Here is a 60,934-nt window from a genome sequence, read left to right as displayed (position 1 = left end):
TTTTGTTTGACAAGCAAAGGCTAACCCTGACTCGTGGATTAAGTGACAAGTCAAATCGAAGAACGAACGCACTGGGATTCAACAATACGTGGCATCAGAAGGTTTACAACTGGAAGGGAACGCTATGAAAGAAAATGCCCCCAAAAATGGTCAAAATACTGCACGGGGTTAAGCTAGCTGTGTGACCTGTGAGGATAAGCTAGTTAGCTTGAGTCTTCAACCGGCAAACTGCCGTTCTTTGAATGTGTGGCTCTGATGTCTTTCCGGGCAATGGAACATTGCTGATGAAACTGCTAGAGAGACACGTGAGCTTGGAGGTCGGCTTCTGTGAGGCAGATATTGCGCAGAGTAACTGGGTGTGCAATGTGGCCGATAGCATGTCTTGATTGAATGTGAATTCTGTTACCACTCATGGGAATAAAGCAATGGGAAGAGCCTCCATAATTGTGTCATTCTTAAACCACATACAAGGGCGTTACCCCACTTTGAGTCGCTGGTCTGGTTATGAGCATGTCCAGTAATATTTGATGATAGAGTCCCAATATGCGGGTCATCTACAAAAAAAATCATAAAAACCACATCCTGGCACCAAAAGATTACATTTTTGTTTTTATTTCATAATTTACCCCTCATATAGCACAGTTCAATTTTTATAGTAACCGTCTGTAAGAATGTAAAATACTCTGGCAGCTGTACATAATTGCACATGTGAATATTGGATAAAAAGGTGTTCTTGTGAATAATGTAAGCGCTACATAAATTATTTTGAACCTTAAATGTGTTTTTATTTCTGTGTTGGTTTAAAATTTTCAACTTTTAATGTACTCTTTTGTTTTTATGATCAGTGAAAAAAGATGTTATAATCATCCCATAAGATTGTACGACTTGACTCAATTTGCTTGAAATTTGGTACCAACTACACTTGTTTGATTGTGATTTGGATTCTTTGTCCACACGTCAACTTGCTTGATACTTTCCTCCTCTGCTTGCCGCAGGGAACTCTGTAAATCACAGCGAGACAACTGGAGTTCATTTACAACTGTATCTTTGCAAAAATAGGAGTCATGGTTTTTCAATTAGAGTATCAGTGTCTGTAAATGGCCGCGACCGGACCGAGTTTTCTTGGAGAAGACAGGAGATGAGGTCACAAGAGGTCTGCTGTAGTTTTTACTTCATAAGGTGGCCTTTGAAAAGAACACATCAAAGTTTGTAGAGGACGATCTTCTACTTGGGAGTGGAACCTTTGATCACAGCTACTTTGTAGTCATAAAATTAATGGGACTTTTTCAAGGTGAGAGTCTTTGAACGTTCAACAATGGGGACATTTACATTGTTTCAATAGCAGTTGTGGCTATCGAGAATGCAACAGAAGATAATCCTACAAGAAGCACACGATAAGAATATCGGATGAACATTTATTGCGGAGGAATTCCCGCAATGAAATCTGTGTCATCCTGTTATCTTCAGAAGATGACGGCATTTGGGCCCGTCTCATTGAACATGATCAACTATAACTCTAAATACTTCTCCAAGCCCCTTTCCAATTATGCTATGATGTGCATGGCCCATCGACACTTGTTTATGACTCATAAAGGCAGTGACTTGCTCAGCTGATTGGAAAGCAGCACAAAGCATTCATGGAGCCTGCTAGCGTGTACGGTTCAACTCACAAATGGGCGGCCCTGAAGCTATCCAGGAAGTTCTGATATTTACTGCAAGAGTTGTCCTTATTCGGCTTTTCCAAAATACATTACATTCCACTCTTGTTACCTTTTTTTTTTTAATCTGTAGTTTTACTTTGCTATAGATTTTCATGGTTTTGTCGACGTTCACATTGACAAATGGACGACATTTGTGTGAGTATTTTTGTGTTATTTATTTTTACTATACCATCCCATAGACATAACAGATTATTTCCAAATGGAAACTAGTTTTTCCAAGGCGTCTGTGAAATCATTTATGCAGAGCATGTACGTAACGTTTTCTTAGTGTGTGAATCAGTATATTACACGCAATAAACCTTCAGATTACCTTTTTAAATGGAGTAAATGAGTAAACAGCATTTTGGATATTGGGGAGGACTTGATATGACATTCAAAGTCGAACTCAATGAATGGGTTTTGGCGTGAGCGCGCTTGGCATCGGCAGCGCGCATTTTCATTTTTCCAGCAGTAGGGAGGATAGGATCGAATTCTTTATGTGGAGAGGGAGGAGGAAGGAGTCACGCAGGAGGACCAAGGCGTTTTTTTTTTTTTTACAGAAAACAATCCCCGCAATGACCCGGTTTTTATTCACCAGCAAGTCATGAAGTGACCATAGCATGTGGAATTTTAGCTTTCTCTTTTTTTGAATTAATATTTTTTTGAAGCGGTAACAGGAATACGAGGAGGCGCTTGTTGGAGTCGTACGCTCCTGGAGTCCACTTTCTCCTTGGAAAGGATCCGACCAGAGATCAACTTTGTGCAAGATGCAGGGACTTTCAGCAACTGGTAAGTAACAGTCTGTGGACGTGAATTGGCGTTCTAAATTCGCTTTTCCAAAGTTTTGATCCTCGATCGTACATTAAGCGGCTCCTGTTACTAGTCCCGATTTTTTTTGTGTGTGTGAGGTGTGGGGCGGGGGTCTTTGTGTTGTTATAGCCAGCTGTCGGCGGGGCAGCTGCGGGGTTTTATCAGCTCCGCGTCCACCTCGAGTCGCGTTTCTGACCCACACGACCCGCTGTTGATGTCGGAGAGCGGATATGACAATAGGAGCCGAATACTAAATTTGCAAGTTCTGACTACACTTCTTATAGACTTAATTGCCGCTGAAACTGCTGATACCGATGATTTCAACCAGTCATTCGTGCATTATTCTGTGCGTGTGCGTGCGCGTGCGTGGTGGGCTTGGATACGCAGAGGGATATTCGAGTGTGTCACAAAGCAGAGTTCACCACATCCGGTCCAAAATTAATGTAGTGTAGTTGCGATGGTGACTTGGGTTATTCATCCATGTGAATAATATATGGTTTCGTGTGAATAGTTTGTTGTCGAAGTTGTTGTGAACTAGATGTTAACTTGTCTGCTTTAGTGTTACAAGGATGCGGCTCGGAAATTCTGCTCAATACATCCTTGTATAGAGTTTTGGATTTTCTCAACATCCCTTAACAAAAAGTAGTATACATGAATTAAACTCTGAGCAATGTACTTGTACTATACCAGAAAGTATACTAATTTAGAACTTGTTCATTCTAAACTAGAACAAATGAAATACGCAAAGACATTAACTATAATAATTCAATATACTTTTCGCATTCTAATTCACAGATTTGTCATCGTAGTGTCCTACAAGGGCACTCATTTATACACTACTATTGTATAATACTTCTAAATTGAACATAAGCATGTATAAATAACATTTAACGTTTCTGTAATTTATTGGACTATGTGGCTAATTGATACCTTGTGGCAGAAAGAGTTGAAAGTATGATTAATGCTTTATTGAGTTTAAATCTTAGTTTTGGCCTTGGTTTTTCTGTATACACAGACATAATGAGAATACACAGGCTTTCATTCCAATTTGTTTTACTGTGAAGGTACTTCATCTTAGATTTAGCTCTATTTTCAGTAATAAAAAAAACACAATCATACTTTAGTATACTTGTCTGAAGTTTATAAAATATACTATTTAAAAGGTAAATTTAAGTACACTGCCTCTTTTTTGTATGACATGCAAAACCGAACATAACAAATTGAATTAAATCCAACCGGTAATGTGTGATGGAAAAGCACAATTACTTAGGCTATAGTACATCCAAGGAGAAGGTACTCTTTTGCAGATATACTGCGGCAAATGAGACCCAACATAGTTTCTTACATTATTTTTACCTTTCATGGCTATTCGTTGCCATGCAGGCTTCATTAAGGCTCTCTCATGAATATTATCATACCGGTATGTTGACTTGACTATTTGAAATAATTAGGAGGCGCTGCTTTCCCTCTCTGCCTTCCAACAGAAAGCTAACATGAGCTGGAGCACAAAACACATAGAAACAAACACACACACACATTAAGGAAATTGCAGTCAACATTCATCAATACACATAACAGTACTTTTAACATTTGAGGGTAAACTTAAAATATACTTTTCGTATCATATACTGTACAGTAAATACACACCAGATGGGGATTTTTTTAAATAGCACCATCTGGTGGTCATAATACACCCTGACCCTTGGGTGGCAAGTGAGTTGAAGACTCATCGTCTGCATATCTCTTGAAACATTTTATAAATACTGTACTCTGTACTGTGCAATTTTAAGTGAAATTTGTGTCACAGGCTCAGAACTGTACTGCCCAGCTTCCAAGTTCATACAATATCATGATTTTTCCCACTAAGTAGAGAGATGCTCCGGCATAGACGCTTGGCGCACAGTTTGAAGTTATTTATTATTAACAAAAGCTATGTGAGCCTGTCTCTGTTTAACCAAGCCAAATGTAAACATCTCTTTGTGAGATAAACACTGAGCAAGAGGAAAATGAACGGACTGATGAGAATGTCACCCACTCTGATTCCATTGTACCAGCTTTTTTTTTTTTTTAAGACTTGACTTTCATGCACTAAGATGACCCTTGTTTTGGCACCTTTTTGCCAGCTCACTGTCCTATGCTGAAACCCTTCTAAAAAGGTACTTTAAATAAAACCTACTTAAGCCCAACCACTTCTTCAGTGCTACCAATTTGTATTATATTTGTATTATTTTCTATGTATTTAATGTAATCACTTTTCTCGCCATTGCCATCTCACTGTCCTAAGCTAGGGAACTACTATGGTTTTGTGCCCGGAAAAAAAAAAAAAAAATACATTGGGCTCCATCACTTCAAGTACTGTGCACTCTGCATCATAATAAAAGTCTCAACAATCCTCAGCAATTCTCAGTCGAGCTAGTGCGCCAATACCTGTTGATCTGGTGGGCCAGCACTGGATGAAATGGACAAGCTACTTTGCCCTTGGAGGTTGATCGAAATTACTGAAGTGCAGTAATGCTAGAATCTAGGGAACACTGAATCTAAAGTGCTGCACTGCAGTTTTGTTTTAAGCATTATTTCTCCAACCCCTGGCAGGTTCACGAAGCCTGAAATGAGTGTGGAAATAATGACAAGGTGAACTGCTTTTCTTAGAGCACTTTTCTTATTTCTTTTCCCCAATCCTCAACATATATTTTCTCCTATTCTGCTGGCATTTGCTTTTTTATTTGTCAGCTGCAGGCCATCAGTAAAACATCCGTCCATCCACTGACTTTAGCCACGTATCCTCATTCGTGTCACTGGCTTGCTAGTGCCTATCCCGGCCAAACAACCATTCGCACTCACCATCACTGCATATATTTCCACAATTCCACAAGTGGTATTTTCGTAATACTTAGTAGCATATTTAGCTGCTTCAAGATCGCCTCCTGCAGGGAAAAATTAATTGCAAGCATCGCTCTGGTGTGATTTTGGCCCATTCCTCCCAAGCAAGCAGTTTTCAAATCTTAAAAGGTTCTGTGGGCTTCTTACATAGACCTTGCGTTTCAGCTCTTTCTATAGGTTTTTGATTGGATTCAAGTCAGGTGAGTGGCCGGGCCATTCCTGTTGCTTTATTTTTCCTTTTTTGAAACCAGCTGAAGGTTTCCTTGGCAGTATGTTTTGAACCGTTACCACACTCAAATGCCTACCCTCGTTTCGTTTTCCTCATCCTCATGGAAGATGGCAAATATTTTTCAAGAATATCTTGATACCTTTGAGGTACCTTGGCGATTCGTCTTTCCTTCAATATTGCAAAGTTTACCAGTCCCATTTTCTGAAAGCAGCCTCACAACATCACGTTTCCACCTCCGAACTTGATTGTTGGGAGGGTGTTTTTCGGGTCATGTGCAACGCCATTTCTCCTCCTAGCGTAGCGTTCAGTTTTGCCTTCATTCGATCAGATGAATCCTCCCAGTGTTAACTGGCCTGCCAGCAATCTTTAAGCGCGCTTTGACATGCTTTTTTTTTTTTTTTTTTTAGCAACGGTGTCTTGCGTGGTAGTGTGCATACACGCCATGGTAGTGGAGAGCATTACTCACTTTTCCTGGTGACAACAGTATCTGCTAATTGCAGATCTTCTTGGAGCTCTCCACAGGTGGCCGTTAGATCTTGGGCAGCTCAAATAAAAGTTCCAGCATCATCACCCTGGCCATTGCGGATTCGCAATTCATCACTGAATATGACTTTCATCCAGACCTGCACAGGCCATTGCATTTCCTTAGCTCATCGTGACCTTGTTTTTTTTTGTTTGTTTGTTTAGGTGTTAATGATGCCTTTCGTTTTCCTTTCATGTACAGTATGTAAAGCCCATTGTCTTAAGAAAATGTCTTAGTTTGGTCACAGATGTTGACTCCACTTTCCTCCCATTTGTTAATCATTGGTTTTGCTGTGTTTTTTCTGATCGCAAGACATATTGCTTTGAGTTTTCCCCCTTGATGCTTTGAGGTCTTCCAGTTTGCCTTTATAACAACCTTCCCAGATTGTACTTGGTCTAGATTTTAGAGACAGCTGACTGGCAAAAGCATCTTTTGCAACACTGCATGATGATTTACCTTTAAAAGAAGTTTGATAATACACTTTTGTTTCAATTGACATCTCTTGTGTTGGAGCCATGATTCATGTTATCTCCCTTGTTGCAACAACAGCTCTCCAAGGTATAATCATTCCTGTTTATAACTGCAGACTAATGAGGAGCTCTAATCTGATGCAAGTGTTAGTTTTGACAAGGGAAATTTACAGGGTGATTCTATAATTTTTTTGCTCAGAATTTAGTGATTCCATCAATTTTTTGGTCTAAAAAAGTAACTGTTACTGACTACCACGTTTTTTTTCCCGATTTCTTTTCGGGTTTCTTAATGCCAAAAAGTTGCCATTTGAAATGACTTTAGTCATGTTTGTAAGCTGCATTTATTTATTTATTTTTTTTAACAAAACGGAAAATTGAACAACTGCATAAACATCCTCTTGAGACTGGTGATGGCATTTTTTTTTTGCCAGAACTTGGAAACAGCTCAAAAAACTTAATTGAAAGGTGATAATGTCACTTGTCAATGTACAACTTGAATTACAATTTGAATCTCTCTTGTCCAACAAGTGGAGGAAGAGCTGAATGGACTCTAAACATTTGTTCCCACATAAAAAAACAAAACAAACAAAAAAAAAAAAACATCTCTGTGTATGAAGATTCGGTCTTATATGACCACTTCGATTTTGAACGATACTTTTCCACAGCTTATTGCAAACTAAGAAGGGTCATTTAAAATTATAGTTGTCATTCCTTTTAGAGTGAGGAAATCGTCAGATTCTCTGAAGGCACTTAATAACTATCCCCATATAATGAGACTGATCATGTTCGTTAGCTTTTGCTCCACCAATGGTGCGTGCGTGCACACACACAGGAATGGGGGGGGGGGGGGGGGGGGGATTCTATCGTAGTGGAGACATCCCATTGACATAATGCATTTCCTAGCTCCTAACTTTAACCATCACCAAAGATTGCCTAACCCCTAATCCTTACCCTGACCTCAGTAAAAATCCCCTTTGACACTCAAAAAGATTCTGACCTTGTGGGGTGCACAAAAATGGTCCCACAAGTGCAAGAGGTCTCCACAGGACAGTAAAAATCCGGAAGTCGGTCCCCACTATGCGGCAAAAACCAAGCGCGCACACACGCACGTTAACTTTGCTGTCTTCCTGTCAGTAATGTTACATGAGTGAAATAGCATGAGTCACTTTGTGGGCCATCCAGAAGCTGAAGGCTGATTCCACGCTCTCGAGTGTCACATTGATTTTCCTAATGGCGGTCATGTGTGGATGCTGCAGCTGCACAGTTAAGACACCGCCATAGCTATTGCAAGTGTGTATGTGGGAATAATTCTCGATCCTGTATTGTGATTGCTCACTTAACTACAGTTTCCTCTATCTTTCTGACTGACCTAAATTTGGTCCCATCCGAGGCTCTTGACCCAATTTGATGAATCGTAAAAGTGTGGTAAAAGTTGTTTGTGATAAATAAGTGCCCGTACCTTTGCTCAAGGCACAATATCATGAGTCTAATTTGCTGGTGATTAGACTTGAGTGCTCCTAACAGCTAAGACACCGTTGGGTGGAACTTAATGGCTGCAAATCAGGTCTTAAAGTCGATAATAAACGAATATCTGAATGATGCATTATAGTCATAGGTGTTTTAAGGACACGCAAGTTGACACATACAGTAAGAACTGATTTCAGACTGATTTCATTCTGCATACAAAATAAGTAGAATTCATAACACCATGCACTTGTTGCAGTTCAAACTGAAATTGAAACAAGACCGAGTCAGTTGCATGTGAGAGCAATCAGATAGCATTATAGAGTATGCACAGGTGCAGGCTTTTGATGAAGTGTTGAGAGGGAAAACATGCCCGTTGGACTGGTTCTTGACTTGTGTTTTGAGTTGCTGCACATTAAAAGCAATGATAAAACATTGCTCACTTCACTGATTATTTAGTCATGTTTTAAATAAGGCTTGATACTGAGGGAAGTGTACAGTTAGGTGGTAAACCGGTTTTCCCTCTTCATGAAGAGTGATGCCCTCCAGTTCCAGTCTCACACTCTGTAATAGGGAAATGTTGAACCGTACCTTGAATCATGACTTCTGCCATTAAAGAATGAACTCACTTTTCATGATTTTTTCCTTTTGTATGTTAATGTCCGCCATGACACATTTGAATTACATTCATCGGTTATCCTCAAAAATGGCAGCTGAGCCGTCATGAATACATTCTCTACACTTCAACATTAGTTTTGGTCTTGAATGTACTAAATAGATTACAGTATATACCGAGCCCACGGTGGCCTCCTTTTACAGCTACAACCATGACCAGAAACTATGACTCACTGACATACAGGAAGTAATAATTAATGAAAATGTGAGCTTTTTCCGATTATATATTGTGGCTTTACTCTTACGGAACGACTATATCTTAACTCTTTCACTGCCTTTGAAAGAGTTAAGATACACTTAGGGCTAGGGAGAAATTAATCCAAGTCGAGCAAGTCGACACTATTACATGTGTAATATACTATACCAGGAGCCGGCAAACCTTTAACATTCAAAACGCCATTTTGACCAGGTTTCCACAAATAAGACGACACCGGGAACCGCAAACACTCGATTACATCAGAAATGAAGATATTTTTATTAATCTGTGTGTGCATGTGTAATGGGGGGTGTAAGGGACGGAATCAGTTGTGTATTAGCGGCCACGGAGTTGCTTACAGCAACTTTCTTTAACCAAGGTGGTACCACGTTATTTCCATTAAAAGCAAGCAAGCAGACCGAACTAACGTCTGAATCCATCTGTGTTCAAGAACAGGGGCAGTAAAATAAGATTTATTCAGTGTTAAGAATTCATCAAGTAATGTTTACTTACCTGTTATCTTATATTGAAATACCTGCGTTTAATCTGGAAGGCCGTGCTGTGTTTCCTGTTTATGTTCTCTGTTTGACATTTAGCTTTTAGCAATGTTTGTGTTAGCCAAGGTTTCTTGGTTTCAAGAAAAGAACTAGCTGACTGACCCAACGTTTGAGTCCATCCTTGTTCACGCACAGGGGCATTTTGTGTTAAGAATTCTTAAGGCGGTTTAGATTTTAAATGTTCAGTTATATCTTACTTGAAAAATGTATGCTTTTAATTTGGATATTTCTGTTTCCTGTTTTTTTCTGTATCCTGTTTTCACCTTACCGAAACCGATTGGCCGTCGCGCGTCACATCTCATGTCCCGTTGCACCGAACACGTACCGTAGATGTCGCCCTGTCACCCAGCATCGATCTGAGCCGGACATTTTTTATTTTCCTAAACCACGGAGAGCCCCAACATAAGAAAGAAAGAGCCGCAGGTTGCTGACCACTGTACTGTACTGAACTCACCCTTGGTAAATTATTAGCCCTGACAGCCCTAATGGTTATAGATGTCAAAGATCCATTTTAACTGCGGTGGCAGTGAATATGTTGTGGATTGTTTTGGCAGGCTAATACTTCTCAGTACGAGGCACAAGATCCTGAGCTACAGGAGCACAAGTAGCAGCATATTGTGTGTCTGTTTATCATCCTGTTTCACTGGGACTCAAGTGACCTACTGCAGAGTGTGAACGCTGGCCTGATTCAACTATCACATTTTAACAGCTTTCACCTCCTCTTTCCACACGTCTGAGAAAATGTTCCAAAGTTTATAGAGCTGAAGTTGCAGTATTCAAAAGCAATCAAGTGTGACATGTGATATTCCAGCTTCGGTGGCGCTTCAGCACCCGCAGAACCTTGACTCATGAGAAGGCTGCATAGTTGGAGCACTTGAGGAGAAGAGACATATTTGGTTTGAGGATGTTTCTGCTCAATGTGTTTATACTGGAGGTCTCTCGGCTTATTAGAGGGTCTAGCAGAAACGCGCTCTCTCTCTCTCTCTCTCTCGCTCTCGCTCTCTCTCACACACACACACACACACACACACACACATACACACACACACACACACACACACACACACACACACACACACACACGGAGGAAGTGACCTAGTTTTGTAAATGGTACCAACTGTTGAAGAAGACAGACGGACCAGTAAAGGACTCACGTGCCAGTCTTGAAGTGCAAGCATTTGAATGAATATCATCCTAGTTGTGTACTTTGGTCATGATCTACTTGCTTTGACAAACTGAAGAATATAAAATAGAATTAGGCAAAAAAAAAAAAAAAAAAGACCTCAAATGAGTCCGGTCCGTTTTCGGCCATGCCACTCAGTTTTGCTTTTCACACACCATAGTTTGTGTCTGTCCCCTGACTGTCTGGATTGAACCTTCCCAGATGAGGGGGATTTTCCTGGGAAAGCCATATGGAGGGAAAAAAAAAACCCTAATAGTAAAAGCATGTTCCATTGCTATTCCAATGCCTTTGTGTGCACTTTTTATGAGTGCAGTTCCTTTAAGCACACTGAAGGCATTGTGTTTTTCCTCTGATCATCAAGACACATCCGTCTCTGTGGAAACAGGCTTCCTGTATACTGTTGGGTTGGGCCTGTAGGACTTGGGAGCATGGGGGGTGGATATGTCCAGGTCGAGGTCACTTGTAGGTAGCAGATGGTAAGCAGTTGTTTGTCTTGTGCTCCTATGATTATTTTCGTCCAACTTAGTTCAGCGTGGACTCAATTTGACCTGATGGTCTTTGAAGATTGTTTCATTACACTAGGCAGTAATTCTGCACTTCATTTTATAGAGTATATTAAAGGCGAGGGATATTACAATATGTGCCCTATCTGTTTCTTGGGCACTATGCAATTGGGGGGGGGGGTCCCGGGGAACAGGCTTTGCTTTGTGCGCGTGAGGTATAATTTCACATCCAAGGCACTAAGTGATGCAGTGTGGCTCTTATTGTAAAAGTTTGTGCGGGAGAGAAACTTTTTACATTACTGTCAACCAGGAGTGGGAATCCATGACTGTCTCATGATTCTATTCAGATTTTTGGGTCTCCGATTTCATTTTTCCATTTGATTGAATTGAAAATTATTTCTGCTTCAATCTATAGATGTGCAAAGAATCATCATATTACTTGCAGTTTGCTGTGCAAGACAGAATAACAAAAGGAGACTGTCTTTTTTTTTTTTTACATTAATTGAGTTTTGATTTGTAAGAAACAGGTACAAAATATGTTATGTTTAACATTTTGATAGTCCTGTGTTCAGGTTCCAGGTAAACGTACATTTATTATCTAATTCCTATAAGGATTGATGTTTCATTTGTATTTCTGGCACCCCTGAGGCTTATTAAAGTTATTTTAAGTTGTGTTTATTTTCCTTTTCAGTCTAGTCTGTACCCCATATAAACATTGGATAAAAGTCTAGTTAACATTTGTTGAAAGTGGATTTATATTGTTTTTTGCTTTTGTTAATGTTAAACTATACGAGTTTAGATATACTTTACATTTTGTGTAGATCGTGATCTTATTGTCAATGCTAGGTGGCATATGGCAGTTTGTGTCTATCCATTCTGATATGTGGGAGGCTGGGGTTTTAGGATCATGAAACTGAATAGCCTACTAAATACAACATTCTTTAAATAAATGTGCACTATATTTTCCTGAAATATTTACATATTTTATTCATTACTTTTAAGGATTTTTGTATAGATGCTGCTTTTGAAACTTGCTAGAACACCTTAACGTACCCTCCGGGGTACATGTTACCCTGATTTGAGAACCACTGATTTTAAACAACATAATATGATCTTCTTGACGCAAACCATTTAATACAGGCTTATGGGTTAGGGTTACATGCTTATGTATTGAGGCACTGGCTGCCAATCAAAACCACTTTGTCTGTATGAAGGCATACTACTGGTCATCCAGCATACTTTCCAATTCACTTGTTCGTTTGTCTTCATTTGTTTATTGAATAACAAAAGAGAGGAACTAAAAAAATGATCGTTTATGGTCAGTATACGTTATAGTTGTTTTTAAAAAAATCAATAGGATGGAATGAGGATTTTGCACTGCACTGATATGTATTTCTTTGCTAGCCAACCAAAATGAAGCTCAAAATACAGCACTCAAAGGTCCGGATGTTTATTTCAACACTTGGAATGTAGGAAATCCATCTGAAAGTCAATTGGACTCATTGTGGCAAATGACCAGAAAACAGGCCTTGCAAGATAGTGCTTCCCCTTTGTTTTTTTTTTTAATCCTCACAGCTAAATTTAGAAGCCCCCTCCTTCCTACCCTAAATTGTTGCATGCCTCCATTAACTTACCTGATGTATGCATAAAGCATGTTGTAAATGTTGTTACAAGTAAAGGGCAGCCTGTGCTGGGTCCTCCATGCTTTCTCCCTTGGGTGCCCTTTGGCCCTTCGCCACACTCTGTATCTTTTATGCATTTTCGTCATATTTATGTTTGTCATTGCTTATGTATGTATACCCTCTATGAAACTACTGTAGTTCATTTATTTTGCCATTGTCCTTCTGTAAGTTTATTACGACAGAAATGATTCAATTTTGTTTACAATATTATTAAAAAGCAGGTCTTGGTAGCCCGGAAGAATGTATCGTTTAGTTGTGTTGAAAATAATGGTGTAAAAAGTGAATCGTTTTATTTATTAGATTTATCAATGTTTTGTCAGAATATCAGATAATTTGCTCCAAATATATTGGATTAAAAACATGTTTTATTGTGTTCTGGAATGAGATTAAACAATACATTCTTTCAAATACTCTTGACATTAAAAAGGCTAAAGAACTTGGAATAAGTTTCTTAAACGTATTTATAAATTCTTGTTCACATTGTATATTTATTTTGTCTATCTTTTTATTTTTATTCTTCTGTTTTACTTCTCTCTGTACCATTGAACTATTTTGCTTACTGGTCATAGTCGTTGTTATATATTTCTTACTCCGTAATAGAATTACGTATTGCAAAAAACCAACAAACAAACAAACAAACAAAACGAATACACGCTATAGTTCTTCTCCCAGCAAAATTGTAATGTTAGCAGCTTTTATATATTTGGATCAAACTCAATTATACTGTAGTCACTGTGTATCCTTCAATATCTTGTGTCACTCAGCCAAATCTGTTTTTGCCACCCCCTTTAAAGTTTATATTTGTGTAATTTTTTTTTTTTTTTTTTACCCCCGACACCTTTAAAATATCCACGTTCTGTTTCAACGCTTTTTGACCAGTAGAGGGCAGCAACGTTTCATAGTTAGTTTCCCCTACACTTTCTGAGGCACTGGTTCTCAACATTTTTTCAGTGATGTACCCCATGTGAAATATCTTTGCAGCCAACTACCCCTTAAATGCAGAGCCTTTTTGGGTTGAAAACCAAAAAATAACAACAGAAAAAAACAACAACTTAAAACATGCCACCAGTGTCTGATTTATTGAACTTTAGAGCCTTTCAAGCTTCATTTGTGTTGGTCCAAAAAAAAAAATATATATACTAAAGTGTCCGCTTTTGGATCATAGAAGAAGAAGAAATAACTGAATTACTGCTAAATGTTTTTCCACCAAAAATAATCAATATAAAGTGTCAGACCTATACTAAAAACAAAATTTAAAAAATGGAGTAATGCATAGCAAAAGTAATTACTGTAATGCATTACTTTTTGCGGTAACGTGGTAGTGTAGTAAATTACACACAGAAAAATAGTAATGCTGTATTTTACTCGTTAGAAATGAGAGTAACTAAATGCATTACAATGCGTTTTTAGCCTGAAAGGGGTTACAGTAGAGATCTATTCACAAAAATCATTAACTGAATTGACTGGAGTCAATAAGCGTTTTTCTTCTGCAAAGGACCAGCGCTACTCATCTGGAGTTTTGGACAATCTTCAGCTATGAATCAGTACCGTGCGAAAGCACACACTGAATGCATCAGTTGTAAGTGAGACACGTTAAACAGCAGTAGTCAAAGCGAAGGTCTCCTGTGTTTACTTGAAAGTCTGCAGCTCTTAGTCATTTACAGAAGCTCGTTTGAGAGGAGACCACGGGTAAAAATGGGCTGTTGCGGCAAATTGTGGAGATTGGGAGTACAGTATTGGCTTGACCAATAGAGTTTCCACAGTTATCTGGGAAAAAGTCATTTTGTTACTATGCTGATTCCTTTACTCTAAAAGTGTCTTGTTTATATGACTTAATAATAACTTGTTTTTGTTACTAGTAACTTAATTAATTACTTTTACTAGAGGCTTCAGCTTAATTTAAAATGACCACTGGGTTTGTCAGTACATGATTGGAAGTCAATGTTTAGAGTATCATTTTTATTTAAAGGGACACGGTGTAAGATTTAGAATGTTTTTCATTAAAAAGGAATAAATTAAATCATTGTAAATTTTAAAAACCTGCTAATTAATGACCAACAATATGTTTTAAATACAACCATAGGTCTAGTTATCATTAAATTATATTACATGAGCGGTGGCACTTCTCCAGAGGCGGCCATGTTTGTTCTAGCGAAGGACAATGGTAAATGCAGCACCTGCAACATCACCTGCTGGCCGTAGGGAAAACTGTCTAAATCTTACACACTATCCCTTTAAAAAAAAGAAAAAAGAAAAAAACCCTACACAGAATAAAGAAAGCCTTCTTGACCCAATAGATGTACACATGGATAAATAATACATTCATGTGAGATTTTGAACTTGTATGACTTTGTGTGAGAAAGTCCTTGCGAGCACAAAATAAACATAAAAACCACGACGTAAACCTATGTAATTATTTTGGCACCCTGCACTACCGTCATCTCCTCATTGATCAAATTGCTTCTCCATCCTGTACGTAGTATTAATTTTGGCAGACACCCTCCTCCACCCCCCATCCCTGCTACGCCATATTGCACCCGCTGCAGCTCTCATCACTGGACAGTCATAAGACCCTGAGCCTAATGAGGAGATGAGAGCTACATCCACACAGATGGATCCTTTTCCTCTGGCCCACTGTGGATTATCTTCCTCAGTTATTTCAGGCGTTTAGACCCCCTCCCTTTTTTTTTTTTTTTTAACCCAGGCCCTGATTCACTAACAAGCACTTCGTGTGATTATATCATCCTAAAAGAAGGTTAAAATTGAATCAACAGTCGCATTGTGATGGGCGTAGTTGTACTTTCAGTGTGTTTACAATCTGCGTGTTTGTCCATGTCAGCAGATTTCCTAACATTTTTCTACTGCTACTTTACACTCCCAAAGCAAAATTGTTTCTCATTTGATCCCCAAACAGCTTTTTAAAACAAAACGTAGTTGCACTGACATCTTTTTAACTGGATAAATAATACATTTTATGTATTAGCTCACAGGTGTCGAACTCCAGTCCTCGAGGGCCGGTATCCTACATGTTTTCAAATCTTTTCTCTCAAAAACACCTGATTCAAATGATTGGGATCATTTTAAAGCTCTTACATAGCCTGCTAATGAGCTAATCATTTGAATCAGGTGTGTTGGGGAAAGAAAACTGGAAAACATGCAGGATGCCGGCCCTCGAGGACTGGAGTTTGACACCTATGTATTAGCTGAATGAGTCCCATTAGGCACGGCGTTTCACACAACAGTGTCCCCATCGCATTTGGTAAAATGAAAACAAATAGTGTCTGGCTAGATGCACTTGATTAAATACTGTACCTACCTTAAACACTTGGTGGCCGGAAGAGTGTGCCAGCAATACACTTACAGACAGGTAAAGATGTCATCGCACTCTTCCTCTCTTTTTGGGTGTACTTTACCTGTATTGCATGAGCCGTCATTTCTTATTAGATGGTAGTGACAAATTCCCTCGTGCCTTTCTTGTGAAAAACACATTTACGTACTGTACAGTATGTGGGCGTTTTGCAATCAACTTCCGCTACTCCCTGAAAACTGAGCATGACACAATATAGATGCATGCAGGCGTTGTAGCGTGAGGCTTAATTCACTTTGTTGTTCCCGCAACCATGAACACCTCCATGTTTTCATTTATTGTCATCCTAACTTTCACCTCATCGGAACTATGTATTTATTTTTACGCGTTTCTATTTCCCTTCGCTACGCGCTAATCTCCGCTGATCCGTGCGTAATCACAGGCCATCTGGGCGCTGCAGGCGAAGATGTGCCTGCGGCTCATCAGATGACCAAGCTCACTGTCAGTGGACGTTTGCTCATGTGCATGCACGTGCTCTCCCTCACTCGCACACATAAACATGGTCACGCCGTCAGACAAGCCCTCACAGAGATGACCACTTTTGTCGAAGCATTACTTACGATATTGACCTTTTTTAAATGTTGGCTGCAGCTTGTGAATATTCTCAGTATCTTATGACTTTCTGTTTTGCACCCACGTTCACCGCTTTGCCTCAAGCCCCATTCTCTGGTCAGCATTGTGGACTGTCATTTCAAAACAGAGCCATTCTTCACTGACAGCTGTTTCCTCATTTTTTTTTTTCCAAACCTTTTGTAATGCAGATAAGACCTTGCCCCTGCTACACATATAAATAATGAATTGATGGATTCTCTTGTGGGTGAAATATTAATGGCTTCATCTTTAAAGAGGAGCTTTGACTCCCATGGGAGGTAGGGAAGATGGTGCGCTTGTTAGTACAATTTTGAGTTGTCTGTGTAATTTTATTTTTTTAGGTGTTGGATGTTTGAAGAGCTTTTGTTAAGGTGGCTATTGGTAGACGCACAATAGTTCCATATTTTAATGTACAAGAGCTACTAATGTCGACATGTACAATCCACTCATCCACTCACGAGGGAAATGTGAAGGTGTAATCACCTCTTACTGTTGAACTGCTCAGTCAGAACGAATGCGTGTCAGTAACCATAGTAACAGGAGTTTGCTTGACCTCATCTCTACTCAACAGGGATGTTGTGTCTTAAAATTGGTAAAAAGACCTTCAGACACATTAGAATGAAAACAAGCATGCGCTACTCTGCACGTGACTCATAGACATTCTATTTAATTGTACGTTATCTTGCTTTGGATTCATTTTTTAGTTTGAACAGTAACACAGGTCCACATTTAACATGTATTGTGTAGGGGTACACGCTGAGGGAAATGTTCATTTGTATTTGTCGTATCACCACCAAATGAAAGTGGTCAGCAAGGTCAGCAAGGCGCCATTACTGTATTTGAATACAGATGGAGTGTTTTCATGGTGATTACAACAAACTTGTATAAGGATATCAACTCAACTTTTAATGGAAAAGACATGAAACACACCCATTGTGAAAAAGAATGCAAATGGTTATCCTGTCCAGATTGGGTCGGTGAATAAGATCAAGAAGTTGCATGGTGGTAGCAGCTAGCTTTGGCTGAAGGCAATCACAACAGCAGTGAAAACATCCTTTGCACAGTCTTGAGTGTGGTCGTTTGCTCTTTAATTCTGGAAGTGATGATGCGCACGTCTGATACAACTATTCCAACTTCCGCGATGACATATTCACTGCTTTTGACCACATAGTGCTCGGCTAGATTTCTTGCGCGTGCAATTGTATCAGTTGATCACAAAAAGATGGATTTGTGAGATTACTTGTATACATGGATTTCACCAATCCATTTGCCTTACAACTCATGCGTTTACAACATATGGCAGAGAAGGCTTCCTCTAGCGATTACTCATTGTGCCAGATCGGTGTCACCTTTCTTCTAGCGTTCACTTCCTTGTTCCGTTTTCTAAAAGGTCCGGCACGAAAGAGCCATCTTACATAAGCGGTAACACGGTGGCGAGAGGTTCGACATTCCTTTCTAAAGCACTGCTCACATTCCTCTCCTGGGTAAAAAGAAGGGGCGTGAGCACCATGCCTCATTAGATAACCACACGGACTATTATTTCAGGAGGGTAAAGGAGAAAGACCGCGGCACAGATATTATATTTTTGCCTCAGCGGGTGCTTGGGAAGCCGCTGATATCACCATGGTGAGAAGCACCTGTTCCCCTGTCTAATGTGATGCACTGTGTTCACAAAAAGGTTAAGCCAAAAGATGCTAAGGTGGATGCATATCCGTCAGTACATAAACTTGAGGATCAATCAGGGTTTTTCAAAAGCTCCCGGGTAGCCTTTCTTGATTGAACAGTGGCGTCGCCATAGCGTCACCACCCTCAACTTCAAGTCCTCTTCTGATAGCCCCATTTAAAACCATGCACTCATTTTAGATTTTCCTGCAGTGTTGCCATAGCTATCAATGGTATTCATCTATAGTTCAACACAGGTTTCAAGCAATGTCACCCTCAGTCATTGAGTTTAGATGGGGTGAGGGTTTGGGGGGGAGGCACATTGAGATGTGGAGCAAACAGGCTGCTTGTAATTATATGTGCATAAAAAGCAGGTCGGTGCGGCTCGGCCGCGTCGACCCAGCAGCTTTGGTGATCTCCATTAGTGGGGGGAAGCCACACAAACACTCGGGTGGATGTACTCCCCAGAGAGTCCAGCAACCCCGGATCCAGAAACCTCGGTTATTTACTTTTCAAAAGAGATATGAGCAGACACACAAAACATAACTAACGTTCATGAGTCATTTATAAAGCGTTCCATTAAAGCGGCCATGTTTCATATTACTGGTATATGAATGAGAAAAAGGAAAAAAGTACATCTTTTTTTTATGCACACAGTATATTTTAATAATAAAACAATCTGTTTGGCTATTAGTCAATTAGTTGATGTATCAGCTTTTTTTAAAAAAAAGCCATTCTTTTATTAAAAAAAAGAGACTCTTTTTCATAAATTGACCATGAAAAAATGCTGCAAAAACGCAGTTTGCTGGGTAAAGTTACAAAATTGAAAGATTGATCAGTGTTTTCCAATTAAAGCGGACATTTAAAAATCTCTTTAGATTGATTGAAATGAGTTCAGGCTGCTTTCATAGAGGACTAAAGATACCTGAAAATGTTAACTGTCTGTAAATTCAGAGGATCTGGACAATTTCATAAATCTGATTATGAAATACTTGTTGTTTGATCGGTGAATTGTTGGACCTCTGCTAATTTGTGATTAGATAGAACCGCATTGTTTCTAAAACTTAGCACTAATGTTGCTGAAATGTACTGTACTGAATCGAGACTTCAGTCCTGACACTCTTGTGAAACAAATGTGCACTCACTGATACAAACACACACTTCCCCCCGATCTTTCTCACTTCACTCTCTCCTCCATCGCCATCTCATACTTCTCAAGCGCCCTCCTCCCGCCTTCTTGGGCCCGTCATTTGTTTCCATGGTGACATTTGGGAGGCATTATTGCTGAGAACTGCTCCTAGGTTCCTTTCAGAGTGGTGGCGGCACATGCATTGTTCAGTCCTTTGCTCTGAATGGTGCCGGGATCAGGAAGGGGCGAGCTGACGGGAGGACAGGAGTGCAATTTTTCCAGGGCTTGCTCAGTGCATTTGAAGAGGGTGCTACTAGGAGGAGGGGAAAGAGCTGGAGGAGGAGGAGACATAGGAAGAGCGGTGTGAGAGAGAAGGAGGGGTGAGAGAGAGAGGGACAGAGCGAGAGAGACAGGGAGAGAGGGATAGAGAGAGAGACAGAGAGCGAGAGACAGAGCGAGAGAGAGCGCGAGAGGGGTGCTTCGAACAAGTCAATGAGGGCACAGGAGAAGTAGCACACTCATGCTATCACACTGCGAAGGCTACGCAAGCAAGCAGGCTCCTGGTTACACTGTGCCGGACTGGATCGGAGTTTTAATCTGGAGCAACAGAACAAACATCGAAGGCAGATTTCTAACAGTGTTTCACTGGTGAGCGTCAGCTTCCCTCTCCATTTGATTGTTTCATTTAAATGAGAGCAAAATTGTTGGTAACCTTAAATGAAGCACTTATCAGTCTTATGAGTTTATGTGGCAGGTGCTTATACACTATGCATGTCTCTGAGCGTCTGGTTTGGGTGTGTGTCGGCTCCATGCAGTCGGCTGAATGCAGAATAATCCTCACTGAAATATACATGCTAGTCTGCATGTTTTATGAAGGATGCACGTTTGGGGCTATTTTCAGAGTCTTTGGCACTGTTTTATATTGGATTTCCTCTTTCGTCTGTGCCGCACTGAGTAATTTGGAGTGAACGCTTTGCCCTCTGGCTCCTCAGCCAAGTGAAGTGTGCTGACAATTGTAGTGAAAAGCGATTGGTGCCAGGGTTTTTCTTTATTTGCTTCTTCATGCCTTGTCACGTTACAAAGAGGACAATTTCTGTCTGACAATTGCCAGTATATAAACATCTAATGTTTAATGTGGTTGTAAGATCACTTGTCACAGGTATTTTGTATGTGATTTATTTCCTCCCATTATGCTTTATAATTTCACTGAGAATCTGCTTAAGGAGTGGGCAGTGGAAATGTTACCATGACGACCGGCAGCAGCTGTGCGAGCTCCGCTCAAGGCGGAGTGTGTGGCTGACACTATGGCATTGCCTAGAGACGATGCAGCTTGGTCTAATCGCTGACCTTTTGACCCAAATCAATAGGCTGATGCTGAGCCAAGCAGCCGCCGGGCCCGCTTGACATATATTCTGTAGTGGGACCCCGGTGTTGAGCAGCTGCGGCCGCTTACATGATTGCAAGCTTCGTTGGCAATGAGTTGGCTCAACCTTTCATATTGGTGCAACAGGCCTCGTATGTATCAAGATCATCGAGTCCATTAGATCAAAATTCCCAACTTTGAGCCACATTGGAAAAAAAACCTCACAGCACACCACTGAGCAAAACCATTCACAACACAGGTTAATTATGTAGTACACTCAGTCATCTGGTGGAAGATCATTTTAGCGTTCTGTCTGCTCGTATGTGCTCGGCGTGTATTGGATCATTTCCGAAGCGCACCAATGTGCCGGTTGGGAATCGCTGTATTTGATGGATTTACTTTGGGGTGATGAAAACGTGACCTCGCAATATCCAAGTACTTGTCGGTACTGTGTTCCTTGCTCTCTTTGGAGTGGAACGATTTTACAAACGCGGGTGGCTAAAGTTACACTGCTCCTGTACGAGTACCCCTGGGTGTACGTGAATGTAAATGAGAGTGAATGTGACATTTTAACAAGGATTCTGCAGGTCATGGAAGAGTACATTTTTATTTTTGAATTAAGAGCAAATTAGTTGGAAAATGAAACACTTTATTGCTAAATTGTTTAATGTCCCCTTTATGAGAAGTTCTCTACATTTACTTTAAGATTTAAATGGATGTGCATTGTAATTATTGATGCAATTTTGCAACAGACAAGCCAGAAATAGAACAAATGATGTTACATGATCTATCTTCCGCAGTTTGAGGTTTATGAAATCAGATTACTATTGACATTGATTGTCTGTCTGTGTGCTCCCAAAACACATTTTCTACAAGCACAAAATACTTTGCGCTTCTTTAAAGGGATACTGTGTAACATTTGACAGTTTTTCATTACCGACAGCAGGAGGTGCTGCATTTACCATTGTACATAGCTGTAACAAACATGGCAGTCCCTGGAAGAGTGTCACCCCCATGTAATATCATTTCACCTACAATTACATTTAAAACTTACTGTTTGTCGTTAAGAATGCATTTATTTGCAAGTTTTTGAAATTTCTCATTTAATTTATTCCTTTTTAATAAAAAATTATCTTAATCTTACAATGACCCTTAAAGCCAAATATTTTTAAAATTAAAAATAGACTATTATGAAGTTCTTCATTTGTTTAATTTTGCCCTCTCACTGCAATTTTGAGCTCATGAACATCAGCCAGTTGTTTTAGTTTCCTCCTCATTTCTTGGCTGAATCAAGAGGAAGCCATTTTGATCAGAGTTCCTGGTGTTGATGTACACGGTAGCTGCGCACGCAGTGAAGAATGCACTAACATGCAGGCTTTAAAGCAAATGACACAGACATGAGATCTGGTTATTTAGCTTCTTTCCATTGGGACGCCACATTAGCTTGTAACATTGAAATTCCTCTGTTGCCATGGTGACCCTGGAATCAACTGACTCACCTCGAGTCTCAATAATTTTGGTAGACCAGCCAGGATGCCTCTTATGTCATGTTAGCACGAGCTAGCGCCAATGCTAATATTACTGTTTTGCACTTTAGTCTTCATGCTAAGGTACTTTATGGCTCTTGCTTGCATCTATGCCATGAAACTGCTCAAATTTGTATTTGTTCTGCCTATTACAAAAAATTACCACAAAAAAATTACCTCGGCCAGTGGTTCTCAAATGGGGGTACTAATACCTCTGGGGGTACTTGAAGAAACATTCAAAATCCTTTAAAATAATTAATGAATTACTCAATTGTTTCAGGAAAATATAAGTTCATAAAACACATTTATGTTCAGAAAGTTAATTCAATTTCATTATTTTACCACACATTCTACCCTATACGAGCATGTATGTGCTGCCTCTCATGACAGGTAATGAGAGTTATTGATTTATTTTTGTGAACAAATCCTTACTATGATCCCAAGTTGAATAATTTTCTGTGGATAAATACTTATTCATATTTATTTATTTTTTAGAGAAGGCCTGACACTTAATGTTGATTTTTGGGGGACACACGTATTTATTACTTATTAAGTTGATGGTTTATTTTTGTGATGTGATCTCTATTTTAATCCAAAACAGGACGCTTTATGTTGAATATTTTTCAGTGGACAAATATTTGTTTATAATTATTTAGTTTTGAGAACAGATCTGACACGTTGTGTTGATTATTTTTCGTGGACACATTTATGAATGATTAAGATAATAATTTATTTTTATGAACAGATCTCTACTGTAATCTCTTTAGAACAGTTCTGACACTATATTGAGTATTTTGGGGGTAAAATATTTATTACCGGTAATAATTTATTTTGCTATTTTTTATAACAGATTTCTTCAATGATCCATAATTTTTTTGCGGACAAAATACACATCAAGTTTGAAAATGTAATGGCAAGTTGTATTATTTTTTTGCTTTGCACAGGATACTTGGTTTAAAACATTTCTCAGGGGTGCATTTCTGAAAAAAGGTTGAGAAGCACTGATCTAGGCATTTATATCATTCCGCCACCATGATAATTATACCCATGGCTTCCTCTTCAGCCACATCTCCTGGGTCCTCTTTTTAGAATTGTTGATGGAATTTCCTCAGGCGTTGCGAATCACAGGAATCAGCAATAAAAATGAAGTCAAGCGATGGGACAATAATAATAAAGCAGCATCCTTTGCAGCCATCTTCTTCAGCGGACGCTATTAAGCGTTTCTAACGTGTCGATCGAACAGTAAGGCACAAGTGCCGTGTTTCCCAGCATTGTGTTTCCTTTGCGTGCATGTGCCTATCATTTTCTCATCTGTTGTGGGCAGTCAGTCAGAAAGTGTTAGGAGCCCTCTTGTCTCCATTGAAGCATGTGTGTTGTCTTTGAATAGGAGTTTGGTATTCGACTGAAGTAGCTGCAAAGAATCACACGCAAACACACGTTCCCAAACATCACAAATCTCCTGTCAAACGAAATCATATTTAGCAGTTGATAAGCCGTGCTTCCTCACAAATAGAGCGGCCGCTGTTTATGAGTGTCCCATTTTAAAACCCGCTGCTCACATATCAGTCTTTGTCTCTATAGTTGTGTCCTGCCTGCTTCATAAAGAAGGACAGAGTTTTGGAGGGTATTGTAACCTGGTACTTAATGAGTTTTTCCTGCGTGACCAAGTGTGAGTGTGTGTTGCTAATGTGTTTTTATGACTGTGCGTCTATGACAGTACTGCGCTACACAGAATGCGCAATCTTCCAGACGGTTTCAAAGCATATATCCTGCTTTGGGGATGTTTGACCGGAGAGTCCGTTCCTGCTACACTCCCATCGGGGGGAACTTTATTACATCCTTGTAAAATGGAATCTTGGTACCTGTGCACACATGGAAGTGCCTGCAACAGCCTGAACAACTTCCATACATGGTGAACTGCAAGACATAAAACTATTCTTTGTGATCTCCCTTTTGTACTTTAGCCAGTTACCGTTTTTATTCTTGTTTATTCTCATGCGCTTGAAGTGTGGTTTGCTGCAACTCGGTCACATCTAGCAAAACAAAAGAGAATGTTACAACTCCCATCTAATCCTGTCTCCTGTCTCCTCTTCTCTCACTCCAACCCAATTCACGTCCCCCTTTCACTACATATGCAAACCTCCACTTTGGTCTTGCTCCAGGCCTGCCCTTACCTGGATATCTAAAGGTTGAAGCTTTTGACCATTTTTGGATCGTTTTCTTCCACATCATTCTCACATTATCTTAGCCAAGGGAGGACACACTCATGGTAGTGTGATAAATGGTCATGCCATGTTGAACTTTGACGTGTTGTCACCATCTGGGTGAAATTTCAGCTCCTTCCTTCTGCTCCCTGGTGTCTTCTTTCAATGCTTTCCCTGTGATTTTGACTCGCGACAACGTATTTGTTTTAAGTGTTCAATTGGGTTACCAGATTTTCTCAATTAAAAGCCAGGACACTACAGTTTTGCTGAAAGTCAAGTACAGTATACAGTAAATTCCCACAATGCCTGACTTCATTTCCCCTGAGTCTTGGACACGGTAGCAGGAAATAGTTATTAGTTCCATTGCAAAAGTGATGAAATTACTGTAATGCATTATTTATTTTACTGTATACAGTAATGTAATATGTGACACATAAAAAAGTAATATTGTATTTGTTACAAATAAGAATAAAGTATTGCATTACAATGCATTTTTAGCCTGAAAATGGCATTCCCCCACAAAAAATTTTGGGGGAAAAAACACCACGAAATCAAAGGAGAAAAATCCAGGGCAAAATGTTTATTTGCTGATCTACTACAGCCGATTTGAAACGGCAGGTTGAATATGGACAGTATGTGCCCAAGATGGACTTATGACGATTACTTTCAGTCAGAGATAAAGACAAGAAAAATATAATGGTTGGGTACACTTTGTGCGCGACACCTAAAAAGCTGCCCGCTTTGCGAAATAGGACTAGTAATTTGACAAACCAATTAGAGCGGGGCCACAATAACATGAAGTTAGCAAAAAGAAAACGCGCGGAGGATTGCGCTGTCTCCCCAAGGAATGACACTTCCACATCAAGAGGTTAGAAGATTTGTTAGGAGAAATGCTGCTGCTTACCACAGTTGATTAAGCAGCATTTGGAAACCTTGTCAGCAAGATCCCTGTCGCAACTAGCAATCATGACAAGGTAAGCTAACGCTAATTGTCACTGTACAAGTGCTGTTAATAATAGTCTAAAAATAGTTCTGGCCAATGTGTGTCAAGATGAAGCCTACAAAACTCATGTTAGCCAGTACGTTAAACACCTTAACAATGACCTTGCCTAGCTGCTAACGTTAGCCCCACTGAAACCACCTATATTTGAACCATCTGTCTCTTACCTAACCAACTGATCTTGAATTTGAATATTCACATTGAAATTGTGAAATGCACTGTTTTTGCCTACAGGAGAAATAATGTATCACTATGTGTGAAGCTTAATTATAAAGGGATTCAAATACAAAAATAAGACTTTGCATCTTGTCTTTCAAGGTTAACAATATAATACCGATGATTGTAGATGTATTTCTAAAGATCCAGGTTAGCCTGGGTCATATGTCCTCGGACAGATATTGTCCTAACGGTATCCCACAAATTTCAACTTTTTGTTAACACTGTCACTTTAAACATAAGATTTTAGTTCATTTAGATCCGTGTCACAGGAAGACATCCAATAAGAAAGCATTGGTAACAGTCTTCTCGCCGAGTCCAAAATGCAACTCGGCATTGTTACAGTAGTTTGTCCAGACAAGCTTCCACAGTGTTGCGTACGCTAGCATAGCTCAGCGGGCTACAATGTGGTGCTGCTGAAAAGGAAATGGTGCAGCCATTAGGGGAGGAAATTGAAGCCTTTATTAGTCTGTCTGGTGTACACCTGGATTCCATAACAGTCTTCTCCTTGTGCACTAATTGGTGTTGGCCCCTGGAACTTGTATGACAAGGCAGCTTGAGGCTGCATGCAGGACAATCCCTGCAAAATTGTGTATGGAATGTCTCGTTTAAAACATTTTAGTCAAGTGGGTCTGCATTGTTCATTAATTGAGACTGCCCAGTGACATTTTGAAAGTGACGTCAGATGAGACCCAATGAGTACACGCTGACCTTTTGTCCCATCAGATAATCACCGCTCTCCAGTTCCTCACCCTTATCTTCTCTTCCTTCGCCACCCAGTCCCTTTCACGACGAAACTCTTTTCGGTTCCTATGGACACAGCAATTGACCTGACCTGGGCTGGACTGGGCTAGGCTCATGTACTGGGACACTTTTGTCTGTCGGCGAGCTCACGGATGCTCCCCTCCTCATGCTGACATCTATCCTGCCTGAAACAGATGCTAGGTGGTGCAGTGGGCATTTCCTCTCAAGTGGTGTGCCAGCAGCATACGCCATGAGTACAGTGATGTAACCACAAAGAGATTTGGAAATGATTGGTTTATAGATGGTATACCACGGGGTAGCGCTGGTGTTTTAATGCAAGAGGTTTTCGCGTGCACATGCAATCCCCAAAACAGGTGTGTTTAATTGTCCACAAATTATTGTTTGCTTTCTATTGGCTTCACAAAGCACATGCTGCTGACAAAATAAAAGCAGGTTCATCATAACTTATTTCATTTTTTAAAGACTAGTGCTTTTTTGTTTATTGTAAAGAATATTTTTTCTACCTAACTACAGCAAGGTTATGTGTCTGTCCATGAACGTTCCAAGTTTTTCTTAAAAAAAAAAAACTCCCACAATTTTCTAAGCACCCCCCCCATTAATGAACGAAAACAATCGTTTGGCGAAACAAATGACAGATTTTAACATGTCAACTTAAGTCACCCTTAGCTAAGAATGGAAGCCTTACAATATGTATTTTAATGTGTTGGACCGTGTGAAACTGATCATTGTAATACCTGAAGTGCAACGATTAATCAACGACTAATGTATACAATCCTCAAAATTTCAGTTTCTCAATAGTGAATATTTTCTGATTGCTTTAGTCCTCTATGAAAGCTGACCAATTATAATTTTTTTAAGACAATTACGAATACAAAAATACAAATGACCTTTTTTTGAATGGATGGAAAAGAAAACATTTTTAAATATCAGATTCAGCGGTTAATTGACCAAACAATCAACAGACTAATCCATTATTGAAAAAAACTGTTAATCGCAGTCCTGTATGTTCCACAATGACACTCTCCACTTGCTGCTGATAAGGTGTGGGGTAGAGCGGCTTAATCGATGATAGATGTGTTTTGGTCGTCTGGGCAGTATTCTCGCTGTCGGTTGTGTTTTGGTTGGCGTCGCAATCTGAGTGGCGCATGCCTATCACATTAAGACTCTTGCTACGTTCGCATATTTGCACGTGAATGTTTTTATGCATGTTTAATCTTTGTCTAGGTTAGTTGCTTTTTTTAAAATGTCCAACTTGCAAATGTTTAAATTGATTGTGCTGTTAGAATGCATGTTTAGCCTCTGTCTGTTTTTCTCCATTGAGGTGATAGTTCAGTTTCTCTTTTCAATTTAAAAAAAGAAATAAATAATATTATATTAAGGCCACTAACAATGTTTTTAATGATTGATAAATCCGTCAATTATTTCATAAAATACTTGATTAATCTAGTTCAAAAGAATACCTTTCAATACCCATTCCTTTATTCGGAAACGGGACTTCTTTTTTTTTCTATAAGAAAATGGGAGAAAAATTCCAAAATAAAAGCAAACTTGCATTCAAGAGACATTTAGGAGATTAAACACTTTGTAATACAGCCTTTTTTCAGACAGTGCATGGTTTGTTTTGAAAATTCTATTTCTGACTATGGGAACTGTTGACTCATGAAGCAGAAAACCCGCGTTTGTTAAGATCTCACCCCTAATGGTAATAGAAATAGCTGGAGTATTTATTTTTTTTTCCCAGCAGGCGCTTTGTAAATTGTAGACGTGTTGTTGAATAAAACGGTCGTCTGACAGCACTGGCTCCAACTGCACAGCTTCTGGCCTGAATTCTGTGCTAAACGAGCAGTTAGGTATGAACATTGCCCAGTGGAAGCTTCCATTGACAGTGGCTTACATTCAGCTTCAGTAGTTTCTGGGACGGTTGAGCGGTCTCCTCCACGGGCAGGTCGGTAAACCCCCTTGTTCTCTTGTGCGTTTGCCCTAATTGCTAATGTGTGGTGGCCTTCTTTCCAGTAGTGCTTTGGGTTACTACCGTTCATTGCAGACAGAACGAAACGGAGCATCGCTTCTCTTCTAAAGCCATCTATTAGGCATGAAGGAAACCTTTGAATCGGAGGCGAAACGTGCAAAAATCTTGCGTAGTCGTCTCTCAGTGTCTACCATTGTCGCCGTTACTGTAAAGTCTGACTAGTCCTCGTGACATCTGCTGCATGTGGCTGCTGAGTCGTAGGGGCCTTGAGTCACGCTGCTGGAAAAAGGTCTCAGGTCAGTGAGTGTGTCACAACCCATCCCGTCTCTTTACTGTGCGGGCAGCAAGGACACAAGCTGTAAATAAAGACTACTTCTTGACCTGATTCTTAGTGGCTGTTAGCACTCACTCACTCTGCTTTGTAAACGCCGACAGCCAAGATGCTCTGGGATTTATGCTTCCACTCAGAGGTTTTTCTTCAATTATATCACTGTGACCTACCCACTATATTGATGATATAGATCATCGGTGTTGCCAGGGTAAGAACCGTTACTTTTTTTTTTCTCTCTCTCTGAGGACTTCATTTTAGCTGCCTTGAAATGGCTGCTCCTTCAGACAGAATGGGATACTGCCCCGAAATAAATTTGCATACACACAAGCATCACACAGCCTCGATAATGTGTTTCCGAATTTCAAAAATTATATAATCGCATCTCCAAAATTAGCATCAAATAATGAACTTAGCTGAACATTCCTAGTACCAGATACAAATAGCATAACATATATTTACCTGGCCACGTTTCAGACTGATTGGGTCTTTTCGGAAAGAAAAGCTAAGTGTAGTTTAGATCAGCTGACTGCAAGCTGTAATGCATTGCTGTTCATGTGGATGTTGCAATAGTAGCATCTGTTTTGTCACAATCCACATTATGAAAAGGATCAAATTCATTTGACAGTATTTAATGTTTATCACCATATAGACGCTTCCATTACTAGTTGCTAGAAAGAGCTCAGGTTGATCCACAAGTTATACCCTTATATTTCATTTTGTTCTATTTCATTTTATTTTACAACATTTATGTCCATATTGCATGGGCCAGTTTGCAACTTCATTTAGTTTGCATGTATTCGTAATTGTATGGCAATTGAAAATAAAGCGACAAAACCTTTAAAGGTAGTAAACATACTGTAGTCTCCTGTACTGGCAACAATCTCTGCACAGGATTTGCATGTTATGCTATCACCACTTTATTGGAAGTGAAAGCAGACAGAACTATTACTTCCTCTGTCAGTTCATTTGCTGCTTCAGCAACACTTCACAATGTGGCGTGATATTTCTCACAGCATCTTCGATCAACATCAACTGTACCATTCTTCGTTGTTTGTGCTCTGTTCTCAGCTATCTGATACATCCACATCCTCTTGAAACCTCAAATATTTAGCCCATTATATACTGCTCAAATTGGATAGTTTGAATCCTTTCGCGTTCACCTTTTGTTTTATCTAGCCTCAAGCCCATTAAGTTCATTTTGGGTCAGGTTCTAAAATGGCTGGCGCTTTCGAACCTTTTTAAAATGGATTATCCTCTTGCTTATTCCATCAAATAATGGAGTTGTCTTTCTTTTTGACTTTTTTTTTAATAATCTACTAAGGTTGAATGTGGGTGGAAGTGAGTGAATATAGCTCTATTCTAAATTAGCACCTACAATCCAGTCATTATAGATTGGGACGCTCCATGTGCTAATAATGTCTTCAATAAAAGTGCATTAACTAATATATATCGAGTAAGCGTTTTTTGGCTTTTTTTTTTTTTTCCAATAATGGTGTGACTAGGGGTGCTTGATTTTGGCCAAAAATAAAATCCCTGATCCTCCTCCCCACTTTCAAATTTACATTTCTTTCCCACTCCTGTTTCTTTTAAAAGAAAAGAAGTACAGAAAGACAGAAAATTCAAAACAAGTTTTGCTTTTATTTTAGCTGTCATTTATCTTATATAACTCCCTCTTAGAATTAAAGTGCACAATTTCTGCCTCGTTTGAAAGACCTCTGTAGACAAAAGGTAGCGCAGTAAAATATTGTATGACATTGATAAAGTGAAAACTTGGAACTGCCAAATTCGTAGTTTACCAGCTATACATTAACAATAAAGGTATGCTATTCTTTTCAAGACCTGGGGTTTCTGCTTGTTCTTCTTTAAATATATTATTGGCAAGGACGTGCAGCCTGTCCACTGCATTTGGCTTGAGGCATGCCTCATGCCTAAATTACACTTACGAGGTTGTCAGTGACTGATAACTAGCAAGGTTTCAGCATCACAGTGAACTGGACCTGCCACTGGGTCTCGCTCTGTAACTGAAGCCTTAACCATAAAAAGTAAAGTGAAGCTAATATGGTGCAAATAAAGACTGGTAATATGGCGCACATAAAGATATCTTCCTGGGATCCAGCCTGACACCTTACTAATCTCTCATAAACGGTAACATTTTTTCAGGCTCAGGTACCTTGGAATGTCCTTACAAGTATGAGTAATTTGTTTTATCTAAAAAGCACAAACTAATTTGATATTTTCATTCCAATTAGTTCACTAAACAATGAAAACCCCTGATTTATTTCTCGAAATGATCAGAGCATTTTATTCATGTGTGTTGTTGTGTTCAATATTAGTGATTGAAAAGTCAACGATATTTAAGGTGCCTATTATAGGCAATTTCATTGTGGTAATGTTTTAGTCCATTTCTCTTACTGTATTTTCCCATGTCAGAACAATAAGTTCAAAGGTGAATTCGCTTAACTTGACTAAGTTTGCTTGGTTGGAAACTCACTCTCCTGTGATGATAGTAATAAAAATGATAAATGAACAATGGATTGTGTAGTCGTGCTATCGCGAGGGGCCTTCCCAACTGTTCAAGTTCAAATGAGATAAAAGTAGGCTTCTGTGGTGCATAAACAGCTGTCAATAACAGTAAGTCATACTCTTGTAACACCCAAGTTGTTCAGGTCTCTCCCAAAAGCAAAGATATTTTCACAGCCATAAGATGGAACTCGTAGTCCGCCAGCTTTATTGCTATCTGATACTTGTTATTCTTCCACCTAATCAATATGCAGTGAGGAAATGTGGCTTAGACATGTGAACTAGTGAATAGTTGTCATGGCGATGGGCTGCCAATACTGTAGAGCTTTGTGCCGATAATGGTTCTCAGATTTGTAATTTCTGCCTAATTGTCCCATTCATTCCTCCCTCAGTAATGGGCTGAGCTTAATTAATGAGCCCTGTTTCTTCTAGGGCGGCACGGTGGCAGACTGGTTAGCTGGTCTGCTTCACAGTTCAACGGTCCCAGGTTCAGTTCCAGTTCGCCCGGTCTTTCTGTGTGGAGTTTGCATGTTTTCCCTCACATGCTCACATGGGTCTTCTCCGGGCACTCAAAAACATGCATAGTAGGTGTATTGGACACTTCAAATTGCCCTTAGCTGTGATTGTGAGTGTGTGAAGGGCTGTTGGTGTCTATGTACCCTGCTATTGGCTGGGAACCAATCCAGGGTGTCCCCCATCTACTGCCCGGAGATGGCTGTGTTAGGCATCAGCAAGCCAGCGACCCTAGTGAGGATAAGCGGCTCTAGAGAGCGGATAGATGGATGGATAGATGGATGGATGTTTCATGTGCGTTGTAGGAAAATCCCTCAAATGACACGCATACAGTATCGGTCGCAGCTGCTGATTGCCCGACGTGAGCGTAGATGTTTAATGGAGCTTTGCTGCGGTGTGGGCCATTTGTGAAGGTGTCTTTCTTTGTGTTGTCTGGGCACTCTCACACGTCACTTGTTCCCTGGGAGGAGACACTCAGACAGGGTTTGGCAGAAGAATGCACACTCCCGCATACACGTGCCTGAGAAAGAACAAGTCCGTGTTTATTAATGCAGGAATGGGCTGTGAAGGACGTCTGGCTTTGGCCTCATTTTCAGCAAAGTATTTTGCTCCATATTTCATCTTTTTTGTTGTATGGGTAAATAACGACTTGGTTCCCTTGTTGATGCGTTTACACCTGTTTGAAATCCGTGATGGAAAATTAGCAGGAAAAGCATGGATGCAAAGTATTTTGTCCATAGCAGACCAGACTCTGTGACTAATTCTGCATTTGTCTTCTACAACAAATAACTTACATTTATTTCAAATGAAGTTTCTGTTTAGTGCCTTGATATGTGAGCTGCATTTTTTTCCTCGTCACCTTGACTACGCAGTTACCATAGGTTCCAGGCCAGCCCCTATGCCACCATCTTCCGTGCTTGTTTGTTTTTCCCAGCCGCGACCCCGGAATGTCTCTGGTGGCAAAGGTTTTGGCTAGATGGCTGTTTTGAGAATAACATGTACACCCGCGTAGTTAAAGGTCTTCTGCTTTAAATTAGCTCATGGCATCTGATTGACAGTTTACTAATATAACGTGCTCACATACAGCTAGTGCGTATTTAATGGGGTCACTAATGACATGATATTTGGCAAGTCAGCTGGCAATTAAGTACAAGACACTTGACGGCAACTCGGGCTGCAACTAAAAATTGTTTTAAAATTTGATCAATCTATTAACTAGAATGTCAATCAATGAGTCAGATTTCTAAAATCTTGGGTTTTCATTCCTTTATTCAAAAGGACGTTTTCTTGAATTTAAGTGCAGAAAAAATAAAAATATTCACATGCACATAGTCACAGAAATATTTGATTACAGGTTTAATCCATAACGTGTCAGAAAACCAGCTAAAATTTTGATGATTGGTTTTCAAAGTAAAACCAAATACATTGGGCGCGCAGAATATGACCACCTGCGCCTCCGACTAAATCCTCCATAATCCCTTTTACACCAACTGTGCCGCAAAATAGACCAGCTTTTGGGTAGTCTAAAATCTACTTTTTGTCACCAAATTAGCAGTTGCGCTAGCCCAGTGTGACATAGCCGGTCTCCCAAATTCACGAACTAGACACGCAAACTAAGATGTGCCCGTTTTCATGCCAAGTGCAGTCTACTTTCTGTGACCAAATTATTAGTGCTTCAGGGGCGCAGCAACCATATATGTGCCAAAATGCCCAGACTGGTACAACACTGCCCCAACCACAGTAGATGATTCCTGGGCTGGCTCCAAAAAGAAATGTGCACGTTTTTACGCTGAGCGTACGGACGCCAGTCTACCAAAATTGGACCCATAAACTTTATATGCCAGTCAAACATTCTCACGCACACTCAGTTCGTGTGTTCCCAAGAAGATTAGATATAGTCAATCAGATAGCAATTTGCTGCTCAGTCTGCCGCCTCGGGCTGGTAGGGCCGATCAATACAATGACTCGGCCTTGCCGCCCAACCTAATCCCCAGAATACACAGTGAGCCCAAGGTCGCACGCCTTCTGTATCGCCCCTACAAACATGCTCTAGTGTTTATTTGTAGATAGCGTGAGTGTCTGTTAAGATGAATGTTTGTTCTCCTCAGACCTCCCTGCCACCTCCATCCAGTACCAGTATGGCTCATCTGACTACCTGTGTTCTTCACGGCCGCTAAAACAAGGGTCATGTCACGAGAAGCCCGCCATCAAGCCACGGCCCCCGCCCCCCGCGCCCCCCAGACCGCTGACTGCACAGAAACCTCAAGGTAATGTCACAAACACAGCCACCGCTGCAATCGCCATTATAGTAACATTTGTTCTACTTTGACTAGCTAGTTAAAAGAAAAAAGAAAACTGCGTAGGTGTCTGCTCACTGGCCTCGTGCCTACAACTCACTCTGCTCACTAGGTCACTTCCACGCAAGCTGCTGCTTTAAAGCAGGCCAGGGGCTCCCGTGAGAGTGTGCTGTGACATGGTTGATGAATGCTAATTATGAACATGTGTTGCGTTTGGGGAATTTTGGAAAATCATAGTAAAACGCTACACTTGTCAACATTTCAAGTGCCCTATTTTCAGCCACGGTTTACTGCCTTGCTATAATATCAGTTCTATTATTTCCCTCCATCTTAGAAGATGGATTTTTGTCATAAAATTTTTCTAATCTCACCACATCTGTCACTATTAACAACCAGAATGGCAAAAAGGCCAATCTATCGATACAATTGAAATATACTGAAACAAGTAAATGATTATCAAAGATGGAGAATGGAGAAACAGGGACGAGTGCTGAAATCTTTTTTTTTTATTATTGTAATGACTTAAACCTTTGTTATTCAATTTGTCATGTCACAAAATGATTGCTTCATTTTTTGAATTTAAAGTGTTTCATTTGGAAATGATTTTCAATACAGTATTTAGGTAGAAGAGCAGAATATAATTTTCTATTGTTCTGTCTTTGGCACACTTTACATTTTTAACTGCTTCCCACTTGAACTGTTTTGTTTTGACAGACAGTGCCATTTATCTTTATAGTAATGCATAGAGATAAAGAAGACAGACATAGCCAACGGAAGCTCAAGATTGACACTTGATGAAAATATCAACACTTGTCAAATGACAATGAGTAAGGAAGTGTGAGCAGTGTGTGCGTACTTATGATAATCCACTTTTTGTGCCAGTGCATCTTTGCTAAATTTGTATACAGGAACTGCGGCTGGCTCACGTGCGCACACATCTACGTATCCTGTTTCAAATAAGGAAGTCGTCAGAAAGCTGAAGTAGTTCTGCACTGCTTTTTTTTGTTTTGTTAGGTTTCAGCTGGTGTTTTGTTATCAAGAGGTTTAATTGACAGCAATGGAGCTTTTCTCCCGTGGATTTTTACACAACACACCAGCGATGACTGCAGTCGTATGTTTGTCCCTCATTCTGCTTTTCTTATCTCGTCGGGTCATGTGCTCCTCCAGTGCCCCCTAAACCGCCGCATCTGCTCGCTCTTGGGCAAGACAAGAAACCCAAGAGGATCCCGCCGGCGCCCCGAAGGCCTCTCCCAGCGCCCCCGCCGAAACCCAAACCCGGCGTTCTGCCCCTTGTAGACGGAGCGCAGGCACAGAAGGAAATCCAGAAAGTGGGCCTGCTCATTGAGAGGTTTGAAAATTCAAGGTAACAACATGGTCAAATTTGAGTAAGCACACCTGAATTTATTTCATCATCGCCGCGCTTGACATTTGTTCTCGCATTGTCCTCATTTGCTTTTGTTTTTTCCCAGGGTCCCCATCTTGGGGGCGCTCCCCCGCTCACAGCTGCACCTGTGTCTTAGAATGGACACTGCATGTGACGTCACTTCCTCCTGTGACCAGGACACCGCAGCAAACATCGTGGGAGACGACTCTTCTTTGGGTAAACCCGCGCCCTGCAACTCCGAAGGAACCGAGGATGTGTCCGAACTGTCCTGCCTGGCGTCCATGCACCTGGACGGCTCTGATGACACCCCGTTGGACGTGGAGGTGGACCTAACCCACGGCGGCGGTTGCCTTGATGACGGCGAGCGGGATGAAGGCTCCTCCAACGAGTTCCTTGACAATCCAGACTCCTCTGAGCAGATCAAGATTCCTAACCGGGACAGCGGCATCGACAGCCCGTCGTGCGCCGCCGAAGGGGATGCCTTCCCCAATGAGGACGCCATTGATGAGGAGGATCATTATGACAGTGTGACAGAAACTGAGAGCGTGTCATGTTGTGTCACCCTAAGCAACAAAAGGGATTCAACTCAGGATGAGGACAGTGACTTGGATGAGGGGAGTGGCGGAGAGATCAATTCTCTACCAGACACACAAATCGGGTATCTGACGGACGCACATACAGAGGCCCAAAAAGTGAGTACCGCCACTACATGCTGATTAAATACTAAAGTAAATGTTTACCCCCGAGTCAAGTAACCATGATTGCTAACAGACCTTTGCAAAGCTCGCTTATTGGCTGAACATTTGAATCTGGTGTGTTGGAGGAAACATACCTCAAAATTAGGCTCGATGGGGGCTCCCGGACTTGGACACCCCTGGCAGATTAACGTTCAAGCCCTACCCCAGGGATACCCTAAATACAGCGTCATCGATATGGAAATGAGGCAACATTTTATTTGATAGCTTTGCAGGTCAGGAAGCTCTTACATACAGTAAATGTCGGCTTCAAATGTTTTCATGGCACATTTGAATTATCCTCCCAGGATAAAGCCATTCTCCTAGAGTGGTAAAAAGCAGCCACTCTATTATTATCTCAGCCTGGTTAAATCTCTTCAAAGAATACTCTTCATGAAATGTTATACGCTGTGACAGCCTCACATTTGAGGCCACAAGTGATCGACTTGATTCTAAAAGCGGCTCCGCGGTTACATAAAGAGAAGAATACCTGCCTGGAAGCAGTAACAGGAGCTTGCGCTGGTTGCTGGATGAAAGACTCCCCACATTTAAGCGGGTTTCACTTTTCTCTTGTCCTTCGGCTCCGCTATTGATCGTGAGAAGCACCACCTCCTTGCTCCTTACGGCCTTGGACGTCAAATTTGTATAAATGTTGCAAGTGTGCAAAGGAGTGTGAGAGGAAAATTCATTTCATTTATTTTTCTTCTCAACTGAAAACACTGCATTTAGGTTTCTTAAAAAAATCAGACCACTGGAAGATCATATCATCGTTATTTATGATGAAAGGACATGTTTTTATGAGCCCATAAGTATTGGCGCAAAAAGACTGCTCATTCGCTGCCAGCTGAGTTCAAATAGTTTTTTTTTAAACCTCTGTGGTCGTCAAGGACAGTGAATGAGTTACCGGTAACCTGTTTACTGCCAGCCCACTAAAAATGTGTTTTTGATGCCTATAGTCGTCAGTGGCAGTCAAGGAGTTAAAGATGTAAATTCATGGCTTGCCATGACTGCTGCAAGCATGTGACTCATTGACATTTCCAAACTTAGGCATTCTTTTCCGGCTTTTCGTCAGCTTCTTTCATTTGTTGCTTTGTTTCAGGCTTCTGTCCTTAGAAAGTCCAGGCAAAGGCCCTCTTTCTTCTCCCGGACAGCCCAAATGATTGTAGCGTCCTCGGCTACGTTCGCTTATTTCCAATGACTCTTTTGTCATGTGTGACGTTTTCCTCAGTGCTCGGAGGCGCACAGGTTACTGAACATTGCCAAAGAACTTCTCCACACTGAAGAGGCCTACGTCAAGAGGCTCTACCTCCTTGACCAGGTAACCTACGGAAGTCACATTCTGACAACCAACTGGCGCTTTCATTTGCATGCTCATCTGTGTGTGTGATCCAAATTTCAATATCCCGAGTGTGCCAACGGTCTTAGTGAGTGAGATGAGGGTTTATCCAGATTAAATAAGTGTTCTGTGATCTGAGGACCACAGCGTTCCTTTGCGCTCAATTCATCTGCATGGTGGAGGGAGATATTTCGACTTGTGCGATTTATACAACATGATTCCTTCAAATCCAAGCAGTGAGACCTCTGGATGTCTGCGGAGGGGCGCATGCACAAATTGTCTAAATCCCTGGATTAGTGATCCTAAAGTTCAGCAAGGTTTATATTTAGAAAGCTCATTAAAGCAGTCCGAGATGATGACTAATGACAGATGCTAACGATAGGACTTGTCTGAGTGGAACACACGGTCAAGACTTGTTAAGAATACTTTCGCTTTTTGAAAAATGGTGTTTTTTGAGAAAAGGTTTCAGATGTAAATTCACTTCTGAAATGTATCATAGAATTCCAAAGTTACCCGGTGGTGATAAATTATGCTCATCTGCAACCAAGCCTTTCCAGTTAATTCTGTTTTCCAAGCGGAACATTTTTGCCCTTTGTCATGTTACTTGTTTTTGATGCGACGATACGCAGCGCTCTCACTTCATGTGAAATTCATCTCCTGTTGTTGTCACGCCATGCTCATGTGACATTGATTGGTTTCCATGGAAATGTTTGTGCCCATCCATGACTTTGCCTTTGGCTACAATAACAAAAGCTTTCGCATGTAATTAATCCCCGCAGACAAATTCCAGTTCTGAGCCTTATCGCATGTAAAGTTTGGCTTTACCAAACAATATCCAAAATGTGATACTGATGTTTTTTATAAATATTTTGGGGTATATTATGGTTTTTATGTTTGATCATTTTACTATTGCTAGCGTAAATGGGTCACAATCAATCGTAATAATTGTTATAAGAATGTTGTTGTTGTTGTTGTTGTTGTCTTGGCCACAATGTGTTATCTACTGTAATGATCTATACAGTGGTTGTCTTATAGGGGTAACGTGATATTTTTAACGGGGCTTCTGTTAGTAACGGCAAATCTCATGTACGTAATGCTTTTCAATGCTGTGACTGGGACAGTTTTGATTTTTTTTTTCATTAAGAGCAAATGATTGGAACATGAAGCAACTTAATTAGTGACTCAGACGAGCCAAAAATAAAACTGACGATGTCACCCGACCTATCTTCTGGAGTTCCTGGATAATGAAAGCCGAGAGATACCACTACAAATGAAGCTCCAAAGTTTAGTAAATCGGACCAATCGGGTTCAAGGGCTTTGTGCTGCTCGTATAATCATCACAGTTGTCCACACATACGACAACTGACATTTGCTTCTGCTTTGTCATACACGTTCAATATTTTACTGTTGTAAAAATCTGTTCTGCTTATCAAAATTGTTTTGAAACAAGATTATTATGAGTCAATATTTGACACTTATAGTATGTTGTGTGTACACATTTTCTCCGCAGTTATTTTGCACTAAGCTCACAGAGGCCGGAATCCCCCAGGATGTCATTACGGGGATCTTCTCCAACATCTCCTCCATCTACTGCTTCCACGACAAGTTCTTGCTCCCAGAGCTCAAGACACGCATCACTGAAGAATGGTGAGGAAGAACCCGCCAATTAGCAATCGCTAGGTGTAGTGCTAGTATTAGCAATGACACTGTCTTCATGAGGGACTTTGGGGCGTCACAGTTGTTTTGATTTTTTTTTTTTTAATCGGTTGGTTTTAATCAACAAATAAAAGCGGGTGTTTTTTTGTTTCTTTCCTAATAGGAATTCCAATCCTCGTATTGGAGACATCCTCCAGAAACTGGCACCTTTCATGAAGATGTATGGGGAGTATGTGAAAAACTTTGACCGAGCGATGGACTTGGTCAACACCTGGACGCAACGGTCATCGCAATTCAAGAGCGTCGTCCAAAATATACAGGTGCGTGCGTGCGTGTGTTTTGTTGGGCGGGGCACGGTGCCATTCTTCATGTCACATTACTGTAATATTTAAAACAAAAAGTGATTCATCTTACGTAGCCAAGGAATTTTCTTGCTCCATTCCCTTTTCACTCCCTTGTGTTCAAGCACGCAGAAATATGGGCATGTCTCGGAATCTTGGTCAATTTCTAATGTGTGCCCGTATGTTAGAAATTAAGAAGAAATTAAGAAATTAAAATGCTGAAAAAATTGACTGCTTGGTTTTTAAGCGTTTTTTTAATTGTGTCTTCCTACTTTATATAGAGTTCAGGCCAAAGGTTTGAATACATATTCTGATACAGCACAATGCATTTCTTTATTTTCATGGTCATTTCCATTGAATGCATCACAACTATGAGTGGCCACCCGTGGCGTTATGTACTTAGCAAAATAAGATGAAATAATTGAAAACATTTTAAACGTTCTAATTTCCTCAAAAGCCACCCTTTCCTCTGATCTCTGCTTATATATTAATATCACTTAAAACTGAGCTTTTCCTTATGTCTGCGTGTACTGCAGGTTTTCCATATGTCTGTTGAGTGTTTGCTTATTTTTGTTTTTCACACTTCAATGATCAGAAACAAGACGTCTGCGGCAACCTGACATTGCAGCACCACATGCTGGAACCAGTCCAGAGGATTCCGCGCTACGAGCTCTTGTTAAAAGATTACCTAAAGAAATTGCCAGATGATGCTCTTGACCGAAAGGATGCAGAAAGTGAGACCAATGGCACACTCACCAACCCGGTTTGAGTAACATTAACACATTGTATTGAGTGTTTCCATGAGATTGGGTGTAGCGCTCTGAATTTGGAAAGGTCAGATTATACTTTATTTGCTCCAGTGTCCACTAACAAAAGCCTTAAGTTCAACCCTTTGTTTAGTTTATGGCTTTTCACTCATCCACTCCACATTCCACAGTAGTTTATCACAGTGGTGTTGCTGGCAAATTTCAACTGGCTTTTTCCCACAGTTTAGAATGACCGATCATATACATCCAATGAATCAATGTCTTAAAAATCTGATATTTTTTGTCCGGTTGAGATTTGATGCTAACTTATTGTTGTTGTTTTTACAGAGGCACTGGAGTTAATATCTACTGCAGCAAATCACTCCAACGCAGCGATCAAGAAAATGGTGAGACTCAAAAAAAAAAAAAAAAGTGTCAGTTACGGTTTGTCACCAATCGCCATCTGAATGACCTCTATACTCAGAACACGCCTCTGACGCACAGTTGATGCTGAGCTGTTGCTGCAAGTGTTTCTCTGAGGGAGTGAACCATTGAGTTGGTTCAGACAGGAAGTTGCTGTTTCCTGCCTCGAGTTTCACAGCTTTCCGGATGTCTGACTGGCTTTCTGTAACACCCATCCTCTTTATCGCTCTCCTCGATATGACTTATATTTCTTAATTCGCTGAAGCCTCCGAATGCGGTCAACCGATCGATAAAGAAATCTAATACTGCACTTTGCTTGGCCAGCAAAAGCCATGGGTGCTTGTTCTGATTAAACAGCGCCCTCTGGTGATGGACAACTCTTTCGTAATGGTTCGCTCTTTTGATTGCAGGAGAAGATGCACAAACTGCTTGAGGTTTATGAGAGGCTGGGAGGGGAAGAGGATATCGTGAACCCAGCCAATGAGCTTATCAAGGAAGGTCATATCAAGAAAATGTCAGCCAAAAATGGAACAGCACAAGACAGATACCTGTATTTGGTGAGAGGAAAAGTCAGAGATTACATGGCCACGGAGAAGGGCGCCGTTGTTGTTTATAATTGGTTTTCCTTTTCCCTCTACCTCAGTTTAACAACATGGTGCTTTACTGCGTGCCTAAACTCAGACTGATGGGGCAGAAGTTCAGTGTTAGGGAGAGGATTGACATTGCCGGAATGGAGGTACATTCTAGCGCTACTTAGTTTTGACTTAAGGTGACCTATTTAGGCTTAATAAATGCAAAAAATATATTTGTTTCTTGTGTCCTCAGGTGCAGGAAAATGTGAAGCAAAATCTTCCACACACATTTGCCATTATTGGTAGACAACGTTCTCTTGAACTTCAAGCCAGGTAAAAAGGAAAAAAAAACTTACAATGGCTCTCCAAAGTTTTATCTTCATTTACATAAACACTTACTTTCAAACAATACAATTCTTAACTAAATGTATAATTTTGCTCTCTAATGTGAGGATCAAAACGGCATCACCGCCTACTAAGTTTGACAGCTATAGTCGTTTTTGGCAGTCAAGGGGTTAATAATTTGCTTGCCTTGCAATTGAATGCAGGATGTACACGTCCCCTCACTCAACATTATCTGTGTTAGGATCAAACTCAAGTGGCCCTAATGAGGACAGCTTGTCAAGACAATGGCTTTAAAAACAAAAACATTGACTGATCACATCATAAACCATAAAGAAAAGTAATATTACATACAGAAAGTGAAAATGTTTAAGTTATTGAAAAACACATATGATTATTTTCTCTTATAGGACGGCGGAGGAGAAAGAAGATTGGATTCAGGTAAGGATGACATGCTTTTGTGATAAAGTAACATACATCTTTTGGGCTTACCAAACTATGTGGACACGGAAGGTATCTATTATACCAATCAGAATTCGACTAGATTGACTACCCATCCAAGAAACAATAACCAATGGGTAGAGCCCCAATTTTGCAGATGACAAGAAAAACAAAAGAGGGAAAGGGAAAAAAAAACAGGACACTTGTATGGCAATATGGCAGTGGAAACTCTATGAGGGAACACCAAGTGATGGAATCGTGTGGAGACAAAACAAAGCAACATTATGGTGAACAGTGTTGGACAATCCGTGTCCGGGGACGGTTTGCCGGGAAATTGGGGGCCAGTCCTGACCCTTTTGATAGTCGGCTGAATTGGCAAACGCAATTGGGAAAGATGTCCTGGGCCACCCACATTGTGCAGGGGTCTTGTATTGTCCACTGAAGCCCCTCTGTAATAGCTCATTACAAGCTGATTATGAGTTTTGTGAACTTGAAGAGGAGGTGGTCTCATTGCAAAGGGGGTTGAGCGCGAAAGCTCGGATGCGGACCAGACAGTTGCACGTACGCTTAAAATAGTCGGATTGTGAGGAAGTTTGTTTTCATCGTTTTCTCCAAATCTCCGTTCGCCCCCAGGTCATCAAAGCCACAATCGATCGGCACAAGCAAAACAGCGAGACTTTCAATAAAGCCTTCAACAGCTCCTTTTCGCGGGAGGATGACCATGCCCCGGAATCACCGGTAAGACCGCCTTCATCGTTTTATCGAGCGCCTCAGTGATAAATTAAACGAGGTGAGAGGCATCCAGCACTTTGAATATCGTCTGGTCTTTGTCTGCTTGAACGATTCTCCATGTATGGATGTGAATCACAATTTAAGACGTTCTTCTTTCCCTGGATTGTTACTCACAGAGCCTTTAGACTCCGACAACTCACTCATGACCTTATAGGGAAAGCCAGTCAAAGTTTATTCCTATGGATGTGCTTTGACCCAATTTGAGTTGGCGGTCCTGGCGCACAGCCAATCACGACTGGCTTTTTCTGTGAATCCAGACTGACATCTTGTGGAAGAAAGGCAGAACTGCAGTAAAAAAGAAAAACTTTTGACGCTCAGTTTTCTTCTTCTTCTCAGTGTCCCTGGTCCAACACGTCCATCGACTCAGATGGCGAAAGGCTGCACGAAAGGGTGAGATATATTGTTATTCATATTTTCCTTGTGTTGTTCTGAAAACTGTGGAATGAATGCAGTATTTTTTTTTAAACAGAAGAGTTCAAGAAAGAAGGACAAAGAGAAGCAGACATGTAAAGGATGCAACGAGAGTTTCAATTTCACAAAGCGCAAACATCACTGCAAGTCCTGCGGCGGGGTGAGCGCTCCAAAAAAACAAACAAAAAAAAAAAAACATGTTTGGGAACGAATCACCCATTCGACCGTTTGGCTGTGAACAAGGGTGTAACCTCATTAATGCCATCTCTCTTTTGGTGTCATCCCGCAGGCCATATGTGCAAAGTGTTCAAAGACCTTAGACAACAAAACGAGTCGAGTGTGCCCGGAGTGTTTTGAGGCCAGCCTTAGTCTGGAGAATCTAGCTGGCGGCGAGCAGAAGAGGAAAGCAGCGCCTGAGGTTTAAACACACTGAGCTAGAAAGCCAAAACGCTCAACGCACTTTTTCTCAATGCTAGCACATCCCAATGACAATCATACACTCACTAGACATAACATGTTCAGCTGCAAACAGTAATGATATTGAGGGCTGTATATTGGATGAATTCATATCTGTAATTAATTGAGTTATTTAAAGTCATTTTAATCTCACCTAAAAACTGAGAGAAGCCACCACAATCATTTTTTGGCAGACCCGCTGAAATGCAAGGTGTTCTCGGGTAATTTGGCAAAGAGATTTGCTATGGCTCGCTACATTAGCGTCTTTGTTGCTATTGTGAGGTGTGACTGCAGTTGCAGTCTGGTGCTTTGCATTTATGTGGTTGGCTTAACTTGCGGTTTCTGTGGTAAGCAAGCTCCAGCTTACAAACATTTCATGTGACAGTACTTTGATCGAAGGTGCTGCGGGGGCGTTTTTCATTTTTTATTTGTTTTTAATTGACCATTTATCGGAGCGAGAACTCAAACATGCTCCTGCATTTTCATTTCTTTCTCTTACTGAACTGGCACTTCCATCCACGATAGCCGCCTACTGTATAAGGTTATGCCAAACACAATGAGAGCCAATCAGTGACTACTTTAGGGTGTGCTTGCTCTCTGTTTTCCACCCTGCAACAACTCAAGCACAAGAAGCCCAGTGCATAAAAAACAGATCTCATCAGCATAGAGGAAGCAAAATGTTAGAGATTAAGAATTATACAAACACAGTTTTAAATATTAACCTTATGGCAGTAATTAATCGATCTTGGAGTCATGGCACTGTAAGGCGGAGGGGAAAAAAAAAGTACAAGGTGTTACTTGAAATGAACATGTACGTAAATAAACAAGTCCATTGTAATGTAACTCACTAGCCTATGCCGATGCATCATTTCTGTGAATATTTGAATTACAAAAACAAAAAAATCTGTGAGGCGTTAAAAATAAAATAATTAAATGAAAAACACACACACACAAAAATCTGTGAGGCGTTAAAAATAAAATAATTAAATGAAAAACACCATCCGCTGCGAACCGAGGACTCCAAAATCTCTTTTTGGGGTTCTGCAATTCTAATAACAGGAAATACTAAAACTCTCTATTCCAATATTAATTTTCATTCCAGTAAAAAAAAACCTGAAAAGTGAAACTAGATGAAGGGTTATTATGACATTATTTCCAAAATCTAAAAGGGTTTTTGATCCAACTACATGGGTGGATCAAATAATCCCCCTCTGGTGACTAACATTGCGGTAAGATGATGGCCTACTTATAAGGACGATCTCTGCTAACTCAGCTGTCTGCCTGTGATACTGCGCTTGGACCTGTAAGCTTATCAGTTCAACCTACTGACCTCTAGATAGACTGTGCAGGCATACAGTAGGCGCATGAATCTGATTGGGCTTTCATTCAGTCTCGGGCCTTCAAAACATCAAAAACGCGCAACATCTTGAGTCTTACCTCAGTTGACGAACAATAAAAGTATGCTGTGGAATGTGCTTCGCATGTTTAACGCTCACTGTTGTTCAACGTTCGAAAAAGTTAAGCCCGCTGTCATGCAGATTTTCTTGCCTGGTGTGTAACCGTATCCTTTCATGAAGTGGCGCTTTGCTTGTACTGAACTGGTGTTGTCTGATCCGTTTAGAGGCAATCGTCGTTAACGGGAGAGAACTACCTGTTGTGTGGCCACCTCCATGTGCAGGAGAAAGGAAAGAGCTGGACCAAGATGTGGGTGGCTGTCACCAAGGCTGAGCCCCTGGTGTTGTACCTGCAGAGTAATGGGCAGGTAAGGCCTCCTTTGTTCATACAATCCATTTTTTTTTTTTTTTTTACCTCCATTCACACATGAATGTCCTTGCACATAATTCACCCCCCCCCCCCAAAAAAAAGAAAAAAATCACACCATGGGGGCTGATAATTGTAATTTTCCAAATATTCACTGCTTTCCCAAAATTCAACTTTTGTCATCCAAACTTCACCCGTTGGTTTCCAATAAGGCCCGACTTTCCCTTAAAGCTTGTTTGTCATTCATTCTATTGCCAAACTCAACATTCCAGGATTGCATCGTTGCCATTGGAAAGCTAAATCCCGTCAGCTCATTCGGTTAAGTTTAACGTCGTTCAACTTTTCAGCACTTTCACCACATGTCCAGGTTGCAACGCTGTTTCTCGTCCCGTTGATGCAGCGTGGAACAACCGTGTAAAACATTTGCGGCTAAAGAAACAAATGAGCATACTTTTTTGCAGCCAAGCTTTACCGCATCTTACGTGCATTCCCATAGGACCTGAAAGGGGCGAGAGCCGTCCCTCTTCCCGGGTTTGAGGTGACGACGCCGTCGGCAAGCGAAAGGCCAGAGGTCAAATACGCAATCCGGCTCAGTCAAAGTCAGCAAAGTGTGCTCCTAAGCGTCCAAGATGGCGAACTTCAGGCCAAGTGGGTGGAGCTCCTTTCAAAATCAGCTCGTGGAGAAATCACCGTGGATGTTTCCACAAACCTGACTGAACACTCGAAGAGCCAATAGTGAACACGCCCCCTTTCCCATAGACCGCCACCACCCTGTGCCCTGTGTAAAGAGCACACGTTACTTGAATTTGCTTACCTTGGCACTTTTTATTTGCGGAGGGGACCGCGCAGTCCTTCCTGTACACCACTTCAGCCTCATTGTCACTCGCACCCACCCCTTCCATACCACAAGGTCATCGCAGCCTTTGCAAGTGGCATCACCGTGCTTTGTTCCTCGCCACAACCTCAAGAGGATCTTTTAACGGACTCGTGTTTTATTTGTATTATAGATTCCCCTATAGTTTTAAAGAATAGCTTTCTTGTACATGATCATATTATTGTTATTGACTGTTAAAAACCATTAAGGCTTTGTGTGTGTGTGTGTATGTGGGTTTTTTTTGTTCATTTTGTGAAGGTTTGGTTTTGTCTTTGCTTCTTCCTGTGTATATTGAAGCATTTGAATTTTTGTGTCATAAACCTGCGCCACTTCCCTGTTTGTTGCTGGAGCACAGTGGCACTTCTGTGGGTTTCTGTTGTACAGTATGTATACTATAGTGTGATGTAAGAAAAAGCAAAGTCCATTTTAACTTAAAATTTGTGGCTGGCCACCTGATGCTCCAACTGGCAGCTCCTGTTTAACAAACCCTATCACCATACGTCTCCCTCCAATACAGTATTTAAATTCCTGTTATTTGCCTTCATGCCGACGTAACATCCTTTTCTCCATCCTCTACAATCTACACCTTTACTATTTAGACGTATTCAGAAGAGAGCCAGAAATGACTCTGACCCCTCCATACCTGGTTGTGCACATGAAATATTTCATCTTCCTGTGTTTTTCTCTCAGTGTAGCAACACATGCCCTTCTTCGCACCCTTTGATGATGTGATGGGAGATGAAGTACTGTACTGTCACTTCTGCCTTTACCCTGCTCCTCTAAGCACCAGCCTTTAACGAGAAGTAGCAAAGAAATGTTTGATCTCATCCTGCATGTTGTCCCCCATAGAGAAGCATATCAATAAACAGACAATGTGGTAAAGGAAGTGTACCACGCTGTCAAAACAAGCTAATATCTGTGTGACCGCAACACTTGAGAGATGTGAAGGGCACGATTGAAATATGCACGTGTTTCTGTGTGCGCGGTGTCATTTTTTTTCTAAAAATTGGACCACGATTTAAACGCGATGGCTGATGTCGTTTCGGCATTTTCGCTACATTTTTTTACTAATTACTTTTGTCAGATGCAAGTTATGTCAGTTCCCAGTGAGTGTCTTTATTTAAGAGAGGCTTATAAACGTTTTTTTTGGTCCACGTGTGTATACTGTATTCGTTCGGGGTTACAAATCAGGGATGTGATCATCTGCCATCGCAGCTGAAGAGAATGGGTGTAATGGGAAAGCTCACTTGCCAGTGAAGCGTAAGCCTCTTCCCAGATGCTGGCTTTAGTGTGTATGCGCGCGCATGTGTGTATGTGTACAGAAAGACATCTGTGTGGCCCAGAAAAATTTGCATTTGCAAAAACCGCCCCGGATGAGCTATTTGGGGGATTTTTGTAGGAGATTACAACATGCAAACTAGCCATTCTTCTCTTAAAAACCACTGCAGTCCTCAAAACATGTCTGAAACATCCCCTGAATTTTGATCTTAATGTGTTGAAATGTAGACCACCGAGGTGCTGTACACCAACCGGTGAAGCGAGTTCATCTTTTGTGCGGTTACATCTGCTTCCTGTTGGTTTCACGAGAATTACATGAGCTGAACCTCCTTTCCCACCCACCATGTTCATTTGTGTGATATAACCATGTACTACTTATATACATCGGTGCATACTTGCTGCATTTGAGAACATATTAATTTATTCAACTTACTTTGTCAAACTAGGTGATGTGATTGACGCCATTAAAAAAAGCTTGTGAGTGTGACAAACTCCGAACTTACAAGTGAGCAGTGACTGGTCATCACCTGAACCCTGTCGTTTTAAGTGCACCAATCTGGCCACTCCTTGAGATGGATAAAAACGGCTGTATTTGACAAGAAAAGAAAATGTTTAAAAGAAAATGTTTTACTTCCTCATTAAGTAGAAAGTGTGATCACTTTTTTCTGTTTCTGGTAAGAAGCAGAACTCAGTTGTTCATTTCCATCGTATTTTTATGTTGATGATGAAATTTGTCCATGTTACACCCAGCTCTGCGCGATGAAAAAAATTGCACCGCGCAACAGCACATCAGTGCAGAATGCATGACCATCCTAGCACAATTGCATGCGCACACAGACTACGTAGAAGTGTCAAATTTTAGGTGGCTTGGAGAATAGTCCCAACAAGAAACCCAAAGAAGAAGCGAAAAGTGCTGTGCATCGACGAACCATGCGACACCGCTCCATCTCGGTGCAGAAACAGACAGCGACGTAATCTTTCCTCGGCGTCCCACTGGCGTCACGTGACTGTCCTGCCTGCAGCTGGTGCTTCTCCCCGCTCGCTCCCTTGCTCGTGTAGGCTGTGCTGGTAGGCTGGGCGGACAGGTTCGTTTGGACCGTCGTCATGTCCTTAGGTTCGAAATCACAAGTGTCCGAAGTGGACTATACGAACGATACTGAGCAGAAAAACCCGGGTAAGTTTTGAAAGCGATCGGTTACTTGTTTTGGATCATAACAGAGACGTTCTCTCGTCAATTGCAACGAAAAGAACTTAAAAATGAAGTATAAACTTGCAGGATACAGCTAAAGTAAAGCAGAGCAAACTTGGGCTATACCCAAGTATGATGGTCTAAAAACTGAAATGCGCACACATTTTTCTTAAACTTTGCTTTTCAATAAGTCTAGAAAGATAGAAACAACATACGTAGTGTAACATGTACAGTACACGTATCAAAGATTTTGCAAAATGATCAATTTTCTACAGAAGATATGAGTACTTAAAAAATAGTAAGTTTATATTTCCGCACACAATACAGTTGCCATCGTTTCCTTTTTGGTGGGAGCTCTGTAATTGGGAATGAATTGTGACCATATAGGCCTACATGTTTTTGTCAACTCATAAAATCTGTATAAAAATATACAGTGACGTGCACAACAAGTTAATGGACAGCTAGTTTCGAAATGTGAAATCAAGAATAATGGTTTGCTCAACTCCAGTTACTGTAGTGTATGGCATTATCTTCATGTGATCGTCATTTATAAAACATTAATAAAATGATCCAAATTGAACATTTTTTGGTCACATGAGGCTAGTAGGGCTCCTCGTTTTAGCTTCCGTTTGTTTGGAGCACACTAGTGAATTAGTCTCACTGATGAAATGAGAATGAGTTTCTATGAATTGCATTGGATTGAAGTCCACTTGTACAGTTCGACATCACTTGGGGTGGAGTCAATTGAAATGTATGGACTGGATTGAATTTCATTGAGATTCTGCCGTCGGCCTTGACGGCAGATGCGACGTTCTCCTGGGTGGACATTTTTCACCATGGGAAACGGATATGCCCGAGAACCATAATGAAGGCAGGTGAGAACTGGTCAGATGATTTTTTTCAAAAATATTTGTAATGATTCGAATGAAGGAAATGCAAATGACCTCAAATACTAACGTAAACCTTTGTTGCCGACCCCTCACAACAACCACCACAAAGCTGAAAGCACTGTATCAAAGACTCCAAACATCTGTGAATTGCCTCGGACAAAATGTGTCGAAATATCATGGTTTTGAATTTCCATTTGTGTGCCTTTCAGTGCATTTCCAGGCTGTGTGCCCAGATCCCCCCTCACCTGGTTTGGGCACCCACATCATCAATGCGGGCAATGGCCGCAACGTGGGCACAGCCATTTCTCTGCAGTGCCCAACCAAACACCGGCTGGTAGGCGGTGAGCTGAAGTGTGTTCTGGAGGCCAACAGACCCCGCTGGGTGGGGGAACCCTCCTGCAAACGTAAGTTGCCTCTCGTCAAACACATTTCTACTGCAAACACATTCCAAATATCTTCAGCACTGTTCAACTATGGGGAACTATGACAAAACAAACGCTCAACTATCTTTTATCCCTTTTAGTTTTTCTGATGCTTGAAATATTTGTATGGAGTCTTCGTACCGTTGCTGCATTCGCTAAGGGTGTCCCAAACGCGCCTGTTCCTTTTTTGCATTCGATCTTGCTCATTGGATTGCTTCAGAAAATTCAAGGCTTAAATTGACGAATGAATTGTGTTATCTGCAATGCAATTCACAAAACACATGATTTGTAAAACTTTTCAAACTGAGGTAACATGCACTAAAATCTGGAACATATAACATATGAACATGAAACATGTTCTGCTCTCACTCTCCAGCTTTGTCTTTGTACAAAGACGGTGGATTCCGCATGGCGGTTCTTGCATCCATCGTCAGCATAGGCATAATTTTCATCATGTCCTTGGCGTTCATCACCTGCTGTATTTTGGACCGCGTCCGACAAACAGAAAGCCGAAAAAGAAAAAAGCGGCGCGGGTGAGTTTATTGAAGGACCGGAGCGCCCAGTATTGTTCCTCTCTAAAGTGGGAAACCTTCCCTGCCAGGGATTCATTCAAAAGGCATGCAGAGGCCGGCCTTGACGGCAGATGCGACGTTCTCCTGGGTGGACATTTTTCACCATGGGAAACGGATATGCCCGAGAACCATAATGAAGGCAGGTGAGAACTGGTCAGATGATTTTTTTCAAAAATATTTGTAATGATTCGAATGAGGGAAATGCAAATGACCTCAAATACTAACGTAAACCTTTGTCGCCGACCCCTCACAGCGCCCCTCTGTGGTTGACCTACAGTCTCAGCCACCCAAAGTCCCACACGCCATTGCGTCCATCTGGATTCCACGATGACCGATATCTAGTCCCACAAAAGTCTGATCGCGAAGCAGTCTTCTGTCTGTCTCCCTACATGTCTATTCCGTCATGTCCGATTCAGATCCTCGCCAAAGAAACCCATTTGGTTTGGGAGGCTTGCAGTCAGCACCCAGATTTGCCAGTGAATTCCAAATGACTCCAGAGAACAACAACGTGGGTTCAAATCAAGTGAATCCTTGCGCTTGACCATTTCAGACTCATTTGATATAACCCTGAAAATAAAGGAGAACTGGATGCATGGTTTGATATTGAAAGATTTTTGCAATATACCGATTAACAGATGAGCCAATTATCAAAATAGCTGCGCGCTTCCAGGTAGAACTTGAAAATAAAAGCGTACTAATGTGCTTATCTTATACTGTGATGGTAAGATTTTATTTTGAAGAATTAGCTGACTTTCTCACCGTGTTCGGGTTGCTTTTTTTATTTTTTTAACCCAAAATAGCTGAAGAAGAGCAACACGGAAATTGAACCGAAGCGACTTTCAGCATTGGCGCCTATGTCAATACAAAATTCTTTATTATTGGAAATGAAACGCAAAGGCAAACTCTACAAGCAAGTCATGAGTCTTTCTGAGGAAAAAAGATAAATGAACAGCCGTGGGTTGACGGCCGTTTTGGATGAGTTAATGCTTTTGTCATTTGATGTCATATTCAACTGTCATGTTTGGTTGCCTTTTGTTGTGGAATTTGTTCATGTTTCTGTTCCACTCGCGTCTGCCTATATTGTCTGCGTTCTCGTTAAATTTGATTTAATCCACCTGTCTGGTGATACTTTGTCCATCCACTTTTGCTCCCGATCGGTCCTGCCTCATTTCCTTGTTGAAACTTCCCTTTTGAGCCACGTATTTGTCAGTTTTCCAGCATTTTTTGGGTCCCGTTCCTTCCTCCTCCCAACTCAACTCAGCATGCCCATGCAGACGTGACACTTCTATTAAAATGCCATTCGTAATTTAGCGTACAATCTTGTTACAGCTTGCCTGCTTTCGGTGGACTTCATAAATCCTCGTGGACAACTAATTTGAAATGATGATTTGGTCTAAGTTTTGGCACGTATAATGATAAGCTTTAATTGCTGATGCGGGTTTACTGATGTTTAAATGCTTTGAAAACAAAGCCTGTGTACGTGCGCATGAGGGGTCCACTCGCCGAAGGTGTGAGTGTTAAATGCAGGATCGCCACTGTGAAATATTAACCCTAAATTGAAACATGTTTTCAAAGCTTCTCCTTCAAACACATCTGATTTAAATGATTAGGATCATTGTCCTGCAGAATTTGATGATGAGCAAGTCATTTTAATGTTGTGGAAAAACATAGGAAGCATACAACCCCCCCCCCCCCCAAAAAACAAAAAAACAAAAACTGGTCATTTATTTCTCAAAGTGGAAAAAACGTCCTTATTAATGACACAATGAAGTCATTTTTTGCAGGACAAATGAATGTTACCATTTCAGCTCGATTCCAGTGAGGATGAAGGGTTGGCTGAAGTCATCAATAAAAAAGAAAAATCGTGTATTATCTTCAAAACTGTAGCAGTACATAAACTTTTTTTTTTTTTGAATGGTACAATTATGGGCCCATACTAGTTACCCCAATTTTGTGTGGGCTGGGGGAAGGTTCATGCAAGGTAAAATGCATTGCCAACATACATGCGCTTCAAACTTACTTTGCAGCTATGATAGAGACACATTTAATTTAATTTTTTTTAAAGTGTTTGTCACAAGAAAAATAACAGTAGCATTTGTGAACTCTCGTCCATCTCACAGTCAAAGGGACACGAGTTCGAATTCAGCTGGCTCCGGCCTTCCGGTGTGCCACTGAGGTTAGAGAGTCACGTAATTTCAATTCTCTGTCTGTCCTTGCACATGTGGTAGAATTGACAACGAAGCAAACTTTGACTTTGACTTTGCGTGATCTCCCTGAGCCCGCGTGGGTTCTCTCTGGGCACTTTGGCTTCCTCCCACATTCCAAAAAGGTGAATTGGACATACTAAAATTGCCCTTGGATGTGATTGGGTGCGTGAATGGTTGTTTGTCTCTGTGTGCCCTGCAATTGGCTGGCAACCAGTTCAGACAGTGTCCCCCGCCTACTGTCCGAAGCATGCAAACCTTGTGAGGATAAGCGGCTTCAGAAAATGGATTGATGGAGGTTACTTTACACCAAATTTACCTCCATAAAACTCATTGCTTTCACTTGTGATTGTAAAATAGGTGTAGAGTGATATTGATAAGGCAACTAAACAATTCACTCATACATGTAGGAAAATGCCTTCCATAGTCCTGATGAGTTTGGTACATCTTAGTTTGTCCTTTCTGAACTGGCGGCTTCTGCCATCTCTGAGCAATCATTTACAACAGCCACTTTATTCATCCTACTCACCCTATCTTACCCATCTCACCTTTTTAAATGCTTTTTTTTGTTGTTGTTCAGGTTAACGCGAGTCCCTCACATGTTGCCGCCCTCTATGTGCCATTTTGAAATGTCCTGATCTCACACACAAAAAAAAAACCCATAAAGCAAACCATTTTTAGCACCTACACATTAAAAGGGTGCATATTTTTCCCCAGTAGAAAAAGAAAAACAACGATATAAAGGCCATTTTAAAACACAAACAAAAAAACTATCTAGTCTTTATATGATGTAATGTTTTTGGGGAAAACAAAACAAAACAAAACAAAAAAACTGGATCAATCAAGTAGTCACTAAAGAAAAAATAGTAAAGTGCCCGCAACCATGAAATCAGAAGGTAAAACAATGGCGCTGATAAAGAGGGTCAGCATTTTCCCTTAGATATTGAATATGTGCACCATTCTGTCTATGGGCGCCCTGCAGATGGGACATTTCTTTGGCTCGGGCAGAGCTTCGTAGCATGCGGTGCAAGTGCACACGTGACCGCACTCCAGAAAGACGCAGGAGCGCTCCTGGTACAAGCAGACGGCGCAGCGGCTGGCCTGCGCATTTTCCTCCACATCCTGCTCCCCTTGTTTTTTCTTATTCTGTTCCTCAAACTCCTGCAGCATGCGCTTGATACGCTTCCTGTGCCTGTGGCACACATACTGCTTCCACAGAAGGTAGAAGAAGGTGGAGCAGGCAGCCAAGCCGAAGACGAAGGTCAGAATCCTCCACAGTGTGACACTTCTCTCCTGCTTCCTCAGCAGAGCGTCGAAGTCCAGCCTTGTGAGGAAATAGCAGAAGCCTTGCTTGGGGGGCTGGAGCTTGAGGACGTTGTTATCCAGCACTAGCTCGCCGACGCCCGTGACGCTGTCGCCCACGCGCAACATCTCCTCCGTTTCGTGAATGCCTTTCTGTCGCTCGCCACTGATGAAGTTGCTGATGGAGCTGGACAGGGACTGAACCGCCGGGTGGAAGTTCTCGTACGTGGTCTCCAGGTTCAACTCGGCGGCGTCGAGGGGGCGCATGATGTGCACAGCGGCGTCGATGCTGTCGTCGTGCGGCCCAAGTGCAAACGGAACTGTGTTGGTGCGCTGGTGGATGACTTTCTGAGTGTTGTTCCTGTGCGGTATGACAGCAGTGGTTCTCAAATGGGGGTACATGAAGGGACTTCAGGGCTAGCTGAGATTTTGATCTTTTAAATGCCATGACAGGACCAGAACACTTTTTCTTTTCTAATGAAGTGGAATGTCGAGCAAATTATTGCTACATTGTGTTGTGGTGACGCCTTTACAAAAAATGTGTATGTGTCAGCCATCAGATTTTTCTTTTCTTAAAGGGTGATATTGGCGTTTGCCAAAATGTCAAATATCAGCGCAAATCCTAAATCTGCGTGCACACCGAACGCGAACGAGGCGAAGCGGACAATTTTGTATTGCAGACAATGGAGTTTGCGTGACAGGGTGCGTCGGGCGACGTGATGGAGGCCAAAGGAGAGCCGCGAATCGCCGCGCGACATCACGCTGCGCGAAATTTCGCCAGTCAAGTGAAGTTAAATTTTTTTAACATTGTTCGCGTCGCGACAGCCGATCAACTTTCAAACGTTCAACGTTTCGCGCATGGGACAGGAATGAATCACGGCGGCCGCTTTGCGGTCACCGGGAGCTATCCGACACGGCCGGCTGAGCTTTCAATAAAAAACGGAGCCAAGCAAGAGCACTCCCCTGGCTTGTAGAATGGCGGAAAGGAGAACTTGGGACAACTGGTATGTGCAGCGTTTGCTTCCTTATTCAACAGCTGTTGGACCGTAGTTACTGTGCCAAGAAAGATTACGATAGTGCAGCATTGACAGCTCAGTATTTAGCACGGTCTCGGCCACTTGATTGTGACGTTGAAACTTTTTTTGTTGGCAGACGAGTATTGCCGCAAAGCGAGGGACACGCAGTCTAAAAATGAATAAAGTTGCCGTAGGAGAAAATATTGGCTCTGCTACGTCCCAGAAAAGTGAAAGTTCTCAGCAATGCTCTTCTTTCCGGATCTATCGTTAAGTCCACAGCAAGCTCACTCCGCCCCGCCCCTTGAATTGTTCCAATTCTGTTCAAATGATTTGTTGCAAACATGGTCATTTCTTACAACAGGCAGAAACATGAGACATGCTTGTTTGCAGACTTACCACAATTGAGTGGTACGGTTCCACACCAATTTCTCCTCCTTCAAAGTCAGTCTCTCGATGACACCTTTGGAGTTTTCAAGAAATTGGCTATTTAGAGTTTCCTTCACAGACCTCACGGCGCCTGCAAAGAAAGACAAATGGTCCCGCAGTCGTAATTTGGATGAATACATGTTCGGTCAGGTAATACCAATCACCTTAGTAAACATTCATCAGATTGACTGATTTGGACAAATTTGCTTTGAGTTGTGCCTTAAAGGGCCTCTATCATGAAAATCCAACTTTTTAGAGCTTTTAACCAATGATACCCCTGCAATTCCACACATTGCGTTGTGTCTTCTCCGCGCAGCACTCAGCTGTGTCGAGCGCAGCACTTGGCAGCTATGTTAATGAATGAGAAGGGTTCCACATGCGCTGCGTACGCACTGCGCTGCATCGCGGCTCCGTTGTTGCGCCGCGGTTCGCCAACTTAACACAGGACGTGGTCAATTCCACAGTTAAGAAAGAACCAAACAGGAAAAAGAATGTGATATACGTCAGGATTTCCAAAGAAAAAGCACTCCATGCGGACAAGATTGTCTTCTCCTTTGCTGATTGATTGGATGAAACCAAAAGCGACTGCTTCGCCTTCTCTGTGCCATTGCCATCGAGACCAAAAGAACAAAGGCTTTCCTCCGGTTAATTGGCGCTCTAACGTGTGTACAAACAAATATTTCTCTCTGGGTCACAATTCTATCAATTCACTAATAAATTAAAACGAGATCGGTAATCTCATCGGGGCGATCGAAGGATTTTATATGCGCTGAGCATTAGCACAACAAAACTAAATGCTAACGCTAAAACGAGTGTCTCATTTTCTGTCACTCAAGCAATCAGCAGGCTATTTAGCACAAGCATGGCAACCGGTCACTTCCACTTGTAGAAGTAACAATTTTTGTCCATTGTAATGTTCGTTGTTGTCAGGCACAAGGAAGAGTGGAGGACGATGATGAGTGTTGTTAGCGAGCACGAGTGTTAGTTGCAGCAGACAGCGGCCTGCGACAACGTGCTTGTTGAGCGTTTTTTTTTTCTATTTAGTTTCTGTCGATAAAAGAAGCGATCAGACAGAACCATGCCTAAGTGAATCCTTTAAGACATGCAGGGCATTACAGTATTATGGATAGCAGACTAATGGGTTTGATCCCATTTGTTGATTTTTTTCAACCCATCCCCAGACCAGCTGAGAGACATAGTCCCTCCAGTGTCAACCAGTGTCCCGGTGGGACATGCCCAGAACACTTCAGCAGGGAGGCGTCCGGGTTGTTTTTATTTTTGTGTGTGTGTGTTTTTTTTAATGGTTTATGAAGTGATCTTACTGCTGGATCAGGCCTACGGGCCTCATGTTTGACACCCCTGATTTATTAGTTATAAAGTTTTACTGTGGAAAATTTCAAGAGCGAAAAAATGTGTTTGAGAGCACGCGGCTGGACACAACCGGTCAACATTGTATTTCATAATTCAATCACTGGTGCAACTGTTGTAATGAGTAGTGGTTACCTGAAGGGACCAATTTAATAGGAGAAGTGGGTGTTACTGTGTGTGTGCTCTCGACGCATATTTTGTTTTGTTAGCACTGTCACCGTCAATAAAACACTTGTTTTTGCCTTCATTCACTCCATCTCTGACTCCCATCACTGAGCGTTGGAATGTTAGTTTTTGTTGTTTTGTTGTGGTGGTCGGCTTTAGAACGATGTCATGAAGGGGGTGCGCCAGGTCCAGAGTGAAAGGTGCGTCTTCAATCATTGAGAAGTTTCACTTTGAGGTTATGGAAATGTCGGCACAAAAAAAAAAAAACTGACTCAAAATACTTATTTCATTAAAAATAAAATCACTGATGTGCCAAAGGTAAGATTTCATCATTTATATGCATATATTTAACTGTGGAAAAATTTCACAATATGGGGCCCCTTACCATTTTTCAAATTGATCAATTAATGGGCTTGTCTTTAGAGTTAAAGTTACACAACAGATAAGACTTGTAAGTGCAAATTGGTCATGGTGGTCAAGTTCAAATGAAAAAAACAAAAACAAAAACAAAGGGATTTAAAGGGCTTCAATGGCTGTAGAACTACACGTATGTAGTAATAAAATAATGTTAGGACCGTTTATGTAAATCAGAACATTTCTTGTATCACCGGTAAGAAATCACTTGCCTACTCACCCTCAATGACTGCATAAGGCAAACATCTTCCAGGTGTTTCTGACAGAAGTACTTTCAAGTCCTGGTCAATGGAAACTTTTTTGGCTTCCTGTGCATCGGAGACATTTCTTTTGTTAGAACCCAGTTATGCATTCACATTATCGTGACACTGTGGTGGAGGAATGGTGTTAAAACGGGGCAGACCTTCAGTCTGGTCACTGTCGTCGCTCTGTTCCTGCACACACTGTAGAAGACTGCAGTGAGGGCCGAGCTGGTAGCCAAGAGGCCGACATGTAGGGCGGATGGATTCCAGTCCATGATGCTGTCATAACAGAGGTCATTGAAGGCACACTTTTATGTTAAAAACAAGAAGTAAAATTCATATTAAAGAGGGAGATTTTTAAAATCAAAAGTAGACGCTCATTCAAACGGCTATTATTTCTAAAGGTTGGATTTTTTTTTTTATTTCCACCTCGTTGAGCTGCAATGGGTGTACTTTCAATTTCGAAATGAAACACCCCATACTCTCAAACTTTTCAACTTTCAGAGCACAATTTGTTTTTCAGTAAGAAACGCACATTGCAAAAACATCGATCAAGATAAAGGATGTTGTGGTTGCCTTTTTTTAACAGTAAATTAAGAGTTCGAATGACGTGCACGCTAATCAATAACACACAATTCAAGCATTTACCAGTTTGCGCTTAGATGATTCAGTGCATTCAAATTAAATATAAGCCTCGCTTTGTCTATGTGAAATATGGCAACAGAGAGGCGTAACAGAAAGCAGGGCAAGTTCCGACGTTTCCATTCTGACCCGGTTTCGTTTACTTTGAGGAGGCTTGCTAGCAAACATGCTTAGCTCTCAGACATATTGGTTTTTCTAGTGTCGCTATTACCAACTAGATAATAGGTTACAAATAGTTTCCCATATTAATCCTGCTGAGACATTTCTCAAGAGTCGACTTGTTACCGGCAAGAATCATATACGCGTCCGAAATGAGGTCACCGCTGGATTGCAGTACGAGAAGCTTTGTCATATATACTTTTATCGGTGACGCCATTGCGTTGCCAGATATTTGTTTCGTTTTTCAGTCATACGGTACATTGAAATAAGTTGGACAATTATTTGAAATGTTAAATGTATCTTAATTTTTGCTAAATAAATATGCAGCGAACAATATTCATACCTAACGATGCGCGTTTGCCAGAAAAAAAAAGCGATCAAGAGTTACAATATAAACGGAAAAAATGCCTTGTGAAAATATATCTGGCAACCTTCTGCATGCACTCCGTCCTTTTGACCAAAAGATGTCAGTGTTGTTTTCTGTAGCAGCGAGTGTTGAGCGTTGGGCATTCACGTTAACTACTATGCGTCAAAAATCCATAGACACCCACTTGAATTCTGAAAAAAATAAATAAATAATAAAAAAAATGCTATAATTTTTATGAAACGACCGTTTTGAGTAAAACAAAATGCAAAGTCGATTTTATGAATAACTTTACAAAGAATGCATGCTGTTTGATGCACAGCTCTTATATGTGCCCTGGCTAACTGAGTGACATGATCATCAAAACGTGGATATTAGACCGTTGAGAATCCTTCTGACAGGAAGAAATGTGAAACACCTTCAGGCCTTTTTCTGTTTTTGTCTGATTCGGATAAATTAATGTTGTATTATAGCTCACACAGGGTGAGGCGAAAGGAAATGCAACTACTGTACAATTCACAGAGTAGTACAGTAGTAGTTACAGTATTACTATGGTAAACTCATAATGAGGGATAATGAACATATAATGGGGATGTATGTTTTAAATGGTTGTGGAAGATCGAATTTTTGACTATTGTTGTTAATCCTGACGAACATTGATTTATGCCACACATTATACATTGTACTAGCAATTTGAATTGGTCTTCATTGTCCCATTGTCAGGGAAATCTCTAAAAGAAGACTAGGACAAGCCTAGCTGCTAAGCAGCAAAAAGAGTAACTCAGACCAGCCAAGATTGACTTTTCTATACCATGGCACAGGGAAAAAGCTTTGGCGAACGAACTTGTGCATTCCCAGCACTAATTCAACTGCTCAAGCGCCCCTGCCTGGTTTTTATTTATTCAGCAAAGAATTGCACAATACAAGACAAAACAAAAAGAGCCAGTCGGGCGCCACGGACAGCTGGGCCAAGGTCCCAGCTCACACTTTCCTGCGTCTACAGCTTTATCTAAGGACTTGGGCCAGATGAACTAGGACTGCACACATGGATAGCAATGCACACTATTCTAGACAAGAAATAAGAACATAATGATAACAACTTAATATATGATTTCCTTCACACCCATACAACACAAAATGTATACGAAATTTTATTTATTTTTATTTTTTTACCTTTTTTTCCCCTCACAGGTTTATTTTTTTACAAACCTAAAATAACCACCACTAAAGAATCAATGTGAGTATAGCCATTTTACCCAACGATGAAATTGCTTTTTATCTTTCGGTATTATGTGCAATTTCCTCTTTGATGCACTCATGCATACTCAGTCCTCATTAGTGTTGGCTAATTGATGGCTCTTCTTCTTATTTGACCTTACAAACTCACTTAATCGCTCAATGTAGTACAGCACTTTCCTGATAATGGAGAAAGAACCACACTGATTGTGAATGAGTTATGATGCTGCAGACGTCAGTCTCCTCTTTATACTGTAAACAGAACGAGAAAGCAAAAAAATATATATATTGGTTTCCTTCCAGCGGTGTTCATAATTCATCCTCATCTCATAACAATTCATCTCAGCTAAAATATCCCAGACCTTGCTGTGGGGATCTTTCATTGTGGAATACATTTGTTTTGTTTATCATCACCTCTCTTGCACGTAGCTGTGCGCCTCGCTGTCTCACA

General features: G+C 41.0%; 3 protein-coding genes across 5 annotated transcripts; 2 read left to right on the top strand and 1 right to left on the bottom strand.

Annotated features, from left to right (window-relative positions):
* The first annotated feature begins 1,663 nt into the window (after window positions 1–1,663).
* fgd (faciogenital dysplasia) lies at window positions 1,664–47,507 on the top strand. Its single transcript, XM_088441839.1, has 20 exons — window positions 1,664–1,856; window positions 2,369–2,489; window positions 34,137–34,295; window positions 35,493–35,688; window positions 35,795–36,401; window positions 37,672–37,761; window positions 39,290–39,426; window positions 39,599–39,755; window positions 40,372–40,510; window positions 40,871–40,929; window positions 41,356–41,502; window positions 41,589–41,681; window positions 41,771–41,850; window positions 42,270–42,300; window positions 42,934–43,038; window positions 43,429–43,482; window positions 43,562–43,663; window positions 43,793–43,921; window positions 45,581–45,721; window positions 46,217–47,507. The coding sequence occupies exons 2-20, from the start codon at window positions 2,468–2,470 to the stop codon at window positions 46,454–46,456; spliced, it is 2,688 nt and encodes an 895-aa protein (XP_088297965.1). The 5' UTR covers window positions 1,664–1,856; window positions 2,369–2,467; the 3' UTR covers window positions 46,457–47,507.
* Window positions 47,508–47,897: 390 nt separating this feature from the next.
* On the top strand, window positions 47,898–52,500 carry susd3 (sushi domain containing 3). 2 transcript variants are annotated; one of them, XM_088441848.1, is made up of 5 exons: window positions 47,898–49,046; window positions 50,161–50,355; window positions 50,750–50,906; window positions 50,975–51,088; window positions 51,199–52,500. In XM_088441848.1, exons 1-5 carry the CDS (start codon window positions 48,977–48,979, stop codon window positions 51,434–51,436), a joined length of 774 nt encoding a protein of 257 aa, XP_088297974.1. In that variant the 5' UTR covers window positions 47,898–48,976; the 3' UTR covers window positions 51,437–52,500. The 2 variants fall into 2 exon arrangements, with proteins under 2 accessions (XP_088297974.1, XP_088297981.1); XM_088441855.1 differs by having other exon boundaries at window positions 50,975–51,084; window positions 51,199–51,357.
* A 153-nt stretch (window positions 52,501–52,653) lies between these two features.
* mul1 (mitochondrial E3 ubiquitin protein ligase 1) lies at window positions 52,654–59,085 on the bottom strand. 2 transcript variants are annotated; one of them, XM_088441826.1, is made up of 5 exons: window positions 58,731–59,085; window positions 58,244–58,361; window positions 58,061–58,148; window positions 55,864–55,984; window positions 52,654–54,812 (listed from the first exon to the last, which is right to left on the bottom strand). In XM_088441826.1, exons 2-5 carry the CDS (start codon window positions 58,355–58,357, stop codon window positions 54,086–54,088), a joined length of 1,050 nt encoding a protein of 349 aa, XP_088297952.1. In that variant the 5' UTR covers window positions 58,358–58,361; window positions 58,731–59,085; the 3' UTR covers window positions 52,654–54,085. The 2 variants fall into 2 exon arrangements, with proteins under 2 accessions (XP_088297952.1, XP_088297954.1); XM_088441828.1 differs by having other exon boundaries at window positions 59,010–59,081.
* Between the last annotated feature and the right edge of the window lie 1,849 nt (window positions 59,086–60,934).

Source organism: Hippichthys cyanospilos, chromosome 2, assembly GCF_059441005.1.
Source record: "Hippichthys cyanospilos isolate Australia breed blue-spotted pipefish chromosome 2, RoL_Hcya_1.0, whole genome shotgun sequence".
Taxonomy (NCBI): Eukaryota; Metazoa; Chordata; class Actinopteri; order Syngnathiformes; family Syngnathidae; genus Hippichthys; species Hippichthys cyanospilos.
Note: the sequence above shows the minus strand (reverse complement) of the source record. Positions and strands in the feature narration are given on the sequence as shown.

Bases quoted from the DNA above. Each gene is read 5' to 3' on its own strand.
- fgd (XM_088441839.1), top strand. From the start codon at position 2,468: ATGCAGGGACTTTCAGCAACTG. The intron at 39,427-39,598 runs GTGAGGAAGAAC...CTTTCCTAATAG, and splicing joins ACACGCATCACTGAAGAATG to GAATTCCAATCCTCGTATTG. The intron at 43,664-43,792 runs GTGAGCGCTCCA...GTCATCCCGCAG, and splicing joins ACTGCAAGTCCTGCGGCGGG to GCCATATGTGCAAAGTGTTC.
- susd3 (XM_088441848.1), top strand. From the start codon at position 48,977: ATGTCCTTAGGTTCGAAATCACAAGTGTCCGAAGTGGACTATACGAAC. The intron at 49,047-50,160 runs GTAAGTTTTGAA...TGTGCCTTTCAG, and splicing joins TACTGAGCAGAAAAACCCGG to TGCATTTCCAGGCTGTGTGC. The intron at 50,907-50,974 runs GTGAGTTTATTG...CTTCCCTGCCAG, and splicing joins AAAAGAAAAAAGCGGCGCGG to GGATTCATTCAAAAGGCATG.
- mul1 (XM_088441826.1), bottom strand. From the start codon at position 58,357: ATGGACTGGAATCCATCCGCCCTACATGTCGGCCTCTTGGCTACCAGC. The intron at 58,149-58,243 runs GTCTGCCCCGTT...TCCGATGCACAG, and splicing joins CGACAGTGACCAGACTGAAG to GAAGCCAAAAAAGTTTCCAT. The intron at 54,813-55,863 runs GTAAGTCTGCAA...CATACCGCACAG, and splicing joins AACCGTACCACTCAATTGTG to GAACAACACTCAGAAAGTCA.